The sequence below is a fragment of the Vicugna pacos genome, chromosome 3 (assembly GCF_048564905.1).
Source record: "Vicugna pacos chromosome 3, VicPac4, whole genome shotgun sequence".
Taxonomy (NCBI): domain Eukaryota; kingdom Metazoa; phylum Chordata; class Mammalia; order Artiodactyla; family Camelidae; genus Vicugna; species Vicugna pacos.
Genome location: NC_132989.1, coordinates 120003796 through 120071087, shown reverse-complemented (window position 1 = coordinate 120071087; position 67292 = coordinate 120003796). Strand labels below are relative to the sequence as shown.

The 67292-nt window shown below is 63.6% G+C and overlaps 3 protein-coding genes across 4 annotated transcripts; 2 read left to right on the top strand and 1 right to left on the bottom strand.

Annotated features, from left to right (window-relative positions):
- The first annotated feature begins 3113 nt into the window (after nt 1-3113).
- Nucleotides 3114-18187, top strand: SLC6A19 (solute carrier family 6 member 19). The gene is made up of 12 exons (XM_006198292.4): nt 3114-3367; nt 9817-9957; nt 10357-10494; nt 10743-10924; nt 11203-11313; nt 11523-11635; nt 13613-13741; nt 13844-14000; nt 15688-15892; nt 16030-16189; nt 17671-17833; nt 17944-18187. The coding sequence occupies exons 1-12, from the start codon at nt 3166-3168 to the stop codon at nt 18145-18147; spliced, it is 1905 nt and encodes a 634-aa protein (XP_006198354.1). The 5' UTR covers nt 3114-3165; the 3' UTR covers nt 18148-18187.
- Nucleotides 18188-21347: 3160 nt separating this feature from the next.
- SLC6A18 (solute carrier family 6 member 18) lies at nt 21348-36820 on the top strand. Its single transcript, XM_006198375.4, has 12 exons — nt 21348-21389; nt 26465-26605; nt 27232-27369; nt 27910-28091; nt 29686-29796; nt 30613-30725; nt 31579-31707; nt 33137-33293; nt 33883-34087; nt 34415-34574; nt 35577-35739; nt 36540-36820. The coding sequence occupies exons 2-12, from the start codon at nt 26575-26577 to the stop codon at nt 36729-36731; spliced, it is 1581 nt and encodes a 526-aa protein (XP_006198437.2). The 5' UTR covers nt 21348-21389; nt 26465-26574; the 3' UTR covers nt 36732-36820.
- Nucleotides 36821-40895: 4075 nt separating this feature from the next.
- Nucleotides 40896-59848, bottom strand: TERT (telomerase reverse transcriptase). Of its 2 annotated transcripts, XM_072958894.1 has the most exons (17): nt 59620-59848; nt 58176-59529; nt 54765-54960; nt 53382-53562; nt 52411-52590; nt 51920-52006; nt 51598-51756; nt 50041-50136; nt 49459-49544; nt 48674-48787; nt 48195-48266; nt 47146-47334; nt 45456-45582; nt 45026-45087; nt 43059-43183; nt 42163-42300; nt 40896-41728 (listed from the first exon to the last, which is right to left on the bottom strand). In XM_072958894.1, exons 1-17 carry the CDS (start codon nt 59836-59838, stop codon nt 41625-41627), a joined length of 3489 nt encoding a protein of 1162 aa, XP_072814995.1. In that variant the 5' UTR covers nt 59839-59848; the 3' UTR covers nt 40896-41624. The 2 variants fall into 2 exon arrangements, with proteins under 2 accessions (XP_072814995.1, XP_031532759.1); XM_031676899.2 differs by lacking the exon at nt 51920-52006.
- Nucleotides 59849-67292: the final 7444 nt, after the last annotated feature.

Sequence of the window (67292 nt, the reverse complement as noted above, 5' to 3'; positions counted from 1 at the left end):
CCTGCAGCTAGAACAGAGGAATGAACCCTGGCCCCCCGGCACCTCCCACCAGGGAGCCGGCAGGGCGGTGGCGGGAAAGACCCCGGGAACTCGCTGAGCCCTGGAGGCCTGGAGCAGGCAGTGTAGACCGTGGGCGCCGGGAGCAGGAGGTGTAGACCATGGATGCTGTCGGGTGCCCCTCAGGAACAGCAAACCCAGCTGCGCTTTCAGACCTGCAGATGGTGGTTGCTTTGGGGGAGGTAGGGGTGCCTGGTAGGGAGCAGGGCCTCAGGGGCTCTGGAATGTTCTGTTCTTGATCTGGGTGATTGTTACTTGGATGTTCCTGCTTTACGAAAATTCACCAACCTGCCAACCGGTAACAAAAAGACGTGTGTTCACGTTCATTTACCACGACAATACTTAGAACGGGGACAAGTGGAAAGCGGCAGAGGTGTGCCGTGCCGGGGATTTTTCTGTGATAAAACTGCACACGCAGCACCGAGCACGTCTGAAGGTCCACGTCAAGTGACATTTGGAGGAAAAAATCTAACAAAAAGTTAGTAACATAAAACAAATTTAAACATAGTCTTAAAATTTTTAATTTAACGAAAGGAAATCACTCAAGATATAATGTTAAGTAAAGCTCAGGCACAGACAGAAGTTTCAAGGGGTGAGTGTGTGCGCGTCGCCCACGGGGGACTGAGGGAGCTCTCCGTGTTCATCTCCGGCTGGTGGTTGAAAACCCTCCAATTCCCCTCACTGAGCGTGTGTTTCCTTTGTAGTGAAACGTTGTTCTGGCAGGTGTGGGCGGAGAGCCGTGGTTCGGTGTGGAAGGAGGTGGCCTCGGGCTGCTGGGGGGGAGGGACTGCAGACGCCCTGGCATGTTGTCATGGACGAACGGGACTTTCCTCAAGGTGCCCGTGACCTCTCGGCTTTGAGAGAGGCGCAGGGGTCCCGGCAGCCGTGGGGTGGTGCCTCTTGGGCTCCCCCAGGCCGGGGGAGGGGATGGGAGGGGATGGGAGGGGATGGGAGGGGTGGTGGGTTCAAACGCTGTCTCTGGCCTCTGTCTTCCTGGTTGTTTCCAAATACAATTCTAGCGAGAGCAGACGGCCCGCTGGGCCTGCCGTCCCTTCCCCTGAGCCACCCTGGAGTTTGGAAAGGGGCTGACCCTTGAGTGGTCTCAGGGACCTGTGGCCCTGGGGGCTACCAGGAGAGGGAGCCTGGAAAGGAGGGGCACGAGCAGTTAGCCAGGTAACTAAGTAAACTGCACCTCTCGTCCCACGGGAAGGAGATTAGGCTGCGCAGGAGGGGAGAGTGGGAGGCGTCCGGCTGCGGGCAAGCCGGCGACCTTGGATAGGTGCCCTGGCTGGAGGGGGGGTGGGCCCCTGGGCCCTGGGAGGGGCAGGAGGGGCCTCAGCTGGAGGGCAGCAGGGGCGGTGAGAGGTCCCAGCAGGTCAGGCAGCACCTGCAGGTCGAGGAAGGTGGTGGAGGTTCCAGCAGGAGGGTCCGGGGAGAGCAGATGCCTCCCAGAGGCTGTGGAAGCCCCCCTCCCCCTCCCTGCCCCTTATCCCATCCTCCCTCCCTTCCTCCCTTCCCTCCCCTCCTCTTTCTCCCCCTCCCTTCCCCTGCCCTCTTTCCTCCTCTCCCCTCCTCCCCCTTCCTCCCACCTTCTGCCAGCATCTCTGACTCTGCCTCTGCCTCCATCTCTCTCCCCCTCTCTCTCTGTCGCTCTCTGTCCCTGTCTTTTCCTCCTTCTCTGTCTCTGGTTCTCTCTCTGTCTCTCTCTCTCTCTCCACAGGGCCTCAACCGCCGGCCCCGCCCTCCAGTCCATGCCCGTCTCAGAAGCCAGATGTCCCTAAAAGCACACCTGATCACTCTCTTCCGGCCTCCACCCCCCCACACACCCCCATTCTGTGGGCAAAGGTCAGGGTCCCGAACTCCTTGCTCCCCGAGTGACCCGCACCCGCCTTCCCTGGCCTAGTCCTCGAATGTCAGTGCGAACCAGTCCCATGGAGTGGAGAGGGTGTAGAGGCAGGAAGACAGAGTCCATGCTCCAGGGGAGGCCACGGGGCTGGGAAGGACGGGGTCGAGGGCAGGGAGGGTTCTGCCAAAGGTCGACCCTGGAGGCTGGACAGAGGCCGCTGGGAAGGACATTCCCCAAGAAAGTCTCTGTGGTGGGGCGGGTGTGGCCCCGACCTCAGGGCAGGCGGGCTGGGGGAGCAGGGACCTCAGGGCTGGGGGTAGGGGCACGGGGACACCCTCCCACTCACTACTTCAGAAGTTGTGCCCAAACTCCCACTCAGCCTTCAGTGTCGGCTTGGATGTGACCCCTGCCGGGATGCCTGCCCCCAGCCCAGGGGCCAGAATGGGCCACCCCCTGCCCCCTGCAACTACTGCGGTCACCCTGTGGAGGCCACATCACTCTCTGGGTGCACCACTGGCTCCCTGTGTCTCCCGGCCTGACTGGTCTGCCCTGGGGGCAGGGACCCCGGTTCCCACTGCCGTCCTGGTGCCCAGCGAGGGGCTGCCTCGCTTGTTGCTCCCGCAGAAAGGACAGAAATCCCTAGGGCAGGGCTGAGAGGCAGCAGGGGGATGGTTTTGAGTCCCACGACAACCCGTGTGGACGGGGGCCCTGGAGCGGCGCTGGGTGCCTGATGCTGGTGGACCCTGCCTCTGAGGAGCTGTTTAGAGCCCAGAGCTCAGGCGGGAGGGGTCCAGCTGCTCCGAGTCAGTGTGAACAGGGCTGGGGGCTGCCCCCAGGGCCCCGGGCTCCAGCTTCTGTACCTGGACCCAGACAGGGAACAGGGTTGGGAGTGCCCGCTGGCTGGGAGAGGGCCTGCTGCCTCCTCTGAAGTGGGGGTGTGGCTGATGGGAGAGGCTCCGGGGGTCTGGGGGAGACCCCTGTCCTGCAGGACCAGGCGGGACGAGGTCCCTCCTCCCAGAGTGCGGGGGTGGGAGAGCCTCACCTGTGCTGTCAGGCTTGCTCGGGGGAGGGTCCAGGCGCCACGGCCGATAAGGCATTAACCGTCTGGCGGACTCGCCCTCCAGATCTGCTGACGCTTCCTTTCGGCCCAGGTGCTCAGGGTGAGGAGCCAAAGGTTCCCTATAAAGTGCTGGGGCTCTGGCCAGCGGCCACTCGCCCTCGCTCCGGGGCTGCACACCGCGAGGACCCACCCAGCGACCACGATGGTGAGGCTGGTGCTGCCCAACCCGGGGCTGGAGGCCCGGACCCCATCCCTGGGCCAGCTGGAGTACATTGAGGAGGAGGAGAGAAGCTCCCGGCCCAAGTGGGACAACAAGGCCCAGTACATGCTCACCTGCGTGGGCTTCTGCGTGGGCCTGGGCAACGTGTGGCGCTTCCCCTACCTGTGCCAGAGCCACGGCGGAGGTAGGCGGGGTCCGTCCGGGTGCAAACAGCAGGGACGTCCGCATCCCAGCGCCCCACCGGGGGCCGCAGGCAGGACGCTACAGCCTTCCCCTGGGTGCGCCGCCTCCACCCGTGGACTGAGCCCCACGTTTGCACGGAGGGCAGGGCTGGGGCCACAGTGTGACCACCTCCCCCGAGTCCTGGCACACCGGCTGGTTGGTAATGGGGGCACTGCTGCCCCGGCTCCTCCACGTCCAAGTGCCTGCACGGTGGGTAGGCCCCCACAATCCAGGACCCAGGAGCCCGGCCCTATTCCCAGAGAATGGGTCTGACCTGGGTGTGGGGGGTCCGAGAGGAGCCAGCTGCTCCTTGGGGGGTGCCCCCTCCCCTCCTCTGAGCATGGAAGGTGCCGGCCTGAGAGGCAGAAAGGCCAGCCCTCCATGCGTCCACCGTGCGGGCAGCGGGCCGAGTCCTCCCAGTGCGTCATCTGTGTCCCACCCCCACCGTAGGCACCTCACTCCCTGATGGACAGAGGAGGGAGCTGGGCTGGGAGCAGGTGACCCAGAGAAACGCTCAGGCCAGAGGCAGGGGGCCACCAACCCTACAACAGGCCACCCTCAGCCCCATCCTGCTGCCACCAGAGGCTTCCAAGGGAGCTCCCCAGGTCGAGGCTGCCCTCTTCCCCCAGATGCAGAGGCCCCCGGTTCTGGTCTTCTCCCTTCATCCACCCTCCTGGCGTCCATGAAGTAGAGGTCACATCGTGGTCCCCTATGGCCCCCACGCCGTCCTGGGGCAGGGGAGCTGGACCCAGGGAGAAGGTCTGGAGCAGGGGCTGGCGCTTGCTGGACAGACAGGCTCTGCAGAGCTGGCCCGTTGGATGCTCTGGGAGTGCTGCTGGCTTGCTGGGCTCTTGGACATCGTGCAGCAATGTGGGTCAGCGGGTGTGGCTTGGCTCTAACCTAAAGACCCTGCAAGCTCTCCTGGGCTTTGTGGTATGGTTCCCCAGGAAAGCAGAAGTGGAAGTGGCCACTCCTGGGTCGCTCCTGTGACCCCCTCGAATTGCCGAGGACTTGAGTGCTGGAATGTCTGGGAAGGTGTGTCTCGTGAGCTTCTGGTCCAGCTGTCCTTCCCAGGCAGACTCCACGGCCTCTGTGCCTGGGGGGCCTTGGGGAGCCTTGGAGGTCAGGAACTGTCCCTCCCAGCTGCCCCAGTGAGGCTGGTGCCCCTCCCTCTGGAACTGGGCAGTCACATCCCCCGGGGGCTGGCCTGCGGGAGGGTCCTGGCGTCACCCTGCTCCGCCTCTGGCACCTGCTCAGTCAGCACATGGACTAGATAGGCCTTCGTCCCCCGTGGGTAGAAAGGGGAGAGGCTGTCTGCTCCCCACCGCATGCGGGGCCCTCAGGCGGCTCGGGATGGACACACTTTGGGGGTGGAGGCCAGATGCTTGTCCCTGAGAGGAGAGGGGTAGGCCCCGGAGCTGGGCCCCGTGTCCAGGAACATGCTGGAAGCGGCTTTAAGTCCTTCAGTTGGGGTTGGCCAGGGCGATGACCAGGACCTACAGCTCCCAGAGAGCGTGGGCCCTTGACTGGGAAGAACTCGCCGTCGGAGGTGGGCTTTCGGGGCTGGGAGTCCCTGGGGGCAGCCTGGGAACAGCCTGCAGACGCTGTGGACAGCACGTCCCACATCACCCCGGAGACTGAGGCGGCCTGCCCGTCAGCCTAGGAGGAGGGGGCGGCGTCCAGCCCCTGATGTCCTGGTGAGCTACCGCCTCCCCCTCGTCCACCCGCCCCACCCGGAGGGCCTGTTCCCCGTCCTCTGGGCCTGCTGGCGGGGCAGGGGCTGTGTCCTATCCTTCACACCCAGGAGGCTGTCCTTGAGGACAAGGCGGCTGGCAACCTCTCAGGGAGACACTCCGACCCCGCAGAGCCACCATGGGGGCGGGGCCGTTGTGCAGCCTGCGGAGAAAGTGGCAGATCTGAGGGTCCTGAGGTCTTTCCAATTCTGACCACACGTCCTGGTTTGGTGAAAACTTAATTTGTCTTCAGTTATTGCCAGGAGTTTTGGGCAATTCACAAAGTAAATGATCATCTGCTTTATTTTCCACTTTATATTACGAAAAAAAGTAATACAGAAAGTAGAGAAAACCACAGCAAAGTCCCAGCCCACGGCCTAGTCTCACGGTCAGCAGCGTTTTGTGCTGTTGGCTGTGGGTATGGCCACGCAGCGTGTGCACGCGATCCTGGGCGACGGTGTCGCCGGGGACCCTGGTTCGGGGTCTCTCCCGTCGGGTCCCAGCCTGTCCGCGAGCAGCGGGTGCAGGGAGCACCGGGGGCTCCTCCCTGGGGGCCTGTGCCCTGGCCACCCGGCCGCCCTCGCCGCCGACCCATCGGCCTCAGCTGTGCTTCTGCTCTGGGTCTGCGTTCACCGTCAGGGTCTGTGGACGCGGAAGGAGCAGTCCCGCTGCAGGCTGACTTGTCCTCGCAGCCCCAGGATGCGGGCGATGGCAGCCGGCCCCCAGCAGCCCTGCAGGTGGGCGGGAAGGGATGGGGAAGGGCCGCAGCTGGTTCAGCTCAGATTTCAGGAGAGTCTGCTGCGCCCCCACTACCCCGACGTCTCTCTGCCTCCCTCTCCGCGGCTCCCCCCACACCCGCGTCTCAGGGTGGCTTCACAGCAGGAGTCTCCTCTGTCCTCCCGTCGCTGTGGCCCCACCCAATGTGGCCAGCAAGCTCCTTTCCCCCCAGCAGCCCTGGGGGGCACTCAGAGGGTCTGCGCGCACAGTTCTAAGTCCAGCCAACAAACAGGCAGTGCGCGCGCCGTTTGTCTGTCCTCACTCTGACCAAGAGCCCCCATCTGGAGGCCACACTCCAGTTTAGCTCTCTGGTCCCCACCCCCATCCCGCGCTCTGCAGAGCGTCTGAATTCTAGGAGGCGTGCTCACCGGTGCGCCACCAGCCTCCACGCCCCAGCTCTGTCCACGCCCACGCTCACCTCAAAGGCCACCTCTCCCTAAACCCCGGGGTGCACACTGGCTGCAGAAGGGGCTGAGCTGGGGCCCTAGGGGACAGGTCCGGGCAAGGAGGGCAGAGCAGGCCCTCGGACGTGTGAGGTGCAGGTCCCGCTTCTGGGGCGTGATCTCTAGACCCCGGACACACTGTCCACTACCTGCCGCCGGGCCTCCTCTTCACCCCCAGGCCCTCTGGTCAGCTTCTGTGACAGTAGGCAGGCCCTCAGGACCCTCAGATCTGCCACTTTCTCCGCAAGCTGCCGGCCCTTCCAGTGGTCACTCTGCCAGGTGCAGACTGGACCCCACACCCAGATCAGACCAGGCAACCAGCCTGAAAGGACGGGACCCGAGTGGCTAGTGGAAGAGTGCCAGACCTAGGGAAGGCAGAACCCGCCACCACTGCTTTGGTCCCTCCTGAAGGATGGTTCTGCCACGGTCCGGTGACTTCTCATGGACGGTGTGAATCTGGACTGTGGGGCTGGCAGGGGATGCAGGGAAGGCCCTGGCGAGGGGCGGGCCGCGGTCCTGACCTGTCCTTCAGGGAAACTCAGAGGGACCCCTGGCCCCTCCGTGGGCACCTGGGGTGGCGGGCAGTGTCCTGGGGGGAGGCTGGCCCTCAGAGGGGGCATCGGCCTCGGCTGCTCACTCCACACACAAGGCCCTGGGAACGGGAACGACCCCCAGATTTCCTCCTCAACTCAGGTCACAGTGTAAACCAAAGTCCAGACCCGGGGGCACAGCCTCAGCCTCCACTTCGCTCTCCTGCTGGAAGGCCGTGGAGGTGTACGGTCATCCTTCAACGGTAAACTAAAGTGAGACCCCCCGCCTGAGGCCACTCCGGGGACTCCCGAGGCCCCCTCCCAGCAGCCCCTCCTCCCTGATTTCTCAGAGAGGAAGCACCCGGGTTCGCCTGCTGCTCCCGCGCCTCCCTCTGGGTCTGTGTCTGTCCGCGGGGCCGCATCCGTCTCCCAGGACCTTTGGAACCAGGATCGGCGCCTGGCCCTTACATGGCTTTCCTCCTTCGCCAAGACCTGTCGCCCTCCCTCCTCCGCCCGCCCCCTCCTCCTCCACACCTTCGCCACAAGGGAGTGGCTGGTTAAAAGGGAAGATTCATATCCCCTGGGGTTTGGTGTTGCTTGAGTTTCTTGAGAGAAAAGGAGCCAAGTTTGCCCATCCCTGGAAACAAGGTGCTGAGTGCCTGCTTCCTGGAGAGCGCTGCCAGGCGGGGGGTGACAGGCTGGCGGACCCCACAACGTGGGGACTCGGGAGGGCTCTCTGGGCCCAGCCCACTTCTGGGGGGTGCAGTGGATGCATGCAGGGGCCCATCCACCCATCCTCTATCAGATCTGAGCCCCTGGTCCAGGAGGAGCTTGTGTGAGGGAAGGGTGCCAGGACCACGGGCAGCAGGGGAGGCTTCCTGGAGGAGGGGCTATCTGTGTGGGGTTTTCAAGGATGAGTAGGAGTTTTCTGATGGAGGTGAAGGGGCAGGGAGATGGGGTAAAATTGGCATCATGAGTGGAGGGGACGGGTGAAGGACATTTGAGAACTGTAGTCTCATTTATTCTTGGCAGTTTTGCCCAAAAGATTTTCAAATCAAGCTTCTGAGAAAACATTAGAGAGGCAAATCTTTTCTTATTTTAATTTTACCTTCACTGACCCTGGGATTGCCGCAATCCTGCCCTTAACCCTGCAGCCCCCAGACCCAGGGGGCTCCCCTCCCCGCCTCCCACAGGGGATCCAGCCGTAGACCTTCCTTTCCTGGTGTCTGTCACCACTCTCTGCTCTTTCTTGATGGCACATGAAGTTGACCTCCCTGCTGGGTCACGCTGCACCTCTGGCTTTCTGACCCTCGGCCCCCGTGCAGCCCCAGCACCAGAAGAAGCCTGTCCCCGGAGCCCCAGGTGGAGAGAGGCTTGCAGCCAGGAGATCGGGGAAGGCCTCGGGGGCCTGGCCCCCCCAGTGTAAGGGCCTCACAGACACAGACAGAGGAGCAGGAAGAGAGAGAAAAGGCGAGAGGTGAACCCAGGAGCCCAGGGGCGGGGCAGAGACTGAGAGACAGAAAGGGCTGAGGTCCCTCCTGCTCCTCCCTCGCCCCCCCGGGTCCCCCCACTCAGCACGTGCACACACACACACGGGCACACTCACACAGGTGGTCACACACATGGGCATACCCACACACTCATGCTTACACACTTATTCACACACTTACACGTGGATGCACACTCAAAAATACACTCCCTCAGACCCACATGCGTAGGTACACGCATGCACGTGCACACACAGGCACACATGCACACACGCAACGCCACGCCAGTGAGGACTCTAGCTCGGGTCTGACACCCACGCTGACCCGGAGGCCGGTGCGGGGAGGAGGGGGTGTGGGAGAGGGTGGGACAGAAGTGGAGGAGCTGGGAGGTCTGGGGGAGCACAGAGAACGAGTGTGTTGGGAAAAGGAGGATGGGGCTGCACAAATGTGCAAGGTGTTGGGGTGTCCCAGCCGGGGGTGTCCCGGGTGACCCCCTCACTCGGCAGGCCCACAGCCAGACTCCAGGAGGCACTGGGAGGTGGCCCCAGAGCAGCATCCCAGGTCGGGGATCGTGGCTCCCGGTGTCCAGGGCCCCCAGCCTCGTGGCCCTGCCTACACTGTGAGTCCTGCTGCGACAGTGTTTCCAGCTCTTATCGCCTGTTCTCTGTTGCCGAGCTTCATCCTGACCGCGCCAGTGACCTTTGGTAACCGTGATTGTGCTATCTCTGCGGGATTGCTGTGCGCAGTCCCCTGCCCTGTGCACCTGGAGAGACTCCCAGATTTCCCCAGAGCCCGGGTCGGGCGGAAGGGGCAGCTTGGAGGCCCGACTGGGCTCAGGACACAGCCGGTGGGGAGCTGAGGACGAAGCAGCAGGCAGGGGCGTGGAAGGGAGGAGACGCCACTGCCGGGTGGGACCACGCGCACTGTGAAGGCAGGCGTCCCAGGTCCCCGCCCTTCACGGACGCTCAGAGACGTCCACAGAGCTCCTGGCCAGCATGGCCGGGCCCTGGAGCCTGCGTCCAGCTCCTCCGTGTCCCCAGAGCAGGGCGCATGCTTGGGCTGAGATCCCCCTCTGCATGATGTCCGGTTGCCTCTGAACCGGGGCTCCTCGGGGCCCCTCCTGTCTGCCCCTCCTGGATTTTGAGTGATGGAGCCTCGAGGGTCCACGCCTCCTGGAGGGGCTCGCCCTGGCCACGGCCCCGCCCCAGGCTCCGCCCCCACGCAGACACCATGCCCAACCCTCCTGGGGCTGCAGGCCGGGCACCGTCCTGCGGGGACGGCAGACCAACTGGACACACTTGGGAGGTGACACAAGGTGCCCCCCCAACGTGCCGGTGGCCATCTCGGGTTTATTGACGCGGTATCCTTTGTATTTGGGACAAAGTTTGTCCCCAGAGGTGGCCTTCAGCTGTCCCTGACCACGCTGTCGCCCCCAATGCAGGGGCGTTTATGATCCCGTTCCTCATCCTGCTGGTCTTGGAGGGGATCCCCCTGCTCTACCTGGAGTTCGCCATCGGGCAGAGGCTGCGGAAGGGCAGCGTGGGCGTCTGGAGCGCCATCCACCCCGCCCTGAAGGGTGTAGGTGCGTGTTCCCTGGGCTTTGGGCGCCCTTCCCTTTACACTTCCCGGGGCTTGACGGCCCCCAACTTGAGGCCTTTACAAACCCTTCCTTAGAATGTCACTGGGGTGTAGTCTGCAGGGTCCTGGCCACCAGGGACCAGCACAGACCATCCAAGTTCCTGGCACCCGGAAGGGGTAGACACGTGGGGAGAGCGGAGCCCCACACGCCCTACCCAGAGTAGGGCCCAGAGGGGACGCTGACCTCTGGGGCTGCCCCCTGCTGCCTGGGACTCCTCTGTTCACTGACACACAGTGTGTGAGGAGGTGACCCCAGCAGTGCCCCCACCCCTGCACTGCCCCCACTCACCCCAGCAACGCCCCCCACCGCCCCCGCTCCTGGTGAACGCCCCCACCCCCGCAGGCATCGCGTCCATGTTCGTGTCCTTCATGGTCAGCCTCTACTACAACACCATCATCGCCTGGGTCATGTGGTACTTCTTCAACTCCTTCCAGGACCCCCTGCCTTGGAGCCAGTGCCCGCTCAACGCCAACCAGACGGGTGAGCCCTTCTCACGTGGGACCTGCACACTTGCACACGCACCCATCCCACTCGGGCACGTGCGTGGTGAGCACGCCGGGCCTGCACTCCGACCTCCTCCCTCCTGCTCCCACCCCCCGCGCCCCCCGCCCCGAGCTGGCGTGGCCCCACGCCTACACACGGGGGCGCACTTGAGCAGGCATCCCTGGCGAAGGCCCCCGTGGGTCGCGCTCCCCGTGGCTCATGCTGACCGTGCATGCCCGTCCCAGGCTACGTGGAGGAGTGTGCCCGCAGCTCCCCTGTGGACTACTTCTGGTACCGGGAGACCCTCAACATCTCCACGTCCATCAACGCCTCAGGCTCCGTGCAGTGGTGGATCCTGCTCTCGCTGACCTGTGCCTGGAGCGTGCTCTACGTGTGCGTCATCCGGGGCATCGAGACCACGGGCAAGGTGCGGGCGGGCGCTCGCGGGGGCGGGGCTCCTGAGCTGCTGCTGTCCGGCTCCGAGGGTCACAGCCGGCTCGGCTGGTTGCCTGGGCAGGCGCCCGAGGTTCAGTGCTGGTCCAGACGGCTCTCAGCTGAGCACGGGTGTGCTCATCTGATCGGCAGGAGCCAGACAGCGACCATAGTGGGAAGCAGAGGGAGGCTGGGGCCTGAGCGCTCGGAGGAGGGCGGGGCGGGTCCTGTGTGGCCCGGCCCGGCCCCTCAGCCCACACCTGCCCTCCCCAGGCCGTGTACATCACCTCGACGCTGCCCTACATCGTCCTGACCATCTTCCTCATCCGGGGCCTGACGCTCAAGGGTGCCACCAGCGGCATCGTCTTCCTCTTCACGCCCAACGTGAGCCTCCCGCTGCCTGCCTGCTCTGCCCCGCAGCCCCGGCCGGTCCCGGGTCCTGGGGTGCGAGTGTGCTGGGTGGAGGGTCGCAGCTACCGCTTTGGGGCCCCTTGCCCTCTGACCTCCACCCAGCCAGGCACCCTGCCTCCGGCTCACGGTGCTCCGGTGGGCTGGTCCTCGTGGCGCGCGCTGAGGGTGTCCATTGGCTGCAGGTCACGGAGCTGGCCAACCCGGTCACCTGGCTGGATGCGGGCGCGCAGGTCTTCTACTCCTTCTCGCTGGCCTTCGGGGGCCTCATCTCCTTCTCCAGCTACAACTCCGTCCAGTGAGTGTGCGGGGCCGCCGGGCCCCACCAGGCACTTCGGTCCCCCCCCAGACCCAGTGGGGATCGGCCGTGAGGGTGGAAGGAAGGGGACAGTGCGTGGGTCCCGGGAACACACGCGCCCGGAGGTGCTGCTGCAGATCCTCTGGATGCGGGGTGTGGGGCTGGAAAGAGGCTTGCACACTGTCAGGGGGCGTGTTCACAAGCTGGCGCTGAGAGCGAGGCCTGCTGACCGTCTGGCCTCCCCTCTGTGCCTCAGCCCTGGGGACAGCGAGCCCAGGCGCTCTCCCCTCCCCTGCTTGCCCCTCAGCACCCAGGACCCTAGATGCGGGCCCCCTGCAGTCCACCCCGGCTGACACCCACACTGACGGGCTGCAGCCCCCAGGGCCTCCAGAGGAGCACAGCAGAGCCAGTTCCTCTCACAGACTCAGAGTCCCTGCTGCGTCTCCCCATCAAAAGTGCCCTGCGTCCTGGGCCCTGCGTCCGGCAGAGGCAAACCCGCAGGCCGAGGCCTGCCAGGCTGCAGGTGGTGAGACACGGGAAAGGAGGCACAGACAGGACGGGGGTCCTGGCGAGGGGGGCCGGGCCGGGCCGGCTGAGGGTCAGGGGCTGGGGCTCCAGCGCCACACGAGCAGAGACTCAGACAAGGAAGGGTGAGTGCGGCTGCCCGGCCGCGAGGAGGGTGGGGGTGGGGGCCGCGGGCGCCGTGCGGTCCAGCAGACTTAAGGGTACGCGGTGACAGCCCCTCTACTTGGATGCTCCCATGCCGCACAAGCCACCCCCTCCAGGCGCACAGTCCCGAGGGCTTAGTGTATTCAGAACTGCGCGATGATCTCCACCTTTGAAAGAAGCCCATGGCCTGCCCTCCGCGGCCCCAGCAGCACTCGAAGGCTTCCCCTGGGTGGGTCGGTCTCTGGGCTTTTCACAGTCTGTCCCCTCCGGGTCGGTCCTCTGTCTGGCTCCTCCCAGGAGCGTGAGGTCCTCGAGGCTCGTCGTGCTGCCCCGTGTCGCTTTCCTCCCTTTCGCGGCCGAGTCGTACGCCCGTGTGGACGGGCCACTCTGGGCTAGTTTACCGTCGCCCTGCCGCTGGACCTCTGGGCTGTGCCCACCCCGCTGCTGTGAACGAGTGTGCGCGAGCTCACGGGGCCTGCTTTCTCCCCGCAGGCACCCCCAGGGGTGGGGCTGCGGGGCGGTGTGGTGGCCCCGGGTCTCACGCGAGAGGAGCTGTGCTCCACGCGGCCGCCACGGGTCACAGTCCTCCGGCCGCGCGAGGGGCCCCGATCCCCCACACCTGTTGCCCTTTGATGTCCTGGTTCTGGCTGTCGCGGTGGGTGTGGGGTGGTGTCTCTCTGGGGTTTGATTTGTGTTTCCCTGAGGGTGAAGGGACTGGCTTTTGACGGAAGCATCTGGAAGGAAGGTGTCCGAGGGAGGAGGGCGGGGGCTCAGGGACTGTGCCGAGCTGAGGACGGGTTCAGGTGTCCAGGTGGAGGTGGGGAGGCCCCAGCAGGGAGGGCCTGGGGCGGGCAGGAGGGAGGACGGAGGGCGGAGGCGGGGAGGCCAGGCGGAGGTGGGGGCCCCGGCCCAGGCTGTCTCTTCGAGGCCTTTGTGGCTGGTGAGCTGCGAGGTCAAGGCCTGGGCCGTCCTTTCCACGTGGGTTTGACAACTCACTGGCCTGAGTCCAGAGCATACACTGGCTGAGCAGGGACTTGCACACAGGGGTCCCCAGCTCCAGCTCTGGGGTCCCCAGGGATTCCAGGGGGGCTGTGGGGCCACCAGGTCACGGCAGGGCTTGGGGACGGCCTCCGTCACCTTGCACTCGGCCAGCTGTGGAAGAACAGGCGGGCTGTGCCCTCCGCCAGAGCCGGCCTGAGACGGGGCTCTGACCGTCCTGCCCGTGCTGTCACGGGCTGGGAGGGTGGGCGTGGGGCCCCGGGCCTGTGGTGACCGGACACTGCCCTCAGCCACTGCCCTCGTCCGCAGCAACAACTGCGAGATGGACTCACTGATCGTGTCCGTGATCAACGGCTTCACGTCTGTGTACGCGGCCACCGTGGTCTACTCCATCATCGGCTTCCGCGCCACCGAGCGCTTCGATGACTGCTTCAGCACGTGAGTGGCCTGTCCATGCTCCAGTGGCCATGTGCCTCGCCTCCGAGGAGGCTGCCAGGCCGGTCCCCGCCCAGGCCGGCGTCAGCCTGGCTGTCTTTCCAGGAACATCCTGACCCTCATCAATGGCTTCGATCTGCCGGAGGGCAACGTGACACAGGAGAACTTTGCAGAGATGCAGCAGTGGTGCAACGCCTCCGACCCCGCCGCCTACGCAGAGCTCAAGTTCCACACCTGCGACATGAAGTCCTTCCTCTCCGAGGTGGGCCCTGGGCCGCAGGGCAAGGTGGCAGCCAGCCCTGGGCAGACCAGTTCCCGGGGGCCCGACCCCCAACACGTGCCCTCCCGCCCGCCCGCCCTGATTCTCCTGCCCCGAGGGTCCTGGGAGGCCCAGGCAGGGTTCAGGGGCCTCCATGGGCCTGACTCCCCAGCGTCACGTCAAACACACAGAAACACCGCACGGTCCATTTTTACCATAATTCCTGCCACAAGAAAGTCAGAGTCATTGTAACTGCACTCTCGAAGTCACTTGGCAGCTGGTGGCACGTTTTATTTCAGACTGGCTGACAGTCTCGGCCGTCACGGTGCCAGGAGACCATGGTCTGATGCTCTGACGCCCTGCGATGACTGACGCATCATGCTGGGAGGCTCATGGGCCAACAGTTATTAGTTTAATTTTTGCAGTTTTCTTGATTGGGGACGCCCACCATTCCAGGGCGTGCTGAGCGTTTTGAGGACCTGGTTCTGCTTCTCCAGTTGTAGCACGATCTGGATCTGGCCAGCAGCAGGACGCACAGAGCAGAGGGTCACTCTGCCTGGCTCTGCGGGCGAGCGCAGGGCGGGAGGGAGGGCGTTGACATGGTGATGGAGAGTCTGAATTTCCTTTCTTTCTAAAAAACAACCTCATTGAGGTCTGAGTCCGTGCACTGAGCTTGACTGCTCTCAGCAGCTTGCTGGGTTCTGGTGAGTTTCTGCAGTCTTGCCCACCAGGAAGCTTTCCCTTAGCGGGAGCCTGCCCCACCCCCAGCCCCAGGCACAGCCGAGGGGCCTCTGTCTCTGGGGATTCGCTTTTCCTTCGTGGGCTGGGCCGGCTGCTCTCAGTCACTGTCAGACGCACCCTGTGCCGGGTGGATCAGAGCTTCACTCTCCCCTGTGGCCACGCGCTCTACCTTGGTGTGGACGCCGGATTTCCCTCAAGTTGCCCCTGGCTCTCCTCTCCGCAGAGCTGAGCCCTTGTGTGGAAGGGTCAGCTCGCTGTCCTGGGAACTCCATGTACGCTGCTAAGTTGCCTTGGAGTCCCTGGCTCCTGATGGATTCCCGGGGCCTCCCGCGTGGGCCCTGGACTCCCTGGAGGAGCCACTGGCTCCTAACTCAGTCCAGCCCAGCACAGGCTCCTCTGCGGAAGTTCCACTCCCAGGAACCCACCCTGAGATGGGGGAGCTGGTGCCTGAGGTCCCCGACCCACGTAGGGCCGGATGCGGGGGCTTAGAGTCAGCCCAGGGCCCTGTGTGGAGCATGGACACAGTCGCGGGCCTGTCTGTGCATACTGCATGCCCCACGGGCCGCTCTGACTGTCAAGGGGTGCCTGTCCTGGGTGTCCATTTAGGGGACCCGCTCAGGCCGCGTTGAAGTCACTCAGTGCTCGGGACCAGCCGTGGGCGGAGCCCCGTCTGAGCAGACGGTGGTGCGTGCGTGTGTCTGTCCGGGCAACATGCACCCTGACCGTTGCTGGACAATGTGATCAACTGCCCTGCTCTGAAACTACCTCAGCTTTGAAAATACACTTGGGACTAAAAGGCAAAATCTGGCCATTTCACAAAACGGCTCAAATCAGCCCGATACTTGTGCGGTACTGGCTCAGCAGGTGGAGAGCTGTCTGCTGACGGGGCGGGGGGACCATTAAGGGCGGCCGGGGGAGCAGCCACGGCTGACCTGTCTGCCCCGGGCAGGGCGTGGAGGGCACCGGCCTGGCCTTCATTGTCTTCACCGAGGCCATCACCAAGATGCCGCTGTCCCCGCTCTGGGCCGTCCTCTTCTTCATCATGCTCTTCTGCTTGGGGCTGTCGTCCATGTTCGGGAACATGGAGGGTGTGCTCATACCCCTGCAGGACCTCAATGTCCTCCCCAGAAAGTGGCCCAAGGAACTGCTCACAGGTAGGGGCCGGGGCCGTGTGGGCGGAGACGTGAGGACGGGCCTTGGGGGACATGACCGCGGTGCAGCTGCTGGAGGAGGGGAGCAGCCGGCCCCGAGCCAACATGGAGCCGGTGTCCTCCCTGCGTCTGCCCCGCAGGCCTCATCTGCCTGGGGACCTATCTCATCGCCTTCATCTTCACGCTGAACTCTGGCCAGTACTGGCTGTCCCTGCTGGACAGCTACGCCGGCTCCATCCCCCTGCTCATCATCGCCTTCTTCGAGATGTTCTCCGTCGTCTACGTGTACGGCGTGGACAGGTAGGAGGGAAGGCGTTGGGCTGTCTCCGAGGGGAGCATTCAGGATGGGGGAGGCAGGCCGGCCATGACACGGGCCCCAGCGTGCGTTTCCCCTCTGAGATGTTGTGCTTTGGGTGCGGGACTGGCCCTGGGGGGCGGGAGGGAGCGCAGATGGATCCCACTTGGATGCCCGTTCGGGGCGATGCAAACAGTACGCCGTCCAGCTTCCAGATGCCCCGGGACCTAAGGCACAGAGGAGCAGAGGAGCTGCGGAGTCTGGGGGCGGAGTTGGGGAGAGGCGAGGCTGGAGGACAGGGTGGGCATTTGCTGTGGGTAAAGGCTTCCCCGGGGACCCTGCCCACCCGAGGTGGGGAACTGGGTGTTCCACTCCGACACCCCGGGGCTTGGGGAGGGCCCCTCAGCCAGACAGTGGCTCAAGCAGAGGAAGGCAGACAAATGGGGCCTGGTCAGCCGCCCCCTTGGCCAAACTTTCAGGATGTCATCGGCCATCACGGACGGTGGAGCCCAGGAAGCAGCGCCCGTGTTTTGTAGGAGCTGGACTCACCGCAGCTCCAGAAATGATCCGCCAGAACCTGTTCGCATTAATTGCACGGGGCCCGCCAGGCTGGGGCCCCGACGCTGCCCCGAGAGCACACGTGTGGAAGGACACACACGTGGGACGCTCTCAGCGACACAGCTTGAGCCAGCCCGCGCGCTGTGGGGAGGCGGGGGCACACGGCAGGCCTGCTCTGCGGGGCGTCAGAGGACGCCGGGCAAGGTGCTTAGACTGAAACGTGCAGACGTTGCCGCGCCTGAGACGCTGGTCGTGGTGCAGGCGGGAAACCACCCACCTGTGAACGGCCCGAGGACACCGGCCCCGTCGCGCCGCGGGTCGCTGCTCAGGGAGGACCGCCCCAGGCAGGAGAGCTCGGTCGGCCCGGGCACAGGGCCTGGGCGTCTGGCCGTCTCCAGCGCGTCCTCTGGGTTCTCCGGGCCCCGGACAGCTCACGTCCTGCTGGCTCCGTTCTGACTCCTGCAGACGGCAGACTTACTTGTGCAGCAGGGAGCTGGGCATAGGCGGGCGGAGAGGGTGCGGCTGCCCACATTCAGGGCCGCCATCCTGCCCAGGAGGCTGACACTGGAGCTTGGGAGGCCTCTCTTCTCCGTCCCCTGAAGTTTTGACCCTACTGGCATAAGTGCCTGCAGGGGCCTGAGGAGGACGAGGCCTCTGACCAGAGTCCACAAGTCCAGCTGGGCAGTGGCACTGCAGGGCGGCGGGAGGTCCTGGAGGCTCCGAATCGGCTCCTGCTGCACTGACGGGGGTCTGCCCAGGGGAGATGCGTCTTTGCTCAGAAGGGTGTCATGGAGGACGGGTCAGGGTATGGCATCACAGGATGGTGACCGTTTGTGCAGGCATGGAGGGGCTGCCGGCCCTCTGCCCTCTCAGGGTTAAGGGCTCATCCACGTCCCCTGGTGACGGCTCCCTTCGGCCTCCGTTCCAGGTTCAACAGGGACATCGAGTTCATGATTGGCCACAAGCCCAACCTCTTCTGGCAAGTCATGTGGAGAGTGGTCAGCCCCCTGCTCATGCTGGTCATCTTTCTGTTCTTCCTCGTGATCGAGGTCAACGAGGATCTGATATACAGCGTCTGGGACCCTGCCTACGTGAGTCCGGGGCCTCCAGGTGGCGGCAGGGCCTGGGTCTGCCTCCCCTCCCCCTGAGGCCAGGAGGGTCACGGGGGCCTTCGCTCACCCCATGGTGGCTCTCTCTCCAGGAGGAGTTTCCGAAGTCCAAGAAGGTCAAGTACCCGCCCTGGGTGTACGCGGTGGTGGTCCTCGTGGCCGGGGTGCCCTGTCTTATCATCCCTGGCTTCGCAGTCTACAAGCTCATCAGGAACCGCTGCCGGAGGCGGGGGGACCGCCAGGGGCTGGTCAGCGCACCATCCTCAGCCTCTGTGAACGGGGACCTGAGGTCCTGAGCAGCCCAGCCCACGGCCTGCAGGCGCTGGGGTCGGAGGAGGGGCTGGGCCACACGCATGTGTGCCGTGTGTGAGCGAGTGTGTGCACATTGCGAGCATGTGACATGGGCACAAGCGTATGCCCAGAGATGTATGTGTGCATGTGTGTGTGTACAGTGCAAGTGTACAAGTGTGGTGTGTACGCCATGTGTGGGTGTGTGGGCCTGTGTATGTATGTGTGCAGTGTGGGTGTACGTAAGTGTGTGTGCATTAAAAGGGACAGGAGAGATCCTCCTGGTAGGGGTGCACATACGTGTGAGTGGGTAGGCACATGTATGTGTGTGTGTGCATGTGTGTGAGCACAGATATACGTGTGCTGATGCATGAGTGTATCCGCATGTGAGTGTTTGTGCTGTGCACACGAGTATACGTGTGTATGTGCATGTGTGCAAAGCTGTGTGTGCATGCAGACTCTGTGAGGTCCTGCCCTGCCCCACACACGCTCAGAGGAAGAGCAGAGCGACACTGGTGGGGGAGTCGGCCCCTTTGGGACGAGTCTCTGGCCCCCGCCTCTTCCCCTTGCTGTCACCTCCCGACCCAGGGCCCCCGTGGTGTGGTCGGGGCTTCTCCCCCGGGTCCAGGAGCATCTTTCGCGAGCCCCATCTGGAAGAGGCTGATGAACTTGAGAGAAGCTGGTGAAATCCTGCTGGCCTGCCTGTCCGCTGGCCAGTGAAGAGGTCCCGTGTCCGGGCCACATTCTGGCGTGCTGAATGCTGACCCACTTAATCAAAGTTTCTGGCTGCCACAGATAGATGAACAGTTAAATAAAACTCAACTCGGGTAATTTAAGGCAGAAACCCCCCTTTGCATTTTTTAAGAGAACATTAACTGTGTAAATATTTAGCCAGTTGTTGGAAAGGGCGGGTTACAGGGTAACTCGGCCCTGGCCACCGAGGTTGCGGACAGCTCGTGTGTCCCAGCAGTCAGGGACCGTGAGGGCCCGGAGACCACTCGTCTGGTGCCGCGCTGGCTCCTCCCTCCCATCAAGGGAGGGATGTGACATCCAATCTCAGCCCACGCTGCATGGGGCAGGGGTGTCTGTTCCACGTGGTCCCCTCCACTGTCCATCAAAAGTCTGGAAGTTTAAGTTAAACTGGACCTTGTGAGAGTTCTCAGGGAGGGGACCCATGTGGAGGGCGGGTGCAGCGCCACGTTCCTGCACTCAGAGACTTCCCAGTGTCCCGTGGGGTCCCACCTCCTCTGCTCCCCCGGGGCATCCTGGCCCTCCCTTGGGGAAACTCTGGTCAGGACCCCATGCATACACCCCCCCAGCTGGGCGCGTGGAGGGGAGTCACGCTCGTGGGCGCCCCGGTGGGGCTGGCGGTCTCCTCACTCGGTGAGGGCTACTTTCACAGACTCGGTGTTCGGCAGACTGTGAGAAATGTGGGTTTTGTGGGTGCTGGTGTCTAAATAAATCACTCCTTTTCATATTCTTAGCCTAAACGTTGTCTAAGTGCAGAGGACAGCCGACGGCCGTGCCCAGTCCTGAAGGGCCGGCGCAGGACTGTGGCTTTGCTGCGTCCCCAGGTGCGCCTCCCCCGTGCCCGAGGGCCCATGATGTGCGGAGGGGTTGGGCCTTGGCCTCAGGAGGTAGGGGCTGCTGGTGAGGTCCCTGGGTGGGGAGGCAGGGGACGAGAGCAGGAAAGGACAGGGGGAAAGGCCTGTGCAGGTGACCTGGGGCCACTCTCCCCTCCCCCGAGCACCTCCTCCCCTCCTGTTCCCTCTTCTCCGATTCTCCCTTTTCTTACTTCCCTCTCACCCAAAAAGGAATCGTTTAAAAACGTGTCCCCTGGGGCTGCGCTCCAGGACCCGCACGTCTGGAACTGTGCAGCCCGGTTGTGAGATGCAGCATCCGGGTGTGATACTGTGGGTGCAGGGCCGGGTCGTCCTCATGGAAGCGTCTGCTGGGTGGGGGGCCCGCGTGTCCAGGGAGCCCCAGGGGGAGGCCAGCTCATCACCCCTCCAGCCAAAAGGAGGTGCTCCTAGCAGAGCTGGGGGGACTCGTGTGTCCCTCAGTCCGGCTGAGACCTCCACTGTGTGCTGTCACCACCCCCCACAGGGGGCCCTCAGGGGTACAAGCGCCCTCCCCTCTACCCGCCCCCTCCGAGGCTCCCGGTGGGCTCACGCCCGGCGTGGGTTCCTGGGCCCTGGGCTGCCGTTGGACGCAGAGGTGAGGGCTGCGTCTCCTGAAACTGGCCTGGGCGTCCCCAGAAGAGGACTACCTGGAACCAGATGGAAAGTTCACATTCAGACAGTCTGAGAAGGTTGGAAAGCTCTTAGGAAAACAAATGTGGCTTAAAAATGAACGTGGCACCGGCCCGGCAGTCACCCCCGGGCATTCACCCGCCACCCACACCCTCCACATGCAGATGGCCAGCCCCGCTCACTCCCCGCGGCCCCTCCTTGTCCCTGAGCGGCAGGCATGGCGCACCACTGGGGGCTACAAGGGGCGGCTGGTTCCCACCCCGACCCTCCGGAGACTGCGGCCAACCCCCGGGTCACATGTGTGAGTCTGCTTATAAAATGATCTGGAGATGACAAATCGCAGCTTCAGAGAGCAGAGGGAGGCCGCCGGAGCTGTGGCCATACCAGGACAGAAGGACCCCTGGTGACGGACGAGTCCTCAACCGACGTGTCGGCTGTGACGTTGCTGGGGTGTCTGCAGGGCGTCGCTGCCGGGGCTGGGCGCTTGGGCACTTGGAACCATTTCTACAGCCACGTGTTATCTCCCTGTCAAAAGGGTAATTAAAAAATAAGCAATTTTATGCAGACAACTACGTGTGCCCAGTCCCGGGGTCCTCGGGGTTCTCGTGTTGGTGGTGACCCCAGCCCGCAGGCTGTCTGCTCCGGGCACGAAGTGGGACGGGCTCACGGGTGCGGGTCAGGGAGGCGCTGCGGCCGTTACCGTGTTACCGATTAACTGGCCCCGTGGGCGTCCCTTTAAATGATGAGAATCATATCTGTGGGGGGACCGCACTCAGCTTCCAAAGCCCAGCAGAGGCCGGGCGGGCGGCGGGAGTGTGTGGCGGGCATGGCATGTGCCACGGGGCCGGACCCGCCCGGGGACAGCAGTGGGGACGGTGGCGGGGACGAGCGGCCCGCGTGGGGCAACAGGCTGCAGTACCTGCTGAGCTGCGTGGGCTTTGCCGTGGGCCTGGGCAACCTCTGGAGGTTCCCGTACCTGTGCCAGACCTACGGGGGAGGTGAGCCTGCGCCGTCCCGTCCTCGCCCTCTGCGCCCACCCTGTCCTTGTCCCAGGCGGCAGTGCGGGCTGCTCCTCGGGGGGTCGGGGACGCAGACTGGCCAGGGGTGGGGGATTGCCCCCTGAGACCCAGGCGGCAGCACCCAGCCTGAGGGATGGGGGGACCCCCACATGCACTGCGGCTTCGGGTCTGCTGGGCTCCTCCCCAGGCTGCACGTCCTAGTGCCCGGCCCCGTCGCGGTAGCCACGCCGTTGCCAACAAACACCCCTGGACAGCGAGCCCGCCCAGGGGGCTGTGGCTGCACAGGGAAGGTCAGGGTCATTTCGGGGAGCCCAGCCTCCTCCCCTGGCCTAGAAGCCCACGAGTTAGTGCAGGCGCAGCTCTGCCTGGAGCTGCTCTCACTCAGCAGCCTGTCGCTCCTGGTGGCACGCTCGCTCCTGGGGACACGGGGCCGCAGGCCTGCCGGGCCGCTGTGCTCGGGAGCTGAGATTTTGCCCCCAGATGCTGTGGGCAGGGGCTTTCCAGGCAGGCTCGTCCTCCCCTGCGGTCTGAGCTCGGGGCCCCTTCTAACCCGCACAAGGCCTGCAGGCCCCCAGCGCGCCGGCTGACTCTCCTGGCTGAGTCGGGTCGCTGCCAGAAATTCGGGCAGTGTCTCCTTCAGGGGCAGTGGCGCTGGCCTCTCGCCCAGGAGACGGCAAGGGCTGAGTGGGGACGATGTCTCACGCTGTGCCTTTGGTCGGGGGTCATCCTTCCCCGTTCAAGGGCAGACGGCCCTCCTCAGGAGACGGGTGGGCGGCGGGTGGGGTGGGGTTAGCGCTCCGGGCTGACCGCACACAAGCCCTGTCCCCCATGCGTCCTGGTTGTGAGGACAGCGCTTCACTGACATCTTCTTTCCTTCTGATTATAAGAAGATACGGGCCAGTGGGAGAGTTTGAAAATGCATACAAACCAGCGGAGTTGCTGCCCATAGCGGCCGCTCCAGGGGCGTCAGAGCCCAGGCGGGCTTGGGGCAGGGCGGGCGCCTGGGCCCCGGCTCTCCGGGTCGGCCCTCCGGGAAGGCCCCTGGACAGCACAGAAGCACAGGCGGCCGGCGCGGGGGCTCCGGGGGCGCTCTGTGCCCATGCCTCAGGACGGGGCCTCGGCCACGCCCCGCACACTTGTTCCACCGTCTGCGTTTCGATAACCGTCACGTTACCCGCCACTCAGACCTGCGGGAGCCCGAGAGCCCGGAACTCGCTTTTGGATCCTTGTCCTTACGGCTGGAGGCGGTCCACCCACCCCAAGGTCCAGATGGTGAGGCCACCAGGGTGACTGGGCCCTGTACCCAGAGCAGCCCCGTCACCTCCCGTGCCCGGGGGCTTTGAAACACCTCTGTAGGTTCTGTTTCCAGATGTGGAAGGTCTCGGTCAAATGCCGTGAAATATTTGTGTCTTTAACTCGCCTACCGTGAGAGGCCCCTTTCTGTCCGCTCTGACCACCTCCGATGACTTTGAAGACGAGACGGAGGCGGTCGGCAGGTGGTGCATCACACTGATTTGCACAAACTCACCACTGATGGTCCACGTCTCCCTCCCTTCACGGTTATCCCAGTTTGTGAGTGGAAGGCAGCACCGCGAAGGGTTTGGCAGAATGTTTAGGCAGAAGTGCTCGGGATTCCGTCACACAGACGCCCTTGGGGCGGGCTGCTTTACGATGCACGCAGGGCCTTCGGTTCAGAGGGTGGGAGCAGCCCGGGGCCGGTGTGTTCAGGTGCTGACCGCAGGGCCTGCGGCGTGCTGTGGTGGGGGACTCGCCCAGGAAGCCATGCAGGCGGGTCACTTGTCGGAGGCTGCGATTTCCATGCCGCTCCTTCACGGTCAGTGTCCCCGGGGGGCTGAGGACGCGGCGCAGCGTGAAGCACCCGCAGTTTTAGAACAAGTCCTGGCGTCCAGCAGAGCCGGTCCTCGTGGCCTGTTCTTCCTCTCAGCGTGGTCCGCACTTCCCCGTGTGAACTGAAGACTGGGTGGCACCCGCACGGCGATGACTGTCTTCGTCGATTTGGGAAGCGCGAGCCCCGAGGTTGTGAGTCACCCTCCACGGGACAGTCCACCCTCGTTCCTGTCCTCGCGTGGCTCTCTCAGATCCTGGGGCGGTTTCTCAGCGCCCCAGGCTCTCGCTGTGCTGGCCAGAAGCTCCTTTTTCTCCATGACCCTTTCTTCATGGATTGAACTGGGGTGTTGCGTCCGGCCCCCCTCCTGCTGGGAGGGCGCAGGGTTCGCCCAGAGCCTCCAGGCCGGGCCCGCGGCCAGCCGTCCACAGCGACCTCCTTGGACGAGTTGGATGCGTGCGTCTGCCTGCTCTGTGGTGTTCCTTCTGCTCTCAGGGCCGTGACACCGACGTGCCAGGGTCTCCCCGCACCAGCCAGCTCTCCGGTTCTCGGCGGGCGTGCCTGGGGGTCCTGGGGTCTAGCCCAATCCTGACACTCCCCGAATTTAGCACAGACCCCACAGGTGAGGGGCTCGCCCCACAAGGCTGCCCCCCAGGTGCCAATCTCAAGTAGCGGGTCCTCAGGGCATCACTTCTGTCCAACTTGGCTACAAATTTCGGGGGTCCCACAACCCCCACCTCAGTTTCAATAATTTGCAAGAACTGCTCACAGAACCCAGGAAACCACTTTACTTACTTACAGGTTTATTACAGAGGATACACTCAGGAACAGCCGAATGGAAGAGACTGAAGGGTGGGGACCAGGGATGGCACGGAGCCCCCGCCAGGGCCGGGGCTGCCGCCTCCCTGTGCCTCCATGGGCCACCCGCCCAGAAGCTCCACTGCACAGGCATTCCTGATTAAGTCACTCGACCGCTTGGTGATTAACTCAGGCTCCCTGGCGGTAGAGGGTGGGCTGAGTTCCAATCACGTGGCAGTTCCTCCGGCCACCAGCCCCCAGAGTCACCTCATTAGCATAAACCCAGTTCAGGTGAAAGAGGCTTGTTATGAATGACAGAGGTTCTCCTGTCACCCACCACCCAAGGAATCCCAGGGGTTTTAGGAGCTGTGAGCCAGGACAGGGCGAAGACCACATGGGTATTTCTTGCTTCATCAGAACGTCACGAGTGCTCGTGAACCCCTGCTCTGAGCTGCCCTGACGGGCTGCACTCGGAGGTGCACGGACCTTCCTACCCCGTGGGCGATGCTCCTCCTTCCTCCTTGTCCTGCAGAAACGCCTTTATGGTGTGACGTCCACTCAGGGAAGCAGGTGCCCACACTGGAGGGGACAGTCCTCTGAGCCCCCCCTCAACAGCCCAGTGTCCACACGGCTGTCCTGTTGGGCTAACACGTAACCGGCACTTGGGGTGGACGCTCCTCCCCAAGGCTTCAGTCTTGTGATCACAGAAATGCCTCTCATCCTTTTCTCCCCAGACATGGTGATCCAGTCACAGGAGAACCCCCTCCCCACCCCGAGATCTTTCCCCTGGGTGGTCCCTGCCATACGGACCTCAGCCAGCCCCTCTGGCCCCGGCCTGAGACCCGTCCGCCTGGGGCCTTCCCCTCAGAGCAGGGGTCACGGGGCCAAGGGACAGTCAGCGCGGAGGCTGCAGCCTTTTCAGACACTGGATCAAATGCTGGACTCAGGCCCTGCCTGAAGGCTGGCCGGGCGCGCACTTACAAGGCCCGTGTGGGCATCTCATGTCTGTCCGCGCCACGCTGCAGGTGTGCGCCCTGAGGCCCGAGGGCGGCTGGGAGATCACAAGGCCCCACAGTGTAGGACGGAGGTGGGTGGGAAGGAAGAGGGCAGGCTGGAGAGGGCTCCTCCCTCTGGGCCTTGGACCCCAGGCCTGTGGCCGACCCCCTCCCCAGGGGCTCCCACTCCTCCAGCTCCAAGCCCAGCCCACAGGTGTCCCGCCTTCCCTGGGTGGCTGTCCCTGGGTGTCCAGCATGTCCATCGAAGTTGAGACCCTCCAGAATTCAAGTTTGTCCTTTAAGATGGCTTTGCTTTTCTGCTGCTGTATAAGAGACACCCACGAGCACATGTGCCCCAGACACTGGCCCTGGAGCCCTGTGCAGAGGCCGACCTGGGCCAAGGGCCCAAGGCCACCTGCTTTCTCCAGGGCCCCGACTCAATGTCAGGAAAGCCAGCAGGAGGATGTGCTGGCGAAATCCCAGGGGCCTGGGGCTTGTGGAAACAGCCCTTAGAGAGAGCCAAGCATCCCATGGACAGCACAGGAGAGATGGCGCCTGCTTCAGCCGCTGTCCTCGGTCAAGGGGCCTAGAAGTCTGCTCCCTGGTGTCGCCGGACGTGGGTGTAGGTTGGGAACAGCTGCCGGGCCTGGAGCACCTAAGTGCCCACACGCCTTGGCCTGAAGCACGTGGACTGAGGGTGCCTGGAGGGCAGGACTTCCATTTCCAATTGCAGCGTGGACCCTGGGGACGGACGGAGACGCCAACACCGCCAGCTCCACTCTGGGGGCTGAGCTCCCTTCCCGACAGTGCGGGAACCAGCCTCTGCCCAGCAGGCCTCCCAGGTCGCGGCCCGGGCTCTGTGGGCTCGAGGAGGCCAGGTCCTGCCACCTCCCAGCACCTGCTCCATCCACACTGGCTTGCGGTGCAGAAAGGCAGCCGCTGTCTCTGCCTGCCCTTCCATTGGATTCCCTCCATCGGTCAGCGCATGCTCCCTCCTGGGGACTGCAACGCCCTCACCCACTACGGCCGTGTCCACACCCAGCGTCCCACTGGGTGAAGGGGTGGAGAGACGGCTCCCTGCCCCAACTTGGGGAGACGTTTGAGAGGCTGTCTGCTTCCTGCAAGTCTCCACCATGAACAGACCAGCTCCCCGTCCCAGGAGCACCAGGACCAGGGGTCCCGGGGTCTCAGTGAGAACCACACCGCCTGTCTGTGGATGAAAGTTGCCACCAAAGCACTGGAGGTGGGAGCCGCCAAGTCACCTAAAACAACGGAAAACCGGGTGCCCCGACATTGGGGTCACATCTCCCCGTCTCTGGCAGCCACGGGTGCTTCTCCCCAGCCCCGGCCCCGTCCTCCAGCCTGAGGCCGGCCGGGGCAGAGGGTGTCACCCGCTGACCACCGTGTCTCTGCAGGGGCCTTCCTCATCCCCTACCTCATTGCCCTGGTCTTCGAGGGCATCCCGCTCTTCCACATCGAGCTCGCCATCGGCCAGCGCCTGCGCAGGGGCAGCATCGGGGTGTGGATGGCCATCTCGCCCTACCTGGGCGGAGTAGGTACGCGCCTCCCTCTGGCCCCACCCGCAGCTCCTGGGGGTGGGGCTGCATTTACGTGTGACATGTGCACTTGCCACGACGGTGCACCTCCTGTGGTTTAGAGCCCGCAGACGCAGGAGGAGCCTGGATGGACAGGCGCATGGGCCCCGGGGGTGGGGAGACTTGGGAGCAGGGCGCTGCCGCTGAGCTCAGGGCACAGGAGGCAGAGGCAGTGGGCTGTGCCGAATTGCCCAGCCCGTCCCCCTGCGGTGCTGAGCCCACGTGTCCTGGGAGGTCATGGCAGGGGGACAGAGGGCAGACCCCACTCCCCACGTGCCCTTGAGGTGGGAGCTGCTGTAAGGGGGTCTGAGTGTCACCGTCCAGGCCTGTCACACACCCAGGTGGCTGCAGGCCATCTGATAACCCCGGAAACAGCCTAGATGGCTGGTGCAGAGGCCAGCTCTGGCCCGGCTGTGGCCTGGCTGAGACCTGGCTGAAAAGGCACCGCATGGCCAGGGAAATGATGGGTCGCTGGTGGAGGGGTGCGGCCAGATGTAGACCAGTGGGTGGGCAGCGGGAGCCCCTTGCGGTGAGCGTGAGGACGGTGCTTCCCTGGGAGGGAAGCGCTGACTGTGGCGGGCCTGCAGGGCTGGGCTGCCTCATCGTGTCCTTCCTGGTCAGCCTGTACTACAACACCATCCTGACGTGGGTGCTCTGGTACCTCCTCAACTCCTTCCAGCACCCGCTGCCCTGGAGCGCCTGCCCACTGGACCTCAACCGCACAGGTACACTCCCGGGCAGGGCGACGGGGCCTCGTCACCGTTTGCTGTCCGTTCACTCACTATGGGACCCAGGGCCCCAGTCACTCCATTCTTTCACAGAGCGGCACCTGGGGCCTCGCAGCCGTCGTGTGCCTGGTGACCAGAGGGTGAGGGACAGGGTGGCTGCTCTCCCTGAATTAAGACTTCCAGTGGCAACCCCAGCCAAGGGCTCCATCTGGGGGGACCTCCCAGACGTGGGACACAGTCCAGGTTTTCAATTTGCCCCTGAAGCCAGCTTGACCTCTTTCCCTCCCTGTGTCTGGCTGACACAAGCTTGGTTGGCACGTGCTGGAGGAGGCCAGCCCTGGGGGCCTGGGCGGTGGGCGCCATCCCCATGCCAGCCCTGCAGGCCAGAGCTGGGTGCTCGGGGCAGCGAAGGCACGGAGGGCATCACCAGGGTGGCCAGCCTCCCTGCCGCTCACTCGGGTGCTGTGGGGCCTGTCCGGGTGCCCAGGACAGGCCGTCTGTGGCCTGTGGCCAGCTCGTGACGGCCCCCCGTCCCAGGGTTGGTGGAGGAGTGCTGGGACAGCAGCGCCGTGAGCTACTTCTGGTACCGGCAGACGCTGAACATCACGGCCGACATCAGTGACAGCGGCTCCGTCCAGTGGCAGCTGCTGGTCTGCTTGGCGGCCTCCTGGGCAGTCCTGTACCTGTGTGTCATCAGAGGCATCGAGACCACCGGGAAGGTGAGAGCCTGCCGGGCAGACCCCGCACCGCAGGTCCCTCCAGCTCCAGGGGACGCCTCTCCGTTTGGGTCCTCCTTGGCCTCAGGAATTTAGAGGCTCAGCCAGGAGGGGCGTGGACTTCGGGGCTGCCGGGTCTCCCTGAGAACTGATGCCGTTGTCCCTGGGAGGTGAGCCTCCGCGTCCTGGTGACAGTCGGCTCGCGAGCCCACAGGGCGTTGAAGCTGCTGTGCCAGCCTCCTCTGACTAGGTCAACCTGGTGCAGCTTTTCCCACTGCATTTCTGTGAAGTTTCTTGGATCTCTGTGGTTACTGCGGTTTTGTGGACAGTGTGTGGTTGCGTCTTGCGTCTTCGCTCCGTGTGACCGTCCTCGCCTTTTGCCGGGGGTGTTTAGACCATTTACGTGCAATGTGCTGACCGGTCAGGGTGGGGTTAGCCTGCCGTCACGGGCTTGACTTCTGCCTGTCCCCTCTGTTCTCCGCTCCTGTCCCGCTCTTTTCCTGAGCACTCTTTTGACCCCACGCTGTGTCCTTTGCTTGCTAGCTGGGACTCTGTTACCCGGGTGGCTGAGTTGGGGGCAGAGCATCACGGTCGTCCCCCCGTGAGGCTGCGCCACTCACCACGCAGAGGCCGCTCTCGGCATCACAGCCCCACCCCCACCCGGTGTCCGTGCTGTTGACGTGCATTTTGCTCACGTGTGACAAACAGCAAGTGCTTTCTTAGCATTTTTGTTTTAAGCAGTTGATTATCTTTTAAAGAGACTTGGATGATAAGAAAGAACACATTGCCAGTTACGTGGCTTCCAGCAGAAGGCACCAGAGGAGTCTGCGCGTGCAGCTCCCAGCGGGCTTCTCGGGGCTCCCCACCCTCTCTCTCTGGGCTTGGATACGTCCAGTGTCTTGTGTGTCAGTCCTTTAAGTGACTGGGACGAAGTTCCATGCGTTTCCAGGCCAGGCCCCCGATCTGGGGTCGTGGAGGTTTGTGGGTCCGAGTGCCCCTGTGCTTCTGCTCGGTTACCGTGGGGGCGGCGTCACTCTCACATGAGGGCTCCACGCTTGATTGCGAGGGTGGCAGTTTCTGAAGCAGCCGCAGCAAGCCGGCCAGAAACCCCAAACACTGCTGCGACGAGAGTCCCCGGAGGGGCATCGCGTCCGTCTGCCTTTGGGGCCTGGGGCAGCGAGGGGAGAGCCCCCATTTTTGCAGACACCGTGTGCGCAGACCCCTCCCCAACCCTGACAGAGCTGGGCCGGGTCCTGCCGCAGGGGAGGGGCAGGCAGGCGAGCGGCCCATGGCCCCTGCGGAGCGGCCAGCTGGGGGCCTGGGGGCGGCAGGAAAAGGCATTGGTGCCGCGAGAGCCTGACCTTGGACCAGGGGAAGCCGCCCGCCCTGGGGAGCCCACCGCCCAGCTCAGTGGACCCCACTGGGCATCGGTGCGCCTGAGCACCTCAGGGAGCCCCAAACCCTCCGAGCTTGCACAGAGCCCGCTGTCTTGGCCCCAATCCCACGGGAACGACGTCACAGTGGGTCCCGCCCGACTCTCTCGAGGTTTCACGCGGAACAGGCACACAGGAAAGTCTAACAGTTGCCCTTCTTTTAGGCAATTTATTTCACAGCCTTGTTCCCGTACCTGGTCCTGACGATCTTTCTCATCAGGGGACTCACCCTGCCCGGGGCCACCGAAGGGCTGGTCTACCTGTTCACTCCGGACGTGAGTCTTGACTCCACATTCCCCCGGGCCAGGCTCAGGGAGCACATGCGGTGGGGCCACTGCCCCGCCCAGTTCGTCCCAACCCCTGGCTGTGGGAGCAGAGACGTGGCCACAAGGAAGGTGGCTGGGGTCTCAGGGGTCGGGTTCGGAGGGGAGGGAGCAGGAGGAGGACTCGGTCTAGATTGGGGACCACTGTAAAAGAGGGGGTTCAGGGGAGAGGCCAGCTGGGGACCCAGATGTCCCACCCCTAGCAACCTGGACCCTACATCTCTGAGGGCCTCGTCCAGCAGCATGACCCGCCAGGTGGGGAGCCACAGGGCCAAGGGGCCTGCCCACTAGAGCCGGTACCCTTTCGGGACCGGTCCACAGTCTGCGGGACCCCAGGGGCTGCCCAGCCAGCCCTGCAGGCAGAGCCCCCAGGGGAAGGGAAGGGGCCAGGTGTGGCAGCCAGCGCAGGTCTGCCTGAGCCAGCAGTAGCGCCAGGCACTCTCGGCTCGGGGCCCACCCGGCTCTCAGGTCCTGGAAACCCCAGGTCTGAGAGGAACAGAGCAAACACAGTTAAGCCCCAGCCACTGAGACCGGTCTCCCACCCCGGGAGGTCTGCCCCCAGGCTCTCAGGGCCTTGAGCGGACGGGACCAGGGGTCATCACACGTCACCAACAGGTGGCTGGGGTGGCTGTGTCTGCTCCACGTATGGTCCTGGACTGTTCCTGGGGCCTGAGTGCGTGACTCAGAACTTTGGGAACGTTCTGGAACGGGAGGGACCGGGCCAGGGCGGCTTGTCTGCTGGCCACGGGCCTTCCCATCTCACTCCAGATGCAGGTCCTCCGGAACCCCCGTGTGTGGCTGGACGCCGCCACCCAGATATTCTTCTCTCTGTCCCTGGCCTTCGGAGGACACATCGCTTTTGCAAGTTACAACCCGCCAAGGTAGGGCCAGGCTGGGCGGGGATCATGCTCAGACACACAAAGCCCTTCTCTGTCGGGAAGTCCTGCCCGGGTGGAGGCGGCCAGAGGTGAGCTTCTGATAACAGGCGATTCCTGAGTCTTCCCCAAGGGCCGGGAGGCGGGGCCGCTTCCAGCTCGGTCCGAGCCAGCTGCAGGAGGAGAGCCCGGGGGGTCAAGCCCAGGAGCGAGGCCTTCCCTGTGCTCCGGCCGGTGCGTGATGCTCGTGGCCACAGGAGCAGCACCACGGCTGCGTCAGCCTCCTGGTCACGTAGACGCCAGGCCGCCGCCTCTCCTGCGGGAGCTGCAGACTTGCTCTATGAGACCAACAGGCCGAGGACCCAAGCGTGACCGTGTCACGAACCCCAGGGTGCTGGCAGGCATGCCCTTAAACCACTTCCCCGGGGTTGTCTGAGGGGGGTAGGGCAGGCGGGGGTGCAGGGGCTGGTGGCAGGGGCCTCAGGCGTGGGGGTCGGGCCCCCGGGGGCTTCAGTGCGTTTCTGCTTGGACTCCCTTGAATGGCAGCTTGTGTGTGTTTCTCGTTTGGAGACAATCCCAGTGAGACCCACAGCTGCCCCACCCTCGCCCTCAGCTCCCCGAGGCCCTGGGAGATGGGGGGCTGAGTGTGTTACACCAGCAGCACCCCGAGCTGGGGCCCCCGGGGAGGGGTTGGCAGGGCGGGGACTGAGACGTCCGAGTTCCGGGTGGAGCACAGGCAGGCCCCGGTGTAGAGAAGAGTGGGGGCGTCCAGGGTGTGGAGGTGTGATCCCTGAGTCGTCTCGAGGTTTGGAGGTGGGGTCTCTGGGCACACAGGGCCACACACGTGCATGTCCCCCAGGAACAACTGTGAGAGGGACGCGGTGGCCATCGCCCTGGTCAACAGCATGACCTCCTTGTACGCGTCCATTGCTGTCTTCTCCGTCCTGGGGTTCAAGGCTGCCAACGACCACGGGCGCTGCCTGGACGGGTGAGCACGGTGCCCTCCGGGTCTGGGGCCAGGTGTCCCCCGATCATGGCCCCACCACGGGTCCTGCTGCACTGGGGCCCACAGACGACCTTCCCCAGGGCAGCGGGTGGAGGGTCTGTCCAGAACCTGGAATAGAAACAGGTCTCTGGCAGATGAGGTCGGTCTGGGCAGGCTGAGTCCCCTGTCCAATGACTGGTGTCCTGATCGGACAGAAAGGGACACAGGCAGGATGAGAAGCCACGTGAGACAAAGCAGAGGCTGGAGGGTCGAAGCCACAGCTCACGGACGCCTGGGGCCCCGGAGGCTGGAAGAGGCAGGAACGACCCTCCCCTGGAGCCTCTGGCAGGAGCGCAGCCCTGGACACCTGGGTCTCGGACTTCCAGCCGCGGGGCTGTGGAAGGAGGAACTCCTGTTGTTTCAAGGCCCCCCGTCCGGGGGCATTTGTCACAACAGCCCCGGGAGCCGAGGCATTAGGAGGACCCCACGCTTGGAGCTGTGCGCTCGACGGCCCGGCCTGGCCTACCAGATGTGTTTTCCTGGGTAGAACCCATCACAGTGCATAAGAGTGTCCCCCGGGGTGCCGTTGACGTCCACAGTGCCCGGGACGGCCCCACGGAGTGAGCACCGTGTCACAGAGAGCCGAGATACCCGTTCTAACCGCGCTCGGCTGAGCTGCTGAGGCACGCACCTCTCACAATGTTCCAGAGAGGCTGCAGAGGCCACGCCCGGTGCACAGTGCAACCCCTGCGGGGGAGCAGGCCCCCAGCTGCCTCCACGGAGACGCCCAGCGAACAAGTCTGTTCATCCGCTGAGGCCAGGCTCCCCCCACGGCACGTACCCCTGGCCTGAACAAAGCCCCTCGGGAGTTTTCTGTGGGTGGCATCACCGCCTTCTTGCTGCATTTAGAACACTGGACAGAAATTAAACAGCAAAACCAACAAAAAGCACAGGAATTTGAGAACCGCAGCTCCAACCATGAGGCGCTCGTCTGCGGCTCCAGCTGAGACAAGGCGGAGCGTCCCGGGGCCCCCGGAGGGGACGTGCGCGATGGACAAGTCCGCAAGTGCCCTCAGATGCCGCGGGGACTGGAGTCGAGGTTACAGACACATCTAGCAGGCAGGCGAATCGGCAAACAGGGAAGCCCCCATGGTGTTTGAACCGTGAGGTCCAAGACAGTGCAGGCGTGCAGACCTGGGGCCACCACCCACAACCTGGCCTGGGGGGGCTCTCCAGTGCTGGCCGGGGGCCCAAATTCAGGGAGGCAGGAAGCGGCACAGCCCAGTGCGTACCCTCAGGGAGTGTCCCCTCCAGCCTGGGGCCCCTCTGGGGCTGGACCAGCCTTCTCTCCCTGCGAGTGCACGAGGCCAACGGGCAGCTCCCCGCTGCCGGCCCCACAGGTGTCCACTCACCAGGCCTCCCCGCCCTGCAGAAACATCCTCCGTCTCATCAACGCCTTCGATCTCCCCGACCAGAGCATCTCCAGGGACGACTACGCGGCTGTCCTCGCCCGCCTGAACACCTCCCGGCCTGAGTGGGCGGCTGGGCTCCACCTGGACACCTGCCGCTTGGAGGACTTTCTGGAAAAGGTACTCGAGGGGCCGGGTCGAGGGCACCAGGCTGCACTGGGCCGAGGACTTGCTGCACAAGGTCCCCCGGGGTCAGGAGTGCAGGACTTTAGGCTGACTCTCTGCCTCTGCTTCTCCAAGCTTCTAGAAAACCCTGTGGCCTAAACACACCATGTCTGAAGGGCCCTGCCCAGCAGGGGGTGGGGTCCAGGCTGACCCAGGAAAGCAGGCGTTGCTGGTGCACAGAGACCAGGGAGAGGGGCCAGAGCGAGGTCACAGAGCCAGGCCGTGGCTGGAGGGGCCTCATGCAGGGCCAGCTGATGCCGAGGACCGGGGACAGCAGGCTGGGTGGGCAGCCATCTGACCGGCACCTGAGCCCAGGTCCCCAGGCCCCACGTCCCCTGCTGGCTGCTGGTTATGCGGGGGAACAGGCTCCCCCAGCTCCAGAGGTGCTCCTGAAGTTTGTTACGACACGGCTCGCACAGGGCAGGGCCACCACCCCAGCCTGGTGCCAGGGGCAGGTGCTGGTATGCGTGTCCCGGGGCGGGGCATGCCTGTGCGCAAGGCCCGGTGCGGGCGTGTGCCACCCCCTCCCTGCGCCGCCCTGCAGAGCGCCGCAGGCACGGGCCTGGCCTTCATCGTCTTCGCCGAGGCCGTCCTCCACATGCCCGGGGCGCCCGGCTGGGCCGTGCTCTTCTTCGGGATGCTGTTCACCCTGGGCCTGTCGTCCATGTTTGGGAACATGGAAAGTGTCATCACACCGCTCCTGGACTTGGGGGTCATGCCCAGAGGGGTCCCCAAGGAGCTCCTGACCGGTGAGTGGACAGCCACCTCCCTGCGGGGCCTGTCACTCTCCAGACGCCCCTCCTCCAGGTGGGCTTCTGGGCCCTGTCCCCATGGAGGCCGCACCCTGCAGCTCTGACGCCACGTCCCGAGGGTTGTCACAGGGGAGCCGAGGGTCAGGGAGTCAGGGGCCAGGGACCCTGTCCTGCACTGCCCACTGAGGACACGGCCATCTGAGCTTGTCCCCTGGCTCCCAGAGCGCAGGGGCACGTGGCCAGGAGGAGCGGACATGACAGGCAGTGGGAAGAGCTGGGAGGGCAGCGCCAGGGCGACCGCCTGAGGTGTGGGGTCGTGTCCAGGGCTGGCCTGCCTGGTCTGCTTCGTCTCGGCCACCTGCTTCACGCTGCAGTCTGGAAGCTACTGGCTCGAGATTTTCGACCACTATGCCGCTTCCTTGAACCTGATCCTCTTTGCCTTCTTCGAAGTGGTCGGGGTCATTTATGTCTACGGGATGAAACGGTGAGTCCCTGGGGTCCCGCCTTTCTGCTCCGAGCATCCGGAAGTGCACGGTACAGGAGTCGCGGGCAGCTGCAGGATGACACGGGACCCCGCCCTGCCTGGCTGCGGGGAGGCCAGCGACAAACGTCAGTCTCCAGCCACATGGTGGACTCCTGACGTCCAAGTGCAGGTGGGCACTAGGGCACCAGGAGGCCCGGCCAGGGTTCCAAGCCCTGCCCTCCTGGAGGTCACACACCGGTCCTGCCCACCCACACCTGGCCCGGGCCTGCCGCACACCTGACACTCACACCTTCACTCACATCGAGACTCATACCTGCACTCACACCTGCCACCCTGGCAGTAGCCCTGCCCAACGAGCCTAGAGGTTGTGACCTCTGTCCCGTGTTCTAAGAGGTCCCGAGAGACCCTGATGCCATGGCCTCCACTGCAGCAATCTGGGCACGGGGACAGTGGGCTTGTCCCTGCGGGACGCTGCCCACCTCGAGAGGCAGGCATGAGAGGCAGGGTCCAGCGGCGATGAGGAGGAACAGTGAGCCCGTGGACTCAACTGGCCATGGGGCCTCAGAAGAAGACACTCCGGAGCTGGGAGGAGCAGAGCTGGGGGGCTGTGCAGGCAGGGGAGGGGCCATGAGGCGGGGCACCTTCTCCGCGTCTGCAGAGGTGTTGCATATCCTGAGCCTCTGTCCCCACCCCCGGGGCCTGGGTCAGGCACCACCTTCCCCTGGGGCGTGCCACTGCTCCACCAGAGCTGGAGTCACCCCCAGGGTGGAAGTCCTCCCTCTCCCTCAACTGGGCTGACCCTCGCCCACTGGCCTTTCTCACCCATCTACCTGGAGGCTGGGTCCTCATTAGGACCCCAGAAGGCTGCCTCGTCTGGGGACACTCAGGAAGACATGGGGCAAAGGTCAGAGTGGAGGTGGGGCGGCCCCCATGGGCCAAGTCTTGGGGTCACGGAGGCCGCTGGCTGGGCGGGTGGAGCCGAGCCCAGTGTCTCCGTGGCAGGTTCTGTGATGATATCGCGTGGATGACTGGGAGGCGGCCTGGCCTCTACTGGCAGGTGACCTGGAAGGTTGTCAGCCCCCTGCTGCTGCTGACCATCTTCGTGGCCTACATTTCCCTCCTGGCCAGCACGCCGCCGAGCTACAAGGCCTGGAACCCCCAATACGTAGGTCCTTTGGGCAGGGAGCGGGAGCCCGGGGACCGCCTCAGACCCGGCTGGCCCTGCCCTGGTGCCACCCAGGACCCAGAGGACCCCTCGGTGGGCATTCACGCCCTAAGGACTATGGGGGCTGCTTCTGCTCTGAGACCCTTGACCCCAGACGCCCTCGGGGGTGACAGTTTGATTCCTGCAGCCCCAGTGACCTTGGGCAAGTGGTGGGAGGACAGGAGCCGCTTCCAGACTCTGGCAACCTCACGGGTCCCTGTAGCCCCTCCCACAGGGAAGTGGCTTCCAGCCAAATTTCACACGTGCAGTGGGGATGCCCAGCCTGGTCCCAGACAAGAAACCAGCCACGCAGCTGGCCGGCGGACTCTGGCTCCAAATCTTGGCCCCAGGCTGCACTGGGAGCCGCGTGGGCCTGGCCGACCTGCTGCCCCTCTTGCGGCTCAGAACCTCGCCTGAGCTTGGGTGGGTGGTGCTGCCCCCTTACAGAGGGAGCACGGGGTCCGACAATGCCTAGCAGGTCAGGACAGGGCAGCCCTGAGAGCCCCGGTGTGGGCGGCTCTCTCCAGAACAAGATGCCCCAGATTCCAGGCCTGTTTCTCAGTGCCCAGTCGCCATGAGAGGCTCGGCCCCGAGTCCCAAAACATCGGCTGCCTGAGCCCACGGAGTGGTCCCTGGCTGTGTGCCTTTCGCAGCCACCCACGCTGGGTGCTTCATTTCGGGAAGAGCCGGGATGAAGCTGCCCCCACACAGTTCCACGTCTGGGGTGGGGGGCGCCCACCTCTCGGCCTGTGTCCCTGTAGGAGCAGTTTCCCTCGCGGCAGGAGAAGCCCTACCCGGGCTGGGTGCAGGCCATCTGCGTGCTCCTGTCCTTCCTGCCTGCACTGAGTGTCCCGGCGGTCGCCCTGGTCCAGCTGCTCGCCCGGCGCCGACGGAAGCAACAAGACGTGCAGCAGGACGTGGGCCCAAAGCTGCAGGATGGCGGGGTCTGCTGAGGGCGGGGCTGGGGCGGCGGGGGCGGGGGTCCAGCCTGCGGGCCTCGCAGCCCAACCCCAATACACACTTACCCCCAGCGACTCCGAGACCCATGGTCTTTGCTTCCGACACCACCTCAGCCTCCAGACCACCTCAGGGCACAGACCAGCTCTGACATCGCAGTCCACGCCCTTCTCCAACCAGAGACAGCCCGCTGTGTGGCTCCTGGGCCCTGCAGTCTGGGGTCCTGCCTGGGGCATCTGGGTGGCCCTGCACTTACCCGGCGAGTCCACAGGCAAAACAGCTGGGGTCCCAACGGTCAGGGTGGAGACGGGGCCACTGGGAAAGCCCAGACACGCTTCTCCACTGAGGGCCCGTGAGTCTGGGAACCAGCAGGGCCAGTCCCTGAGGAAAAGCAGACAGCGTTCTCTCCCCTGAGCTGTGAAGGGAGGCTTGGCCCCCTAGAAGCTCCTTGCTCTACCCAGAGCCCTGGGGTCCTGAGGAGGGCATGCCATGACTGCCCACGCGATGGGGAAGCTCACAGGAGAGGGGGTCTGTCTGGGACCGAGGCTTGGGTGACCTGTACTCAGAGAATCGCCACGGAGGCACAGACGCCCCGCTCTCAACTGGCCAGGGCATCACGGCCCAGAAAGCCAGGGGGTGGGGGGTGGCCGGCTCTTCCCAGGTTTAGCTCAGAAACACGGCATTTTGTTTTTCCGAGAATTCCTCAGGGTCAGTGTGTGTTAGGAGTGAACAAAAGGGCCGATTATCACGCAGGATTCCACTGTCTACAGAGGAAGGACATCTCCCCTCACGGTCGGCCGGCCCTTCCCTGTGCTGAGCCCTCTGAGCAGCCCTCAGCCACGACCCGGCCTGTTCTGGGCCCTCGGAGTACCTCCAAGTGCCCCCGCCTGCTCCTCCTCCCTCCCTCCTCTATTCCTCCATCCTTCCTCCCCTCTGCCCCTCCTCCAGCAGTCAGGTTCTAAGACGCCCGGGGGCTGGACACCCAGGCCTGCCTGAGACTCGCCTCCGCCTCCGTGGCGACCGCTGTGTCCTTGGCGTCTTGCTGGGAACACGTCCCTCCGAGCACCGTTAACGAGCCTCGGGCCAGCGGTCGCTGTCCGTGGTGCTGAAACACTGCAGCCTGCAGGGCACCAGGGCGGGTTTAAGCGGCGGCGCCCAGGCAGCCAGATCCCAGAGCAGACAGAGCCCGTGCGCTACCGCGTGCCTGAGGGGAGCTGCACATTAAACGGCAGTCAACGCAAGAGCGCCCCGAAGTGAGTCCTGAGCCCCGCAGGGAAGGCAGGCCCTGCACTTTGCCCCACGCCGCACTCTGTGGTCCATGGCCTCTTCTGTGGAAAAGCCAACAGCGGTTGTGAGTCTTCTCGCGCTGCATCTCTTGGACTCGCTGCCTCTCCAGCCTCCCTCCTCCACTTTCAGGGACCTTGTGCTCACACTGGGCTCACATCCCCTCTTAAGGACAGCTGATTAGTTACGAATTCCACCTGCACCGTAATGCCCCTTTGCCACGTTGGGTGACGTACTCTGGGGTTCCAGGATTGGGGCGGCGGCATCTTTGGGGGTCGTTATTCTGCCTCCCACGAAGGCCCGGGGTACTCTGAGCTGCCAGGTTTGGGAAGCCCTTTGCTCTACAGCGACCTTCACAGGGGAGGGTCCCATGGCCCAGCGCAGAGCACATGCCGGGGTTTCAGTGTCGAGGGAGGGGCAGGGGGATGAGCACTCGGCACTGCTTGGGGGCCAGGGGCACCGTCTGTGCCCTTTCACTCCTTTCTAGTCTTGAACTGGTCTTGCTGCACCCATGTCCAGGGACACACGAGTGAATGAGCTTCCTCACGGGCCTTTTAGACCTGGGGAAACCTGAAAAACTAGATTCTTTTCCTTTGCTTCTCAAATTTGATTATTTTCATGGTGCACCCTGAGGAGAACTGGCAGTCTGCATGGTGCTTTTAAAAACGAGATGAATCAGAAAGAGGTCTTACCCAGCTGAGATGGAGCAGAGCACACGCCTTCTCCAGGTGAAACTACAAGTGATTCTGAGGGGAAACCTGGCAAAACGCATTTGCTAGAGAAACAGGGTTCTGGGAGCTGAAGTTAGAGCAGTGCTGACTGGCCTCTTGGGTCTGTCTGTCAAGGAAATGCCAGACACAGGCCGGGGTGCCGGGAGCCCGCGGCGGCCGTGGTGGGTCAGCGGGCCCCCGCCGTGGGGCCCGGGACACGTCCCCCTGCACGGAGTGTCCTCCGCCCTGGGCAGTGGGCCAGCCCTCCCCAGTGAGGGCCCCGCAGGGCCAGCTCGTGGGGCGGGTGGCGCCAGCCCCTCTCTGGTCATCTCTCCTGCGCTCGCGACGGGCTCTGTGGACTTGCGTCCGTCATAAACACATCAGCTCCATCACTCGGATGCGGTCGGCAGTGGCAGTAAACAGGCCTCGGCTATAAACTGCGGCAGACACCCTGCTCTCACGCTCAGCCCGTTTGGTCTGCATTAGCAACGACCCATCCAAGGTGCACTCCAAGTGGCCCCGTCAGCGACATCCCAGGAGGAAGCCGGGGAATTGCTCACTGTCATCAAAACGCCACTGACCGGCTTTGTGCTGCCCCGGAGCACCAGGCAGAGAGCCCACCCACAGGTCCCACCCTGAGCCGCCCCCTCCTGTTCAGGCCCCCGCAGTGGTCTGAAGGCACAGCCTCGGCAAAGTCACGGCAGGGCAGCCTGGCTCATCCCGAGAAAACCCCGCTGCTCCCTGGACAATGGATTCTTTCTCTTGGGGCACCTCACAGGGATCTGAGGCTGGGGTGGACGCAGAAGGCGGGGATCTGACCAGGGACACAGAGGGGCTCTGACAGGCTACTGTGAGAAGGGCACCTCTCTGTTCTCAAACCAGCCCCTCCACACCCTCCAGTCCCTTCTCCCTGCCGGCTGAGCTGTGTCCGCACAACCTCACCCTTCCCCACCTCCAAACTCCTGACCCTGACCGAGGACTAAGCCAGCCGCTGTCTGCTCTGCACCAGGGTCACCAGAGAAGACAGCCCCCAGGCCAGCCTCCAAACCTCCCCACCCACCAGCAGCTTCAGGAACTAGTTTAAAATTCAAATTCCTGAGCCCCATCCCAGAAGTGCTGAGCCAAAAACTTGGGGGAGGGGCAGCCCCAGTGTGATTCACCCCTCAGGGGACTCGGGGCTCAGGGGGAAACCTGCCCCTTGCCTCTGATAAACTCCTTCTGGGGACCCTGGCCACCACCTAGTCCCTGATCTCAATCACCTCCTTGCAGCCAGTGCACACATCTCTGACCACATCTCTCCTCGACCTGGGGCCCACCTGTTCTCCCCGAGGTCTTCCACCCAGCCCCACCTTTCAAAGCATGACCCTTAACCTTGAGCAGAGTGCCATGTTCCCAGCCCTTCCTGCTGCCCCTTCTGCCCCACCCAATGCAGGGAGGACCTCAGGTGTATCCCTTGGAGAACTCACCCTCAGGGACCCAAGGAGCTCCCCTCTGCAGAGCCCCCATTTCTGTGACACCACGTTCCCAAGTCTAACATGCACCTCCCTGGGCATGATGCTTGAGCTCAGCTAAGTGGACATGACAGCACAGGACAGAAGGAATCCCACAGTGGCCAGGATGCAGGAATAGGAGAGGCAGGGTCACTTCACCATTCAGGAGCCTGGATGGCAGAGGGGGCAGACAGGGGGACACATACAGACTGACTGCCTGAGCTCGTCCCCCTCCCTGGGTCCAAAACACGGGGACAGGTCAGGAGACTGCAGCATCGGGGAAGGGACAGGGCTGGACTTGGACCCGTGTCCATGGCCCTCACTGCTGACTCCACAGAACCCTCCGGAAAGATGAGAATCACGTGGTCCACCATGAAGATCATGGCCAGAGAAATGCACTCAGGAGGAATCCTACTGTCCCGGACCAGAGAACTGCCCTGTCCACTCTTGAGCGTCCAAGCAGCTTGGCCAGCGCCAGCTGCAAGACGGTGGGTGCCTGGCCGGGGCCTCCCCACCCGCTGCCCAGCTGCACCTGCCCCATGGGAGTACCTCCCTCCCTCACATCCCACCCCAGGAAATCCCCTCCGACCTTGTCCAGGCCAGTGGCCCACGCGCACCACCCACACACACCAACAAAGGCGCACTTTTCTATAATTACAGAACACGGTACTTATTGGCACACAATTTAATACAAAGACTAAGAGAAAAATTTAAACCTACACAAACAACAGAGGTTCACTATCTTCCTCACGGGGGTGAGGCGTGGGGGCTAGGAGGCGGGGCGGAGTACCACCAGGGGGACCTGGGGCCCGTGCTGAGCAAGGACCAGCGTGGAAGTCAGGAAGAGGGGGTGGGAGCCGGGCGAGGCCAGAGGCCAGGGCAAGGCCGGGTGGAGACAGGCCTCAGACAGCTGACTGGGCCCGCTTGCTTCTGGGGAAAGTTCAGTGGGGCGTGAACTTTGGATGTAGCTGGTGGGGGCGGGGACGGGGGGCAGGTGCTGCTCCTGGGGCAGGAGGACGGCTCAAGCTGGGGCGCCACACGGGTCGGCGGGAGCCCACGCCCACCACCGAGCCCCTGCAGGCCTCCCCGTGCCCTCGGGGACACGTGCCATCACTCCAGACCAGGAGAAGTGAGTGACAGGTGTCCCCAACACTCCCTGTCCAGATGCCAATGCCCCAGCCAGGCTCTCCCGCTTGCCTCCTCCCGGAGGTCAGCAGGTGAAGGGTGGGCCCCAGTCGCTGGGGGTCACGGTGGGCAGGCCCTGCTTCCCTGAGGACCTGGGGGCCGAACCTCCCCCAGGGTCTCCAGGGAGACCCCTACCTCGCAGTGCAGCTGGCCCCCTCCAGGATGTGGAATCGGGTGGGAACGGGGCTCTGGGGCTTCAGGCTGCAAGGAGGGCTGACCGTCAGTCCAAGATGGTCTTAAAGTCTGCGGTCAGGGCAGGGTCGACGGCTGCTTCCAGGGCGGCCAGTGTGGCCCTCGGGAGCCGCCGGCACAGCTGTGCGCTGGCTGCAAGGAGGTGACTGAGATCAGGCCTCCTCCCAGAAGCAGCCAGAGGACACCGGGGCTGGGGCCGGGGGCACTCTGGGGCTGGGCAGGTGCCTGTGTCAGGCTGAGCCCCTACTGTGTGCAGGCGGACTTGGGGTGGTGGGAGCCTCAGCTAGGGGCAAGATGGGGGGCAGCCAGGCAGAGGCCCAAGGAGACACACAGGTGGCGGGGCTGGAGGAGCACTGAGGGGAGATGAGGTCCCCAGGGTGGGGGGCTGGCCTCAGAGACGGGGAGTGGGAGGTGCTCTGACCTGGGCAGACGTGCCAGGTCCTTGGATGAGGGAGGGGCCCACAACCCTATGGGCACTTGCTCCTCTGACACAGAGGAGCCCAGCGGTCCAGTGACGCGTGCGCACGGGAGGAGCAGGTCCTGTACCCCACTCCGCCCACGCTCACCTGCCCGGAGCGGCCCCAGCAGGCAGCTGTAGGTGATGTGGTGACCAGCCAGCTTGAGCCGGAAGGCATGCAGGCAGAGCCACTGTGCGGCTTCCAAAGGAAACGGGCCTGAGGCGCCCTGGGCCCCCAGTGATGTCCCTGAGGGGACATGTGGAGAGGCTGAGACCCTGCCCGGCCCCCCGCCCCAGCGCTCCTCCCAGGGGAGACCAAGGGGTCCCTCCAGGCTTGGCACAGAAGTGGGGACATGGGGTGGGGGGCAAACAGGAGACTTCACTTCCAGGGCCACCCCTACGCGGGCACCGGGGGATTCTGATGACTGAAATGTTCCAGTCACCTGCTCCAAAGAAACTTCACAAAGAGAAGTAACAAAAGCGAAGTCTGCTAAACCAGGACCTCGGACACACATTTGGCCCAAATCTCACAGGGACCAGAAATGCCCGTGGGAGGGGCTCTGACGGGAGCTCTGGGGCGGGCGGAGGGGGACAGGACGCCAAGCAGGCTGCATCCCAAGCAGAGACGGCTGTGTGGCTGGCAGGGGCGTCCCTCACTGGGCTCCTCCCCGAGGTGGGCAGCGGTGGCCCAGGGGCAGCCAGCGGCACTGGGCCTCCTCCCGACCACAGGCCTGGATGTGCGAGCACCCCGAGCGCCGGGGGAGCAGGCCCTGCCCAGAGCAGGCAGAGCGAGCCAGGGAAGCAGGAAGGACCACCAGGAGGTTCCCAGTGTCCCGCTCCCTCCAGTCACGCAGCAGAGGGCAGGAGAGCTGAGGGCAGCACGTGAGGGGGGCTGCTGTGGCCGCGGGGCACATAGCAGGCAGCGGGGTGTGTGGGGAGCACCCTCCCTTCACAGCGCCCTGGCGACCCGCAGACCCACCTTCCCTGCCCTGTTCACTGGCGCACCTGCGTTCCTGGCTTTCAGGAGGGAGTAGGCGCGGGATGCGGTGTCGGAGACGACCCGGAGGAAGAACGCGGGATTCCGCCTAACCGGCTGATTAAAGGGCAGCTGCAGCACGCACGCGTGGAACCTAGGAGACGGCGCTGCGTCAGGGAGTGTCCGGTCGGAACGCGCTCACGTGCGGGTGCCATGTGCACCTGGGCTCGTGCGTGCCTGTCAGGCGTTTGTCTACGTGCGGCACGTGCACATAGGAGCATGTGTGTGTGCACGTGTCTGCAGGTACCCACGTGACCATGTGACAACCCTCTCGGGGGCCTGTGCCCTGTCTCACCCCCGGGGTCCTCTCTGCCATAAGGTGCAGGTGTGGACCTGGCCGTCCGATCTCACAAGAGCTCACCAGAACCCTGCGGAGTGGGGAGGCACCGTCCCCACCTACGCGAGAGGGGAGCCTGTTCTGGAAACTCGCGAACATCGTGCGCCGGGGCCGGGGTCAGGCCACACTGCTGTCCTGGGAGGGGCTCGTCCTGCAGGCGGAGGACCCTCTCTGGGGGAGGGGTGGTGCTCCGTGTGGAGTGGGGAGGCCTCCACCAGCAGGGATTTCCATGTCCCCCGAGAGGAGCTGAGTTTGGTGGGTTCCAGTCTGCTGAGTGCCACGTGACCCCCACGACCTCGCCTGCCCAGCCCTGGTGGGTGTGACCTGCACGGTCCAGCTTTACACTCCCCACCCTGCCTTGGAGGCGCGGGGCTCCTGGGTCTGCCTGTGTGCGCACCACCCGCGTGTGGAAGCAGATGACATCCTTGATGCAGCGGGTAGGGTGCTGTGGCTCTGCACGGTCACCGTCCCGGGTGCACATCACCACCCGGACAGAGGTGCACAGGGCCACCCGAGGGTGGCCTCCCCTGAGCTCAGGTGTCTACAATGTTCCCTGGAGAGCAGGGGTCTGGGGCCAGCTCCCCACAGAGCACAGGGTCCAAGGCAGGGACACAGAGTGAGACCGCGGGGATCCTGGAGCAGGGTCCCCACCCTTGCTCTTCTCACGCCCCCAGAGGTGTGCGGGTGCGTGGGGGTCACTGTGACCCGCCCCCCGCAGCTGGCATGGCAGGGGCGTGAGCACCTGTCCCGAGGGTGCAGAGGCAGCTGGCACAAGAGCACAGGGGCGCCTTGGGAGGTGCAGGAGGGTGGCCAGGGCGTTGAGGGGCACCAAAGGGGCACACACGGCCTTGTCACCAAAACAGAGCCCAGGCCTCTGAGTTAGAAGCGGTCTTCCTGGCGGGACTTTTCAGCAGGAACTTCCCCCCGAGCCCATCCAGACCCTGCAACAAGCTCGGTTCACAACGACCGCACGGCCCTGGATAACCGTCCCTCGCGGGCTCTCAGTGGTCGCCCGGCTCCCCATTAGCCGGGAGACGGCTCTCCCCTCGCTCACTGTGATGGGGCCGTGGGAAGTCAGCTGCCTCCCTGAGCTGCCCAGGCAGGGCTCCCCCGGAAACCACCGAGAGTGAGGCCGCGGGCAAGAGGACCGGTCAGTGAAGGACAGTGTCCGCCTTCCCAAGGTGGACATGTGGGAACACAAGCCCCAATGGCCCATGATCACCGGCCCATCCCTTACTTCCCGGCCAGGGGCTGCAGAGCCCCCAGGGGCAGGGAGCGTCCCGGAAGCACGGCTGGGCTGGCCTGGAGCCGCTCTTGAGGGTCTGGGGCCACGGCCCTCTGCTCTCCGGACCCACCCCTGCCCCGTGGCCGCCTTCCTCCAACTCTGCAGCCCCTCCCCTGCCCCCTCACCACAGGGGAGCCAGCACATGGGGACACGGGACACCCTGGCCACGCTGGCCTCCACCGCTGCCTGGTGCCGGGAGCAGCACCTCTCGAGCGGACGGGGACGCGGGCGGACAGGCGGTACCTGCTGCTCAGGTGGGCGCTGCGTCCGTCCTCACAGACCCAGAGGGCGCCCTCGCCCCGCCAGGGACCCACCTGTATGCCTGCAGCAGGAATATCTTGTAAACGTTTGTGAAAACTGTCTGGAGACTGTTCACCTGGAGTCACGAGGAAAGAGAAATGCTGGCAATACCCCTGGGACTTGACTTTCTACCTTTTGTTTTATTTCCCCTCACCGGCCACGGGGTCAGGACTCTGTGGGGCCGCCAGCAGGATGATGGGCGGGAAGGACAAGGAGGCGCGAGCCCAGCCCGGCCGGGCCATGACCTCGGCCCGCACCCTGCGAGGAGCCAGGGCGCGGGGGCGCGGGGGCACGGCAGCCACTCAGCAGGTGAGGGCAGGGGCCTCCACACACGCACACACTCACGCACACGCACACCCAGATCTAAGAAGCACAGGGGCCCCTGGGGGCCTGATGCCAGAGCCCTCACTCTGAAGCCCCGGCCGCCGCCCGCAGCCCACGCACCTGCAGGTCCAGAAAGAGGCCGTGGCACTTCAGCCGCAAGACCGCGAAGAGTTTGCGGCGCATGTTCCTTCCAGCCTTGAAGCCCTGGTTGAAGGTGAGACTCGCTCTGATCGAGGTCCGGGCGTAACTGAGGGACAGGGCGGGGTCCCGTGTGACACACACGTCCCCCTCACGCTGCCAGACACGCACGCCCCGCCTTGTCACGTGCGGCTCTGACCCACCCCAGCGCCTGGCCTGTACTCGTGTGGAGCTGGACCCAGACCGGCCCCACCTGCTGCCCCCCGGCCCCGGCCTGCACGGGTGTCCGCAGACGCTGGCTCGCGGCGCGGCGCGGCGCGGCCTTGGCCTGGCCTCCTGGACACACGTCCTTCCAGGCCTTGTTTGTATCACTGGCTCCAAACCTTAGGTCATTTTGCATGTTCCTTCCCGAGGGACAGACACAGAGGCCCCATATGGCCTGTGCACTTTTCACTCCAGAGCACTGGTCACTCAGGCCCACAGAGGGCCCAGCACCTCCCCGGAGTCACCTGTGTGGGCGGGCAGCTCTGGGGAAATGGGGGGTTGGCAGCCCCCAGCCAGGTCTGTGGCTTCTCCCAGGAGAAGGTCGCCCCCAACACCCCTGAAGCAGGACGAAGCGACCGGCGCAGTCACATGATGGGCCCGAAGTGTCAAGGGAAGGGGCCTCGTCAGCCCCGCTGTGCCCGTGGGGTCCTGCGCCTCCCACCCCCGAGTGTGACGTCACATGACGCGGCCCACACCCCAGGACGGGCCCTCTCGCCCCAGCTTCCGCACACTCTCACTTGACGTACACTTCCCATTCCCTTAATCGCACTTTGAAAACAATTTTAACGGCAGATCGAGGTTTCCCCTCGGTGACACGGCACCCACTGAGCCTTTACCAAGGCCATTTCATCTGCCCCCCAAGCACTTAAAGATGATCAAATAAAACCTCAGGTGACGTCTCTCGTTTCCATTCTGGGAAAGATTTCCAGAAATGGAATTATTGGGAACTGTGTGAACATCTTAGCCGCACCCCCTGAATTCACGTGTTGAAGCCCTGACCACCAGGGCCGTTTGGGAACAAGTCCTTGAAGGCAGTGAGGAAGGTGAACTAAGACCAGGAAGGCGGGCCCTAACCCAGCGGGGCGGGGGCTGAAGAAGAGAACGACGCTGCCTGGACACAGGGACGACCATGCGAGGCCTCGGCAGGGGAGACGGGCCTGCAGCACCTGGACCTCAGCTTCCAGCTCTGGACCGAGGGGTCAGGCCCGTCCGCAGTACTTTGATGGCAGCCTGAGCAGCAGAGGCTGGCACCCACGGCACCGCACACGGAGCAGGCCCCACACGCTGCAGCCCTGTGCCCCGACAGACCCAAGGCGACCGCAAACCCAACGTCCAGGGAGACCAAGATGGGCGCTGACGCTCGTGCCTGGCCCTAAAGAGACCTGTGTCTGGCAGGTCCCGAAATCTCCGGTCGGATCTGCACGCGTCCCTGCAGAACACGCCAGGGTCCCGGATTCTGCTGCACGGTTGTTCTTTTACCAAAAACGGCCCAGAAAACTGTGCCCCCCGTGAGCACGTCCCCCCACCCCCCGGATGGGGAGACGGCTCTCTGACCTCTGACCTCTCCAGGTGGCAGCACCTTCACTCAGGAGAGGGCAGCCTGAGCGAGCTGCCGGCCGGCTCTCACCTGGAGTAGTCACAGCGCACCTCCAGGGTCTGGGTGTCCAGCAGCAAGCCGCACCAGGGGAACAGGCAGTGTGCCGGCAGCTGGAGGGGGGCCTGGCCGCCCAGGGCGCCGTCTTCCACGGGGAAGTTCACCACCGTCTTGCGCAGGTTCGCCAGGCAGCCGTACTCGGGCACGCCTCTGACCAGGGTGCTGAAGTGGAGGGGCCGGTCAGCCACTGGGCAGAGAGGGCCACCCGGGCGGGTCTGGGAAGCACTGGTCAACGCCACTTAAGACCCCGAGAGGCAGCGGGGGGCCGAGGACTGGGACCGGGCAGGCCCCTAGGAAGGCCGGACACAGCCCTGCTCTGGCCTCAGGCTTCTAGGTGACCAGTGCTAATAAACAGAGACCAGGCTGGCCGGGCTGGGGAAGGGCAGAGGCAGCGGCGGCGGTGGGGAAGCCGGGCGCGTGGGTGCTGGCCGACAGGCTTCCCCAAAGGCAGGCCAGTGACCAGAGGCAGGGACACTGTGAGGGCTCAGCTTTGCAAATTTCTTCTTCCTTGGAAACCACACGCTGGAACAAGCCCCCAGATTCCTGGGGCTGCCCTGAGGGGGACAGGGCTCTAGGACCACAGCCCAAAGGCAAGGGCCCTGGGGGCCAAGTTGACTTGGGCACCGACCCCTAGGCGACCCCCAGAACTTGCAACATCATCCCCGGGCAAGTCTGGAGTCTCCCTCCCCTCACAGCACCCTATTCTGCAGGGAAGGCCGCCGGGCCTCTCCTCCGCGCCCCATGCTGTGCAGGGCTCAGCCTCCAGGAGGAGCTGCTGCTGCTCCGGCCTCCGCCAGGGTGCCGCACGCGCGGAGGCCCCATGGGCTCAGTCCCACTCTCGGTGGTACCTGCGTCCCAGTGGCCACGTCCGCGTTCTCAGAGCAGCGGGACTGTGCCACGCGACACTCGCCAGAGACACTGGGATGCACAGGGTTCCGCAGGGTGGGACGGGAATTGCTTGCTGTGCATGCGTTACGTCCGCAGAAGTGCCCGCGGAGACACACGCACGTGCAGGCCCTTACCTGAGAAAGGCTTTCGCACGTGTCAGGTGCGGTGTGACCAGCAGGAAGTCGTCCACCAAGCGCAGGAGGACCCTGGACAAGGAAAGAAAATGGAGAGCACTGCCTTTTACACCCCGAGCACAACGTCCTCCTGGGGCGCTGAAGGTCGAAAACATAACATCTGAGTTCCCGTGGGCATGAATAAAGCGATCTTCTCCCAAGGATCTGAGCAAGAGACTTACATGTTGGTGGGATTTGGCATCAGCCGGGGAAGGAGGCCTGTAGTCGGGCCAGAAGGGCACAGTCTTGGTGCCGGCTGGATGCCTGTGGAATTGCCCTTGGGCCCCGGCCACACCGCGAGCCATGTGCCATCCCACGCTCTGCTAATGCCTCCCGGGTGACGTTGCAGGGGTAAAGGGTGTGGCCCTGTCTCCACCCAGGACGAGAAATGCAAACAGGCCAAAGCAAAGCGATGCCCACAGAGGACAGAGGGGTCCTACCCATCCTGCTGCACTCCGGGGAAGACCTTGTCCTCCATGTCTCCGTAGCACAGGCTGCAGAGGAGGGTGGACAGCACGGAGCCCTGGGGGACCCCCTGACACTGGACGTAGGACCTGGGGGGCAGGATGTGGTTAGAAGGGAGGCCAGCCACAGCAATACACGTGCACACACACATACGCCACATCCACCTTGGGGGACGGGGCTCAAGGCGTGTCATGCTCCCCACGAAGCCCTGCCACACGCCTGGTCACATGTGAACAACTTCATTCACACACGTCACAGCAGGTGGGGCCCTGAGGGCATCTGGGGTCTCAGGCATGGCCTTTCTTGGGGAGAGTCACCTCCCAGCTGGTGCCATCTATATGCATGTGCAGGTACATTCCTTTGGTCGAAACTTGCCCTGCTGTGCGCTTGGCATGCGTGCCTCCCCCAGGATGTCGGCAAGGGTTTACACTGCAGTGTAACCACCTCTGGGTGAGCGTCATAATGATGCAGAAGGTCTTCTAACCAGAAGGTTTCCCAACCTCAGCACATGGTTAACGAGCCCCAAGAAGGCTCCACGGTCCAGGCTGACCTCCAACAGCCACGGCCGTGAGCCTGGAGCCCCAGGACCACCGCCCTCCACAAAAGCACATGGGGGTCTCACACAGCGCCTGCCCAGGCAGGTCTGGCCTCACACACACTTAAACAACTGTCGGCCAGGAGCCTCACTCCGCCACATGGGCCGAGCGGCCGCAGAACCTGTGCGGCCTGTGAAGTCGGGGAGGCGGAGGATGGTGCCCACCTGCCCCCAATCCTCATGACGTGGTTGTGCACCAGGCGCAGGAAGGACTCGAAGAGGCTGCAGCCGGTCTCATTCAGACAGTAGCTCTGGAATAGACGGGAGCGTGGCCCATGGGCGGTGAGGATGCCCCCTGGACGCCACTCTGGGCTGGTCAAGCAGCATATGGTGGGGCCCCGGGACCCGAAGGAAAGACGTCTGGGGTCTTAGAGCCTCACTTGGTGGCAGGGTTACCCTGAAACCATTCTGCATGAAACAGGGATCCTCCCGGGCCGACACCTGGCGGACCCGCCGGGGACACTCTGCTCACAGGGGAGAAAGCGTGGGCCCCCATGGGCAGTTGAAGGAGGGTCTACGGGGAAAACCTGACTTGTCCTAAAGGAAGGGGTTCCTCTTCTCTTGGCCTCAAGGTCAAATCAGAGAGATAAGATATGCAGTGAATCAGGAAGGGCTGCGGGTAGCCGCAGAGGGCTCGGTGAGGCGGCAGAAACGTGGCCAAAGGTGGAAGCAGTCTCTGCCGGCCAGGGAGGGCGTCCACAGCTCCCTCGTCCCTGGCCCAGGGGTGAGCCGGGTGCCCACGCTGACCTGCTCGATGACCACGGCGTCCCTCAGCGAGCTGGTGGCCTGCAGATGCTCCACAAACTGTCTCATGTACGGCTGGAGGTCCGCGAGGGTGGACACCTGCTGGTGAGGACGGTGTGAGGTGGGGGGACACCTCCCGGAGCCCTGATGTCACAGGGACTCCCAGGATGGGGACAGAGCCCAGGAGGTCCTGACATGCAGCTTCTGCGGTCAGCTCCTCTCCCCACCCACCACAGCCGCTATGACCGCCGATGACACACAGAGCAAGGCTGCTTGGGGGGCTGGAAAGGCAGGACGCGGGCAGACTGGGGTCCCAGTCCTTGTGGGGCACCCCACCTGCGCCCCCACTTCTCCCTGAGGTCTGTACCCATGGTGGCAGGTGGAGTTCGAGCACAAAGTGGGAGCTACGAGGTTGAAGACGTCAGGGTTCAGGGCCACTGAGCAGCTCGGACTGAGGCGCAGCCCTGGGAGGCGGGGCTGCAGGGAAACCTGACTTCCTGAGCGCCTCTGCAAAAGCAAGGCAGACTCACAGGCGCAGCAAACGCTCTTAGGTCACTGGGGCGAAGGGGTGGGAAGGGATAAATGTGGATGTTTGAGATTTGCAAATTTTAACTGCTATAGATAAAAACAGACAAAAAACAAATTTCTCCTGTACAGCACAGGGAACTATATTCAGTATCTTGTAATAATCTTTAATGAAAGGGAATATGAAAACGAAAATACGTCTGTTTCTGCGTGACTGGGACACCGTGCTGTCCACCAGAAACTGACACACTGTAACTGACTGTACTCCAGTTAAAACAAATAAAATTAATAAGTAAAATGAATAAAGCTAACACAGCTACCGAAGCAAAGGAAAACTTGGAGGATGTCACCAAAAATCTGGAATGTGAGAAAATCCACATGGGATTTCTAGAGCTGAAAAACAGGCTGGTGGAACCCAAGAATTCAATAAATGGATTTCACAGGCAATCAGAAACAGAGGTGCCCTTCAGTGACTGGGAGACAGGTGGATGTGTGCTGCTCTGGGGGTAGGGGCTGAGCGCCCTCACCCGAGCAGCAGGAAACCCCACATGCTGGCGGCCCAAGGCATGAGCCCCTCAGCCTTCTCCAGCTCTGCCGAGGCCTGAGGACCCTGGCCACTGAGGGGGTGCCCTTGGGCCCCCACCCCACTGTGCAGGCAGGGACAGCAAGCGAGGTCAGGAGTGCTGGTGAGGCACTCTCTGGGCCCTCCCCTCCCAGAGCACAGGTGGTCCCTCCCTGAGGCCACGGGCCAGGCACGGGCTCCTGGGGGAGGCCTCGGGGACACCACAGGCACACACGCACGGCCCTGCTCCACCAGCGTCCCACCTCTCGGCAAGGCTGGCGTGCAGCTGGGGCCTCGGCTGTGAAGGTGCAGCAGCAGGAGACCCGCCAGCAACACGAACAAGAGTGAGGACGATGACCTGGAGACCCCACCGCAGATGGCACGCCCCACCACGGGGCTCACAGCCCCACAGATCGTGCGCCCCACCGCGGAGTGCACACCCTGCCGCTGAACACGTGCCCTGCGGGCCTTACGTGTCTCTTGAAGGACTTCCGGACGTGTCCGCGGGTGGCCCTCTGGACCACAGCATATCGGCGCACGCAGTACGTGCTCTCCTGGGGCCGGATCACTTTGGCGATCACCTCCACCAGCCTGTCCTGAGGGAGGGCGTCGTACGCCCCCGTCACGTCCACCTACGTGGGAGCGGAGGAACCTGATTACACGCTCACCTTGGCCCCCGAGTTCCCAGGTCCTGCTAGTTCTGACCTGGCTTTAGCAAACCCTGTGAGGAATCAGACAAGGGAGGGCAGGAGAGACCCTGAAGCCCCCACCATCCCATCCTCGCCACACACCCACCCTCCGTGGGGCTCTCATGGAGACACCTCGACTCCCCCAGACTCCGAGCACCCCCAGATCGGGTCTGCGTCCTCTCTGGGCTGCAGGCTGGTGACCAGGAGACGCTGGAAGATGGCCAGGGCTCTCAGGGCCCAGTGCTGGGATCCGAGCAGGTGGGCTTCCTTCTCTGAAGGGGACCCCGAGGGCAGGAGCCCCCATGGAGCTGGGGTGCAGTAACGGAGTCAACTCCAGCAGGGAAGGCACAGAGCTTCTGCCCTTGGGAGCTGGGCACCCCCATATGCAGACGGGGTCCCCTGACTTCCTGCTCACAGGAACATTTGTGGGATAAGGATGTGTCTGCACCAGGGGCACCCCATCCGGGCAAACAGGACCTGAAGAAGGCCGGCCACGCCCCTAGACAGGGGCAGGCCACCCACAGGGGCAGCTCCCACAGGCCCCCGAGGCCTGGCCATCTCCCTTGACAGGTGTCGGGGGTGAGGCCTGGCCCTCACCTTGACGAAGTACAGAGGGGGTGCTGGGTGCCGGGCCCGCAGGGGCAGCACGAAGGCTCGCCAGGCCCTGTAGACGTCGTCCACGCCCAGCACGGAGGCCCCCAGGAGGCCCGGGCGCCGCGTCCGCTCATAGTTCAGAACAGCGAACAGGGTCTTGACCCGGGAGGAGAGGTGCTGGACCTGCAGGCCCAGCCCAGGAAGGCCAGTGTCACCAGAGGGGCCCCAGCCAAACGGGACCCAGGGTCAGACCGCCCCAGGGACAAGAGAGGCTGATCCCGCTCGGTGTCCCCTGCGGCCTCCCCTGCCCACCCCCACCCCCAGGGTCTCCCCAGGGACCCGTCGTGGGATCCCGGACACGTATGGAAAAATGTAGCTGGCTACACTGCTGATCCCCTCTACCTGGGCCCCACCCAGCAGGGAGGGATGCTGCCCCCCAGGGCCTCCCCACCAAGTGAGGAGTTCATCTGTGCTCAAAACCAAAACCTCTGTCAGTATCGACAGCTTTTCCTTCCACTAATGACAAAATCACCCCCAAATACCATAGGGGGCACTCGGAAGGAGTGACACATGGCGCCGTGGTAGGGGGGAGGAGTCACTGAGGCTAACCCCGGGGGTGAGGTCCTACAGGGTCCTCGGGACCCCAGAGGGCAGGTGACAGCTCATCACGTGGTCCCTCTTGCCCCTGGATCCCAGAGAGCACACGGTCCCCCACTGCAGGACTCCAGGAGCTGGCGCACAGGGGGTCGTGTCATGACATCCCTGTGGGCTCCTGGAGCCTGTCCAGCACCTTGAAGGGCTGGCCTTTCCAGGAGCGCCTCTCGGGACCTGGGAACCCCGCCCCTCCATGGCCCGAGATGCTGCAGGCGCTGGCCTCCTCATGGCTGCCGGCCTCCTCGGGGTGGATCCTGACGGCACCAATGCCAGATCCAGGGTTTAAAAGTATTTTGCTTCCAAGTGACACAAGCGGTGACCTTCTTGTCCCTGGGGGCGGTCCTGGCTCCCGCGACGTAGTCCATGTTCACGATTGGCCGCAGCCCGCTGGGCTTGGGGAGGAAGCGGAGTCTGGATGTCAGCAGAGCGTGCCTGGCCTCCTGGTGTCGCTTGACCTCGGCTTCCGACAGTTCTCGAAGCCGCACGCGATCTAAGTGTTGTCTGGAGCAGAAAGGCCCGCAGGGAGCCAGGGCGGGTAAGCCCGGCAGACCCTGGTGCCTGTGCGGTCGGCAGAGCCCAGTGCCCAGCGCCCAGCACCCTGGATGTGGCACTGCAGCTAGGTGCCTGCTGGAGGCCTCTCCACGGCGGGGCCAGGACACCCAGCTCCTCTGGACAGAGCCCCAGGTAGTGCAGGCTGGGGCCAGATGGGACCCTTGGGCCAGAGACTCCGCCTTCCTCCACACAGAACGAGCAGGGGGTGCTCTGAGCAGTCCCTGTGGACCTGCCAGCTCCCTTCAGCCTTTACCCCAAAACTACCTACAAGGAGGGGCTAGGTGCCCCCCACCTCCTGGCAGCTGGGGAGAGAATGCTCCCTGGACTGGGGGCCCCGGGGTGAAGGGTGGCTCACAAGCAGAGCACATCATGGAACTCGAAGGCTCACCAGCAGAGGACGTCCCCACGGTACCCGCAAGTTGAACCTAGAGGCCGCTTGGGACCACTGGCCGTGAAATACTTTAAATAAGGTGCACCGTGCACGAACTCAGGCCCTGACAAAGGCCTCCGAGCCTCTCCTGGATGCCGGACACCCCCATGTGGCCCAGGGCCCAGCCCGGCTCCCTCCGCGGACGTCCTGACTCAGGGCACAGCTGCGCCCTCTGATGCTGGGCACCTCGGCTGAGCTCAGCCCATGTCTTTGAGGCTGTCACACGATCCTGATTGAATCCCAATGCAGCTCACATCCGCCCAATCCTTTAAAAGGGACATAAAACAGCCACTGAGCAATGGAGACAAACCCAGTGGTCACCGTGAGGCAGGCAGCCTCTGGAAGCGCTGCTGCTCGGGGACTCTGGTCCCCGGGTAATTCCCGCAGCACCTGTCGTGCAGCCACACTTGCTCTGCGGAGTGAAACCGCCCTGGGCCCACGAGTAGAGAGCAGTGAGCGGTCCGCCCGTGCTGTTTCCATCAGTCAAACCGCACCCCTGCCCACACCCTCAGACCCTCTCGCTCAAACCCTGGGCTTTACGGGTAAGAAGAGGGGGGCTGCAGGGGTCCATGCCGAGTGCAGGACCCTGGTTCACACGCCCCTGGTGCAGCCGGAGCCATGGGGAGGCCGGCGGGAGCTGGGAGTAGGAGTCGGCACTCAGCTTACTGGCGTCTGCACAGGTGGGAAGCAGAGACCGCGTGACACCCGAGGACCACCCTACCTGATGCCGATGCTTTGCAGCTGGGTCCAGACGCTCTTCCGGAAGAAGAAGAGCCGGTTCTTCTGAAACGTGGTCTCCGTGACATAAAAGAATGCCCTGAGCAGCTCGACCACATACGTGCCCATCAACCAGCACAGGAACTTGGCCAGGACGGCCTCTCTCAGACGGTGCTCCTCAGCTGGGACGCAGCCAGCTCCTGGGGAGACAGGCCCGCTCACCCCATCTGTGCTGGCCCGGCAGGCCTGGACCGAGATGCGCGTGCACGCGGCCTGCACCCACGCGGGGTCTCAGAGACTCGGCAGAGGAAGAACCTGGGATCGCGGCAGCGAGCTCTGCCCAGTTACGCGCTAAAGTGCCGACACTGGTCCCTGGGCTGCGATACGTTAGTTTCACCTTTGTTCCTTTCTTGTCACGGCTGCTGGAAGACTTAAACGACATCGTGACTCCAGTTCTACTCCTGGGCAGCGATGCCGTGGAGATTCAGCACTTGTCCTGGTTTACACGCAGGTGGAGCTCCGGCACTGCCACTGACCAGTAGGACCCAGAAATGCCTGGGGCTTTCCAGGCTAGACAACGGTGTGTGTGGGGGGGGTCAGACACCAGCTCAGGGATGTCAGACGCCTAGGGGTTCTGAACACGCACCACCGGCCAACATGACCGCCCGCCCTGGTAGTTCTCTATGTTTTTGTTTTGTTTATTTTTTCGGGGAGTAGTAATTAGGTTTATTTATTTATTTAATGGAGGTACCGGGGACTGAACGCAGGGCCTCCTGCATGCTAAGCACACACTCTACCACTGAGCTACACCCTCCCAACACCCGGTCCTCTGTGTTTTATCCTGTGCACTTAGAAACGTCATGAGCAGAGGTGCACAGGTTTCCCCAGAGCCTCAGCACAGACAGAGTCAAGGTTTTTCCACCAGGAATGGGCATGAAAGAAACAAAGGAAAAGAAAGGGGTCCAGAGGCAGGTCTGGGACAGGAGACAGATGGCGGACAAAGAGAAGAGACGAGGGGATAAAGCTAAATAAACTTCGACCGGAGAAGCAGCAGCAGCAGCGTCTAACGTGGACACAACGGTGTTAGTGGGTGGTGAACCGACCCTGGCACCCCGATTACCATGCTTCAGATGGTAATCACCAAGGGAGGAGAAACGGAGAGTGTGCACCTAACTGCCCCGGGGCAGAGCCAACACGCACAGTGAGAAAACGCACACAATCCATCAGGAAGCCAGAAGTACGGACACAGAAAAGCAGACACGCTGGGAAGATGGAAAGCGCGTCGAAACCCGTCCATCATCACGGAACAGTGAAAATAAATGACACCTGGTAAGTGGTGAAGACCGTCAGGCTGAGTTGAAAATAAACGTAAAACTCTCTGCTCTTAGTAAGACACCTCAACTTTGAGGCTACGTAGAGGGTGCAGACAAAAACCAGAAGATGAAACATGACCCAAGAGGTAAATGCTGACCCACAGGAGGCCAGGGCAGCGGCTCCGTGAGCAGTTAGACAGACTCAGGTGAAGAGAGTCACTAGACACTTTCCAGGAAGAGAAACTGTAGAGCATGCACCCTACCAGGACGAGACGTGGACACACCCACCCCAGGGGCACGCCCACCCTTGGCATCGCGGCCCCTGGAAGGATACACAAGTTTTGTGCAGCATCTGGTAGAGAACACGGCACCATCCCCGGGCTCCTGATGCCCTGACCAGCAGCACAAACGCCCACGCACAAGGCCAAGCAGGCCTCCAGCGCTCAGGGAAGCCTGCGGACCACCACCCGGCCATGTCAGAAACCCGCCAAAGGTGATTTACAACAGCCCAAATAGCTCCGGGATTAAAGGAGAAATCACGGAAGGAACAGAAAACACAGAAAAGCGGCTGATATCAAAATGTGCAGCCAAAGTGAACAGGGCGCAGAGATCACACAAACGCAGGACTGGGAGTCAGAGGAGGAATGGCAGGCGGCCCAGAAAGCGGAAGATGATGAACTTCAGACCTCAGCCGACAGCCCTGCTGAGACGTGGGAGCCACTCGATGGTCCAAGGGGCTCCGCAGGAGGGGCACGCCCCCACCCACAGGGCAGGAAAAGCCATCACTGCCAGATGTGCGTGGACGGGACAGGCTGACCAGAGGCCAAGCGCAGTCCAGGGACCCGGGTCGAGGCAGCAAGCAGGAGTCCTTCTTGTCACAGCTCTGGCCACACCGGACAGCAGATGTGGACAGCCTGGGGGGCTGGCCTCTGGCGCTGGGAACCAAGGAGGTGATGAGTTTCAACGGGTAGTACGGTGGGCAAGGCAATGGCCAAGCCCAGCTCAGCAGAGGCAAAGAAGCTCAGTGCTGTGGACGGAGCGGCCGGGAGGCCATCCCAGCTGTCCACATCACCTGGCCTGGGGGTGTCCTGGGAGCCGGAAACAGTGTGCGCCAGTGCCCACCGGAGACCACGGAAACCATGATCCTGGCGGCTGGGGCTGGGCGTTTCAAAGCCCCCACCCCAGGAAACTGTCCCATGCATCCTGGGCGGGCAAGTCGGACTCTGACAGAGGCTCTGCAGTCACCTCCTCCGTGAAGGAGTGGAAGCTCGGGATTCGGGGGAGGCCTGACCCGGGGTCTGTCCTTCCGGCTGCTCCACCATGCAGAGAGCAGGGAGGGCTGGTCCGTTTCTTTCCTGGCTCCGGTCTGACAAGGAGGGCACTGACTGAGAGGGGCAAGTGGCGGCTGGATCAGAGGAACCCCAACAGCAAGCCCAGAAAACCACAGTGGGAGGGACACCGCAGGCCTGGCTTCACAGAAACTCCTGCCGGGACCCGCAGGGCTGCCCACCTCCGTGGACGGGGGAGGGGGGCGTCCTGCTGCTCCTCTCTGCCCTCGGTGACCTTGGGGCCTCGTTCAAGGACATCGTCTTTTTACTCCTCCCGTGTGCCTGGCCCTAGCCTAGCAGACATGCAGTCAGAACTCACATTAGGACCTGCATATCGCCGACCAAATGCGTTGGGAACCCAGGAGCCCTGCCCACCCCCCTGAAAAGGGGCTTCTTGGCCCAGGCCCCATTTCTATCAGTGGGGCACCATTTCAAGGTGATAAAGCTTCAAGTAGGAAAGGGGTAATGAGGAACCTGCAGGCATGCTCACGAGAGCCCCAGGCACCTCTGTCTGTCGTCACAGTCCTGCTCACCTGCTCTCTGCCACTGCCCCCCCACCCAGCGCCCAGACCCTGCCCAAGTCCACGAAGGTCTGCAGATTCACGCAAACTGGGTGGGAGTGGGTCGGGAGCAGAGAAGTCAGATGGAGCCACCCAACAGCCACCAAGAAGCCCACTGCGCTGGAGCGAGGTGCGGAGAGGGCCCTGTTGCGTCCCAGGTCCTGAGGTCCGGTCCTGCAGGGCCAGCCAGCACCTGCTCACCTGGGCTCCTCACCTGGGCTTCTGCGCAGCCAGGTGCAGTCCTGCACTTTCATCTTCCACGTCAGCTCCTGCAGCGACAGCTTGGCGTGCTTTCCCAGGGAGACCAGCTTCTTAACATTCCTCATGAAGCGGCGCTGGTTGTGCCTGGAGCCCCAGAGGCTAGCAGGCACCAGCCTGTGAAGACAGGCTCGCAGGAGCGCGTACACCTGCCAGGGGCTGCTGTGCTGGCGGAGCAGCTGGACCAGGCACCGTGGGCCGGCGTGCCCCTCCGGGGCTGCCGTGGGCCTCTCCAGGGTGCAGGTGTCCACCCCATCGCGCTCCGGGATGCCTGACCCTGACCAGGTGGCCTCGGTCCGCAGCGGGCAGTGCGCCCTGAGCAGCGCTTGGTAGGGACATCGCGCATGGTTCTCTAGCAGCTCCCGGAACAGGGGCCTCATCCGCCAGTAGCGGGCGGGCAGGCGGCGCGTCCTGCCGGGAGCCCCTGGCCGCCAGGGCTTCGAGCTCAGAAAGATGGTCTCCAGGAGCTTCCGGGCCCCCGCCAAGCTGGGAGGCAGGGAGCAGAGCAGGAACGAGCGGCGCAGCCGTTCCTCGCTCCCCGGGCAGTACAGGAAGTGCTTGGTCTCCACGCACACTCGGGGACCGGGCACGCCCTGGGGACGTGACTGCTGCCAGGATGCCAAGCCGGCACCGCAATCGCCACCCGCCAGCGGGAGGGGGCAACGGGTCCGGGGCACCTCATCCTCCTGAGACTCGGCTTCCGCGGCAGCTCTGGTCTCTGTTACCGCGCGGGGGTCGCTGTCGCTAGGCCCAGTAGCCCAGCCCAGGTGGGCCCCGGACGCCTGCCCACTGGATCCTCGCTCCGGCCTCGAAGCGCGTCTGGGCCTCTTGGCTGGAGGCGGACGACCCTCTGCGCTGCCCCAACGCCGCTTCACGCCCGGGGCGGGCAGCCCCCAGGGTCCCCCAGCGTCCCCGTCGTTCCGGGCTTGGCGCGTAGGTCCGAGGCCTGCCTGGGGGCCGCCCGCGAGTCCGGGCCGAGCCGCGGCGCCGCTGCAGAGGTCATAGAGCGGCGGCCCGCACAGCTGGTAGGCGCAGCTCGGGGCCACCAGCAAGTAGAGTGCGCAGCGCGCCAGCAGGTGAGTGAGCACGTCGTCGCCCACGCGGCGCAGCAGCAGCCCCCACGCGCCGCTGCCGCGCAGCGTGTCGGTCACCGTGTTGGGCAGGTAGCTGCGCACGCTGGTCGTGAAGGCCACGGGCGGCCCGCCGCGGGCCCCGTCCAGCAGCGCGAAGCCGAAAGCCAGCACGTTCCTCGCGCCGCGCTCACAGAGCCTCTGCACGACCCGCGCCACCAGCTCCTTCAGGCTGGACACCTGCGTGGAAGGGGTCCTGAGTCGCTGGAAACAGAGGTACATCGTTCCCCACCCCCTGCCCCCCGACCTGGGTCCCTGGGGACAGCCCACCTGGCGGAAGGACGGGGCGGCGGGGGGCGGCTGCGCGTCCCAGGGCACGCACACCAAGCACTGGGCCACCAGCGCGCGGAAGGCCGCCGGGTCCCCGCGCCGCACCAGCCGCCGGCCCTCGGGCCCCAGGCGCCGCACGAAGGTGGCCAGCGGCAGCACCTGCCGGTAGCGGCTCCGCAGCAGGGAGCGCACCGCCCGGCACTGCAGCGCGCGCGGCATGGCCGGGAAGAGGAGGGGGTCTGCGCAGAGGAAGGGGCGGGGCCGGGAGGAGGAAGGGGCGGGGTCGCGGGAGGCCGGCAGCCCCGCCCTTCACCCGCCCTCCGGGTGAGGGTGAGGCCCGGTGTTCGCACAGGTACCACGAGGACTTGTCCCCACCGCTCAGCTGTCCCGGGCCGCCTCCCCACCCACGCGCCGCGACCCCTCCCAGGCTCAGGGGTCGCGCGAGGGTCGCACCGAGGAGAGGCTCTGTGGTACCTGAGGGAGGGGACCATAACGTGGGGTCCCTGAGGGCGGAGTTCTGCGCCCCCTGGGGGGCGGGTCCTTCTGGTTTGTCACTTTATCACGTGGCCGTGACCGGCCCATGAGGGATGCTCTGGGGTCCAGCAGGGGCTTTGGAAGGAGCAGGACAGCCGACGTATAGTGATGTGCAAAGAGGAGAACGGATGCCACCGCGCCGGCCAGGCGGGCGGGACAAACCAAGGGCTCGGGCGCATCCTCGACGGTCAGGCCCGGCCGCGGCGCTGCTCCCAGAGCTCCTCCTGGCGCGGCTGCGGGCAGCGGGCAGCGGGCAGTGGGCAGCAGCGGCCGACTTGGTCTCCTCCACCCCGGTCTGTAGCTTCTTTTTGAGGATTCTTTGGCTTCTGTGGTCCCCACCTTAAACAGAAACCCCCAAATCTATTCCCTTTGAATCACCCAGCCTGTGGGTCAGCCAAAGCAAGGGGAGGCGACAGAGGCACAGGCTCAGTGTCTGGGGGGCACTGCCTGCAGGCTCCATCCCTGGGGGGCTTTGTCTGCAGGCTCCTGGCACCTGCCCATGGCTCCCTTCACACCAGAGCCCGAGGAGGGTGTGACTGCAGGTCAAGGGCCTCCCACAGGCTTGCAGCCCCAGGAGGAGCCAGAAGCCCTCGCCTTCCAGCCAGCGGCAGAGACCCTCCCCAGATTCGGGGGGCAGTTTGACTGTCGCATGCACAAGATGGTTCAGAGCACTCACCTAATGAGCTTTCACCCAAACCCAGAGCTGCAGGATGTTCAGGTTCGAATCCCTCGGAGTCGGGAAACTTGCAAGTCTCGGGAGGCTCGTGGGGATGAAGCACCTGAATTTGGCAAACACCGAACTGCTGAAACTTTGGAAATGGTGTTTGATCATGGCCAGAGCATTTACACAGGCTTCTGCTCTCCCTCCGCTGGGCAGGTTCCCCATTTACCTGCTTGCTCCGGGTCTGCCCGCTGGGCTTGTTAGCAGTCGGGACTAGGGCTGCCTGTCCTGGAAGTCCACTGGGTGAGCACCGTGAGGTCTCTGAGGCTTGCTTCTTTCTGCCACTCGAGGATTTGGGGTGGCTTTGGGAAACTTGGTCTTTTCCAACAGCAAGAAACCGGAGAAACCAGCATGGAAATTCTAATTGTGAAAAAAAAAAGAGAGAGAGACAGAGCCTTTCACGAGCGTGGCTAATGCTGTGCTGGCGGTGAGGAACCTCTTCCAGCTCGACCAGAAATGTCTCACCTTCTGCATCCTCTCTTCACATTACACGTCAGTCAGTCTGTCTCTGGGAAGCTGGCGATGCCTTAAATCGCTGCATCATAAAACATGGAAATGTTCCCAGGCAACAGTTCCTACTGTTGGCTGACGATGAAATACAGCAAAACCCGACTCTGGGACTTCTGGAAGTCAACGGATGGACATCACACTTCACGTCTGAAGTTTCCCAACAGAGTGGATTCTGTGCCAGGAGCCAACTACTGATGTGTGATTGTCGCTGAAGGGACTAGCAGGCCCCCCCAACCAGTGACACACACCCTGACCCTGAGGGGTGTCCAACAGCGTGCGCGCAGCGGTTGGACACTGGGCTGCTCTCGGGAGTGGGTGCAGAGCCTGCTGGCCTGTGGGCCTGCGGGCCTGGAGCTGTCCCCGCCCGGCTGCAGAGACGGCACTGGGCCGCCGTCCCCGGTCGGTGAGGAGCCACGGCAGATGGCGAAGAGGATGAATGTACCCAAAGGAGGGAGAAAGGAACTCCGCAGACTCCGACTGTTGAGCCTGGCTTGGGGCCTGGCTGGTGTTTAAATTACTGATTAAGCCGTTGGTTCGAGAGCAGGGCTGTCCTTCGTGGGGCCACATGTTGCTTCTTGTGTTCACTGCCACTGGCCTCGGGGGTGCCCCAGTCCTGCCGGTGCGGGAGGGCCCCGCGTGGGGGTGGAGACAAGTGCAGTGGGGTGTCTGGCACCCCCGTGCCCACCAGACGGCACCCCTGGTGTGCGGCGCCTGCTCCACCACCTGGGCACCCTGGGGACATGGCGTCCATGCCTCTGATGTGCAGCCAAGACCCGAGACAGCACCAGGACCCAAGCCAGTCTCAGCTGGTGAGACTGGCTGCCAATAGCACAACGCAATGGGACACACGCAAACTTCTGACCACAATGGGGTAAAAGCAAGCAGCCCAACAGTGTCCCCAAGCCCAGCGCTGGGGCCTGAGGACCAGACACTAGTGGCAGGGAGGAGAGAGAGAGAGAGAGAGAGATGGCCCTTGGGCCCTGCCAGGACCCTCCAGGCTCTCTGACTCCAACCTCCGCTCTGTTGCCACTGCTCCCTCCCTGGCCTGACAAGGACCCTCTGACTGACTTAGGGTCCACCTTGCCCAGGATCATCTCCGTCTGCAAAGTCCCTTGTGCCGGGAGGTCAAGCTCCCAGGTTCCGGGACCAGGAAGGGGCACCCCGAGGCATTACTCTGACCACGACACTCAGGGCGGCAGAGAGAGTGCAGCTGCTCGGGGGAAACAGCTCTGCCCTCGGGTCCCTTTCCCAGCGCCCCTGGTGGTTACTCCCGCGTGACTCGGTGGACAGAGCCAGACCCTGGTGCAGCCTGTGGGTAGAGGTCGATGGCATTCTGTCGCCTGTGTAGGCTGGTGTGACCAGCACTGCCATCAGCATACACAACCGTCCCACCATCTCCGGGAGGCCCTGTGTGGTGCCCGTCACACCCCCACCCTGCTGACCAGGGGCCTGCTCTGTGGTGAAACCCTGTCCCTTCAAGACACTTACGAAGATGGAAAGTTCCACAGGTGAGCTCTGACGCTGGCTTTTCCCCTCGCCGTGGCCCTGCGCTGCGTGTCGCCGTCTGTCTCTTGGATCTCAGGACAGCGTTCTAGGCGTGGCAGTGCAGCTACGTTACCCCGTGGCTTCTTGGGGGCCTGGGTCTCTCCCACGTTGGAGCTATGACAGGTGCAGCTGCTGGACAGCTGACCGGGGGTTGGTGGGCAGTACTCGTAATCACGTGACTGTTCCTAACCTGGGGTCCGAGTCCGGGGGTCATGTCCTAGGCACTTGTCGTCTTCTGTTCTGCAGGGGCGGCGCCAACTTGCGTTCCAACCAGCAACTTAGGAGAGTTCCCGTTTCTCCGAGTCCTCGCCTGCATTTGGTGGTGACACTGATTTCTGCTGCAGGTGCTCTGACAGAGGCGGGTGTAGACGAGAGAAGCTCGCTGGTCCTGAGAGGCCTTGGCTCCTGCAGGGCCAGAGACGCCCGGGAGGAGGCGCCTGGACACGCATCTGGGCACTGGCTGCCCCCCCAAGACCTGCGCTCGGCTGAGGCGGGACTGGCTCTGAGAAGGGGTAAGTGACCGACGGAAGGGGCACTGGCCTTCACGGTGGTCGCTGAGAGACAGGGAGGCACCGCGCCGCGGCAGGCTTGGGGATCAGCGTTTGGGAAGCATTTTCTGAAGAAGCAAAGGGGTCAGAGGCACTGGACTTCCTCCTGGCACCAGAGGGCAAGGCAGGCGGCCTGTGGGGAAGGGGACGGAGCGGAGGACAGACACAGAAGCTGCAGGACCACCCGCATGGGAGGGGACGGCTGTCCTGCCAGGCCTGGGGGGAGGGTGGTCCATTCTGGCTCCCAGGTTTCTGCCTCCAGGGAACCCACTGCCCAGCCGCCACTGTTCCCCGTCCTGGGGGTGCAGAGCAGCCCGTTTTATCATCTCCCCGGTTCTGTCGGTCCGGAGACTGGCTGTTCTCCGGGGGCAGAGTCACACGTGGGTGTTTTGTGGTGGTGTGTCACATGTCAAGCTCACTGGAGCAGTTCTTAGTCTTAGCAGTAAGGAGAACCAACACTAAGGAGGGTCTTCGTTTATGCAGAGCTTTACATCCACATGGCTTCCTGCTCAGCAGCCCGCCCGCCCAGCAGCCCCGGGGAGGAGGTGGGCAGGCGTCCCCGGCTTTTCTTACAGGTGCAGAGGTGGTGGCTTCCTGAAAAGCCCCGATAATTTGGGGGCAGAGCTGGGACACAGGCCCAGGTTCCCCGAGTGCAGGTCCGGGGTCCCCCATGGCGGCCGGCTGGCACCCGGGAGCTGAAGTCAGCCAGGAGAAGAGGCAGAGGTTGTGTGTGTGCAGGGGGAGGGGACCGGGGGCTGGGGGACGTGGCTCCACCAGGTCATAGCTGCCGGGGGCGGGGGCGGGGGCAGGGGCAGGGTGGGGGCTGCTCCCAGGAGAACTCATCCTTCCACTTTCTCAGCGGACGAGGCCTTTCATCTCCTCCCCCGGCGGCTTGGCCACTAATCCGTCCTGACCCGTTTCCACATCTTTGTGTACTTTCTCCAGCACCTTAAACCACCTTATGAAAACCAATAAAAAGTGCTTAGGACTAAAAATCCCTCCAAACGGCGTATTTAGTCCTTGCACTTTGGCAAACACGGTTCAGCTCCTCTCACACGCGTGACTTCCACTTTCTGCACCCCTGAAAGTTATTTGATGAAATTTAAGAAAGCAGTAAGATAAAATTATCCCGTCGGTTGCTGAACAGTGGAATTTACTTACAGAATTAAGTCGGTTAATCACTCCTGGTCCAGCCACGTCCTGGTTCCCTGGTGGGCCAGGCACAGGGCGGGGTGCCTCTGTGAGGTCCTCACCAGGTCCCAGAGAAACTCAGGGCAGATCAGTTCCCGGGAGCAAGAGCAGGGTGGGGGTGGGGGGGAAGAGGCGACAACCACAAAGCCAGGGCTCCCAAGTCTCACTGGGAGGGGAGTGAGCCAGAACTTCTCGCAGACACAGCCCCGCCACTGGTTGGGATCAAAGGCAGGCGGAATCCGCCAGTCCGGGTTTCTGCCCCTTCCACTCGGCCGGGAAGCACCAGGACCATCTCGGAAGAGCCCAGGCCAGAGCATCACACCACCCAGAGCCTTCTCGCCGCTCCTAGAATAAAATGCAGATTCTTCACCCTGGCTTCCAGAGCGGACGTCACCTGGTCCCGGCCGGTCCCCAGGCTTGCACACTTCTGTGAACCGAGGCCTTGGAAGATCTGACGTCAGTTCATGCTCACAGAGCCCTGGGGGCTGGTGCTCCCGACGAGGAATCCTCAACCCTTCAGGCTTCCAGATGCCTGCAGATCAGTTGTGACGAAATATGAACCCACAATCAAAAGCCTCCAAGAGCGCGGGAGGACGAAGTAGCACGAGTGAGGGCAGACACAGACGAGCACCGCAACGGCGGGGCCAGGGCCGCAGGCTCTGCGGCCGCTGAGGGACACCACGGCACGTGCCCAGCTGTCTCCTGGCGGAGGACAGAAGCAGGGGACAAGGTGTGACCTCAGGGCAGGACCACTGGAACACACCGGGAGGATCTCAAGGGGATCAAATCGAACTTCTAGAACCACAATAAGAAGTTCAGTAAAATGAACCAAGCACCAACGCAGAGAACATCCACAGTGTGGAAAAGCAGCCCTGACCTCAGCGTGAGGGACAAGGAGACTGGGAACAAGAGGCCAGAGACACAACATCGTGGCGAGAAGAGGGCGCGTCTGGGAGAGCCTGGCTGCGACCGTCCTGCGACAGAGCCGCGGACACGCTGCTGAAGGGAGCGCCCCGCGGCGGCAGGAGAGCCGGGCGCCGAGGACACGCGGCTCCGCACGGAGGGGCTGGCGCGCCGCGGACTTGCCAGCAGCAAGATACTCGGGAAGACGCCGAGACAGCTGCGGGCGCCAGGAGGAGCCTGTCTGCCTGGAGAATGTCAGTAAGGAGGGTGAAACAAGACGTGCTGACTGCAGAGAACCTGGAGGGGTTTCCAAGCAGCCGCATCTCAAAGGGATGTGCTTCCAGAAGGCAGGTCTGGTGTCAGAAGCGTGAGCAGGGACAGCAGGTGGGGGGAAGGAAGACCTCACCGTGAGGCTCGGGAAGAAACAAGCTAAGACACTGACGTAACAGCCCCAAAGTTTGGGGGCGACCGAGCGCAACGTTCCAGGGTTCCCCCCATGACGTCTGACCGACGCGGCCGGGGGGCGGGAAGCCCCCGTCCCAGACTTCCGGAGGGCGCCAGCGCTGGCGCGTTTCTTCCCTTGGTGCCCGGTGGGCGCACCGCGAAGCCACCTGGCCCTCGAGTTCTCTTGGTGGGGGCTGACCTTTCGGAACAGAGGGCTCTTCAGTCACCGATTTCTTCTTGTGGGGGCTTTGGTGGCTTGTGTCTCTCAGGGCATTTGTCCTCGTGTCCACACTGTTGGCTGCACTGGCACAAAGTAAGCCAAGATTTTCTCTTGCTGTTCTTTAAATGTGTAGAATCTGGAGTGATGCCTCCTCCCTCAAAACTGGCACCATGACTGTGTTTTCCCTCTTTCTCCTGATCAGTCTGGCTGGAGGCGTCTTCATTCTATCTGTCTTCTCAAAGAGCCAGGTTTCGAGCTCATTGGCATTCCGTGTCGTCTGTTCTGCCACTGGCTTTTGCTCTGATACTTATTACATCTTCTGCTGCCTCTGGGTCTCATCCGCTCTCTTGGTTGGAGGCGGCAGCTGCGGGAACTGCGCATCTGCCAGGCCGCGGACGCCCTGCGTGCTTCAGCTGTGCTCCAGCCCGCCGCCAGAAACACAGCCTTGGGCGTTTTGTGTTCGTTTTCATTTTCATTCCATTCTCATTCCATTCAGAATACTTTCTCATTTCCCTTTTGTTTCTTCTTTGATCCATGGTGTATTTCAAGTGTGATACTTAATTTCCAAACACATGGCCATCTTCCCAGGTCTTTTTGCTGTTGGGGCTAAAGAACGTAATTTGCATGACTTTAATCATTTTAAATATACTTAGGCTGCTTTTATGGCCCAGAATATCCTTTCCTGATAAATGTGCTATATACTCTTGAGAAGAATGTGTGTACTTCTGATGGAGGTGGAGTGGCTACAAACAGGTCCCGTGGGACGACCGTGTCTGCTTCCCATGCTCGGACAGAGAGCACCTTACACTTGGTAGGTCGCTACTGAGATGGGCGCTGAAACCTCCTCCAGCTGTGGACTCCACTGCCTCTCCCTGCATTTCTAACCAGTTTTGTTCCGTGTGCTTTACAGCTCTGTTACTAGGCACACAGACATTTAGGCCTGATGGGTCCTTCTGAGGAACCGATGCCTGTGTTTTTATGGAACGACTATTTTGTGGTAATGTTATTTCTCTGAAACCTACGTTTCTTGATGTTGACATGGTGGATTTCCTCTCAG

Excerpts from the sequence above, each read along its gene's own strand:
- SLC6A19 (XM_006198292.4), top strand. The coding sequence starts at position 3,166 with ATGGTGAGGCTGGTGCTGCCCAACCCGGGGCTGGAGGCCCGGACCCCA. Across the intron at positions 9,958-10,356 it reads CCCCGCCCTGAAGGGTGTAG|GCATCGCGTCCATGTTCGTG; the intron begins GTGCGTGTTCCC and ends CCACCCCCGCAG. Across the intron at positions 10,495-10,742 it reads GCTCAACGCCAACCAGACGG|GCTACGTGGAGGAGTGTGCC; the intron begins GTGAGCCCTTCT and ends TGCCCGTCCCAG.
- SLC6A18 (XM_006198375.4), top strand. The coding sequence starts at position 26,575 with ATGGCCATCTCGCCCTACCTGGGCGGAGTAG. Across the intron at positions 28,092-29,685 it reads GCATCGAGACCACCGGGAAG|GCAATTTATTTCACAGCCTT; the intron begins GTGAGAGCCTGC and ends CCCTTCTTTTAG. Across the intron at positions 30,726-31,578 it reads GCAAGTTACAACCCGCCAAG|GAACAACTGTGAGAGGGACG; the intron begins GTAGGGCCAGGC and ends CATGTCCCCCAG.
- TERT (XM_072958894.1), bottom strand. The coding sequence starts at position 59,838 with ATGCCGCGCGCGCTGCAGTGCCGGGCGGTGCGCTCCCTGCTGCGGAGC. Across the intron at positions 51,757-51,919 it reads CCATGAGAGCCCCACGGAGG|GTGGACGTGACGGGGGCGTA; the intron begins GTGGGTGTGTGG and ends GCTCCCACGTAG. Across the intron at positions 43,184-45,025 it reads TTCCTGCTGCAGGCATACAG|GTTCCACGCGTGCGTGCTGC; the intron begins GTGGGTCCCTGG and ends GCCGTCTCCTAG.